The sequence below is a fragment of the Rhinatrema bivittatum genome, chromosome 8 (genome assembly GCF_901001135.1).
Source record: "Rhinatrema bivittatum chromosome 8, aRhiBiv1.1, whole genome shotgun sequence".
NCBI classification, from domain to species: Eukaryota; Metazoa; Chordata; class Amphibia; order Gymnophiona; family Rhinatrematidae; genus Rhinatrema; species Rhinatrema bivittatum.
The window spans coordinates 121,777,656-121,849,744 of NC_042622.1; positions in this window are offsets into that span (position 1 = coordinate 121,777,656).

The window sequence follows — 72,089 nt, forward strand, 5'->3', positions numbered from 1 at the left end:
TAAAACAACTCTGTGCCAGGTAAAAGTAATAATAGATTTATTATTAGCTTATAGGAATAATTTACATATAACACTAAATGATACAAATAACACTAAATGACCGAGTGAAGACAATAACAAGTACTCAATTATACATACACATGTACATATAAAGAATCAGAGCTTACATTCCTAGACATAAGGGCTCAAGAGATCTGTCAATTGCATCAGTAGCATGGGATCTTCTTAGTGTTTGGGTAATTGCCAGGTTCTTGTGGCCTGGTTTTGGCCTCTGTTGGAAACAGGATGCTGGGCTTGATGGACCCTTGGTCTGACCCAGCATGGCAATTTCTTATGTTCTTATGTCAATACTGCCATCTCTGGGGGTCTGTGTTGATGTTCTTAATTATTTTCACTTTAGGTCTGCAGATGCATAAAGTGGAATAAGCAAACTGTTTGAAGCAGGAGATCACAGTATGGTGACACAGTTAAGCTCATCAGACCTTTTTCATGGGCACAGCCCAAATCAACTGCACCTGCATATGTGAGAGACCGCCTCCCTTCTGTTCTAGACTGTAGCAAACAGGCCTGCAAAACTCTGCAACAGATCTTTGGGGGAAAGTAATCATGCAAGCGGTGGGGTTTATGCAAAGCAGTAATTAGGTGGGGGATCAGATGTCTGGTGCCTGCACATTTGTAAGTTAGCAGCTTCTGACCTGGCCAGACCCAGAATCCGTTTTTCAATAGGTGCGCGTACGTACATCCTGACTGTGTGTGGCTCTGAGTTCATCATCATATTCAAGCAAATTAATCCCATAACAGGGGGGGTTCTGCTAATATATATATTGGACCTCTTCTCTGAAACAAATTATTTCTCAAATTATTCTAATCACCACTAAATACATGTTAACAAGCAGAAACAAGATGAAAACCAACCATGTTAGCCATGCGGTACCATTTTATTGTGCATGTTTCTCCGTAAGCTCCTCCAAGCATCAGTGAGGGCGATAATGCAAACAAATAAATAAATAATAAATAAGCCGGCTCACAAATTGCCTGTCAGGCCTCTTGTCTTAAGCTCAGTCACACAGAATTCTTTCCATACCCCAGAGATTTTTTATTCAGGATGTGAGAACATGTACGTTTGCTGAAGGGGAATGAAGAAAGGTGAAAGCCAAGTGCAAAGGCATTACAACTGTCTTTAAAGAGAAATCATTAGTGATTTATAATCCATAATTCTCAGGCATTTGAATATAAATCTTCACCTTCTAAAGGCAGGGGCAGCCGTTGCCACTTACACGGCCCCTCCCCTACAGCAGTGTTGCCCTTCACACTTGCATCTCATAAATAAGACAGAATATCGATCAGTAAATATTGCAGCATATATATATATATAGCACAGTGTGTGGCAGATGTGTGTGTGAGAGAGTAAGAGATGAGAGCGTGTACTTTCCCTTTGAAGATTATCCATGGCCACAAAGGATCTTACTGCTTTTTTTTGTGTGAGTAAAATGTCATTGGCAAATAACATTCGCAGATTGCAAAATGCAATGCATATGCATTACTTTCCACCTCAGCCTAAAAATGTGAGGGGCAGAGGGGGACTTTGCTCAGCTAGTGCCTTTTTGGACTTTTTTTTTTTATTTTTTTCTTTATTAAATTTAACACTTTAGAAAGCAGTACAGCATATCAATGCAATAAGGAGTAAAGGGGTTCTGGGAAAAAAAATAATAGGAAATACAATTGCAAAAAGAAAATTAAAGTAAATCTTAACCCCCTCTAACTCCTGTACCAAGAAATTAGGGGGAGGAAATCGAGGGTTAAATACGCACCCCATCAAAAGAAGAAGTTAGAGGAAAAGAGAGAGAAGTCGGTACATATTCAAATTATTCTTCAACTTACAGTTTGGTTAGTAGTTAGTGGCAAATGAGAATCAAGAAAAAAGTGTAATTGAGAGGGCTCAAAGAAAACATATCTGTTATTCTGAAATCTTAGAGTACATTTACAAGGATAACGTGTCACCGTGTTAGCCCCCAACTGACATGCTTCTCGACCCATCTCAAGAAATTGCTTTCTGCAGTGTTGAGTGACCCTAGTAATATCTGGGTAAATCCGTATTTTCTGCCCAAGAACTAGCTTATCACGATTACAAAGAAACAATTTCAATACTGAATCACGATCAGATGGAAAAACAAATGCAATAAACACAGTTCCACGATACTCCACTTGATCTATCCCACAGGATTCCAAAAACGCATACATTTTCAGTAGGGACCCATTGGGCCAGAGTTCTCTTGTGATGCATTGGGAAGATCAGTTTTCTTCTCCCGTGATGTAAAATATATCCAAGATAAAGGAGGAAAAGTGTCTGCTGAAAAAAGCAAGACTTCCTGTAAATACTGCTTAAATACATTATGAGGTGTTGCAAACTTGGCACATGGAAAATTTAAAGCCCTAAAGAATTTTCCATATTTTCCAACTTTTTGTATTTTAAATCAAATTGTATAAGACCATTCTGAACTAAATGTATTGCCTCCATCCTTTGATCCAAAGTGGCAATCTTAACAGTATGGGCAGAAGTTACAGCTTCTATAGCTTGAACTGAATGTTTATTTTTAGTCATAATCGTAGTTAACACAGAAATGGATCCTTGAATTGAAGTAAGAGCTTCCCAAACTGAGTCTAAGGTAATAACTTTAGGCTTGACCAATTTTGGTGTATAAATAATACTAGCCAAATTGTCACTGTGGGACTTACCCAATCCTTGGAGTCACACAGATTCCTTATCCCTGACCGGGGTAGATGCTTGAATTGTACCAAGATGTTCCTTAGGCATTACCAACCCCTGAATGGGGTGTATTGGTGTTAGTTCTCCATTCCGGCCACTAGGTCCAGATCTCGCCATGCTAGGCTGGGTCCCGGCCTCCTCCACCAGCAGCTCCATCGATTAATCACATCTAGTCGGTGTAACCAGGTCCACAGTCTGAACATGAACAGGGGGATTGGGAGGCGAAGGTGCTCCGGGGCTCAAGGTGACATGCATGCCCAGCGGGGGGAAGGGGAGGTGCGCAACTCACCAACTCCCGCAACGGATGCTCCCGAAGTTTCTTGTTCTGGCTGGGTTAAAAACTCTCAATACGCTGTTGTACTGAGCCAGCAGCGGGAGGGGTAGAGGAAACTGCCCTAAGCCAACCCTTTCTTTTGGTATGCGGCCTTAGTTACCAGAGGAAAAACAATTTCCGTGCATGTGAGAGCCCAAACTCTCTCTTCATGACGCCATCTTGACTTCGCCCCCCCCCCCCCCCCTTGCCATTTTGGATTTTGGCACTAGTGAGACACGAGCAATGCCCTGGGGACCTGGGGCAGTCTTTAGCTAAGGGGAAGGGGAGATCTCATGGGGAGGGAGTATCACACATAAGGAAGGGGGATCTTTTTTTGCAAGTCGGGTGAGTGGGACAGCTTTAAAAGGGGTAGGTCTTGTTAACCAGGATTCTTCTTGGGATGAGGTATGTATAGGAGGTATTGATTCTATGGAGGGTGAGGTGAATAAGGTTACCCGTCTCACTTGAGAATATGGGTTAGGTACCCACCAATGCACATTGACAGACGTTACTGTGTTAGTAATGTCTGTGGAAACTTGGGGATTTATTAAAGTGAGGTATTCATTTACTGCAGATTAGTAAATCTGACGGGAAATACAGTGCATTAAAATGGCATATTAAAGTAATTTTAGTAAATAGACCCCCCCTAAGTGCAATATGGCATGTGATATTCTAATTATAAAAGGACAATTTTTGCTAAGCAAGGTTTTTATCACATGCTGTGAAAGAGAGAGAAAAAAGAGGTATCTTTCATTGATTCAAACAGCAGAAAATCTTCAGTGATGTCAGCTTTGCTGTTCGTCCCTCCTACTGGGTCTGTGAAACTGCCTCCCTCAAACCTACCCCAGCCCCAAACCCCACACTGAGTTAAAAGTGCCCTTCTTACAGTGGTATAAATAGTAAAGTGACATATTGGTTTCTCTCTCTCTCTCACCTTTTGCTCTAATGTGCCCATGGTGGATTAATCAGCGCAGGTGCAATAAATGTATCGCACCTTGTGGAAATTACCTATGCGATGTGAAAGCAGGGAAATTAGCCTAGCCATGCCCCGCCCCCCTTTTTTTTTTTATCATGGGCGCTATTTCTGCTATAAATATAGCATTTTGGTAAATCTAGGGGCAAGTTATGTCCCCTGGAATGTCTACTTTAGATGCTTTGTGCAGGAGGAGAGAAGAATTTTCACCTCAGAGGATGTAGCCAGTTAATTCCTTAGTCAGCCAGCTTGATCCTTTTGCATACTGCCCTCAAAAATGTCCTGAGTCCAAAAAAAGCATGTTTCCTTTTTTTTTTCTAATTCCTGAAATCAGCAGCACCAGCAAAATCTATTTTTAGGTAATTCAGTCATTAAGCACTTCCTAGCAAACCAGGTAGTAAACAGTCCTGCGGCACTGACCTCTGGCAAGGCAGTTTTAGGCAATGATTGCTAGTCCCAGCACAATGTATTCTCGTCTCACTGACACTTCAACTGAAGCAAAGGCTGATTTTTTTTTTCCTCTTCTTTATAGAGCCGGAATGTCTTATGGGGGCAATTTTCAGAAGACTGCATTGTTGTAAGAATACGAGGGTGCTTTTATGCCCACCGACCTTGTGTGGGCATTGTAATACCCCCAACCCCAAAACATCTCCTTCTAATCCAGCTAAAGGCCCATGTGTTGTGTAAACCTGTGCTTACCTCTAGCTGCAGTGAAGGAGACAAATTTTCAGCCAGGGAAATCTAGCTGGGTAACTACTTTTTTTTTTTTTTTTTTTTAAATTGTCCCTCTCAAGTACAATAGCATGTGCAATTTGGGGGAAGAAGTAACCTTCAAAGTGGTTTTCAGGTCTGTGCTTGCAAGTTCCTTTTCTAAGGGAGTCTTCCCATCAGAATTGTGCTTTGAAAATACCCCGGCAGGCACACCGAGGGGGGTAGAAGAAAGTACCTGTGCCCAAAAGTAAACAGGGAAATTTGAAAATGAAAGTTTTGAATTTACTCCTTCAGTCTGTTCAGGGAGATTAGGGGCCGGTTACCTGAAAGAGCCCTTAGTGCCGTATGTCCTGGGGCACAAACATTGATCCTCACAAGCCTCCCCTGAAGCTTGCTAGCCTAAACCTGCATGCACATGAGCCTTTAGTGCGTTAGGGCCACGTTTGTGGAATCGATTGCCACTTGACTTTCATGTCTTAGAGGACTACCTAAGTTTTTGAAAAAAATTAAAAGCTTGGCAGTTTTTAGCACACATTCTTTACCCAGATTGTCAAAGAGAAACTGCCAGTGTTATGTCTTTTTGAAAATTAGCAAAGTTTAAATGTTAAAAATCGCCCATGTGCTTTCAATCTGGTATTTCAGTGGGTGGCAGAGTTCAAGGGAGGGGCATGGGAGAAAAGCACACACACATATTTGAAAATCATATGTCCTCCTAAACACACCCAAGAGGCTGCCTCTTTTTTCCCATGGAAGAAACAATACCCACTCTATGGAACCAGCACGGGCTTTTAGCCATATTTCAGTCAGGCAATTCTACTATGGTAAATACCTTTCAAAGTTTGTCTTCTACATGTACATGGGTGACACCCCCCATCCCCCACCCCCCAGCATGGATGTGCGGCTGCTGCAAATAACCGAGCACCCGATGCATCTGTGTGAGTGCCGTCCCCCCCCCCCCCACTGCGCCGGGCTTACCAGTTCTGTGGGGGAAAGAGGGTCCCTTCCCCCTTCCCCCTTTCTACCATGATGGTCGTGATGGCGCCAGCAGCATGGAGCTGGCACCCCGGGGTGGGGCTCCGAGGTTGGGAGGGACGGCGCAGCTTGTGACGTCGCTCCTTCCGGTTGGTCTGGCGTCGGGCGTGGTGATGTCATCACAATGCGCCCCGATGCCATGGGTGTCTGGGATGCCCGGTTATTCCCTAGTGCTGAAGATCCCTTGGCTTTCGGCTTGAGACTCCCTCAAAGCACCTGGGACATTTGCCAGCTTTCTTTAACCATGCAGATATTTTTGTATTTTATTGCATCCTTGAACAAGCCAAGAAGGTCTAACAAATCATTATGTTTGCTTCCTTCCCCCTCCCCCCCCCCCCCCCGGCCCTCTTTCACCCAGCAGGTACATTGTAACCTAGAAGCCCCAGAGCTGCCACTGCCTGGGGTTTGCCCAGCTCCAAAACTGTCAGTGCCGCACACACCTTTCTGCCTTCAAAAGTCCTGCTTCTCCCACGCAGGCTGTTCAAGTGCAGTTGATTTTCCTTCCCAAGGCTCTGAAATACTAACCAAGGATAACTCATACATCATGTTTTATAAACATGTCAAACATCCTCAGATACCTACAGACAGGGGAGAGAAATGACTCTCCTAATTAAGTTTTACAAGGCAACGGTTGTGAGAAAGATAACAACAAAAAAAAAGAAAAACTGCCCCTGGTCAATTTGTTACCAAAATAACACAACAGTTGACCTTTTTAGCCTGCCTGCCTTTTTCACTCCACAGATCCGTAACCTTTTCCAGCTGGAACAGAAAGTTCAATTAAGTTTTGTTGGCTCAGACATCCGCTGTGTCCTGGAGAGCAGATTAGGCCCTCACGGCAGCAATTACCCATCTGGAGTCTCTTCGACAACAACATATACCACTGAAAAAGTTCCAAAGTAAACAGTTTTCAGATCCTGATGAAACGATCTGCTCCTGCATCTGGCGCACGAGGCCTTCGGCGCAGGGCAGGGATGGCGAGGGAGGGGTGGGCACACAGAAGGGCAGAAGCGCGGCTCTCCCCTCCAGGGTTCCCAGTTTTAAGGGGCGGTCGGCGGACGAGATGACAGGCGTCACGGTTACATGAAGTGTTTGAGCAGGGTGCAAGGCCCTGGAACACGATGGGGGTTATGTAATACTGTGGTAAAAGTCTGCTGAAGGTCACAATATTCTGGGTGCTACGTAGGACTGTGAGAGGGGAAATCTCCATAGAAAATGCAGAACCAGGGGGATTTGTCCTGATTACTTTGGTAGGTCTTTATTCAGTGGTCTGTCAGGTGGTGCAATGGACTGCGAGTGGAACTCGCTCACCGTGAAGGATACCATCCTTTCTGCATGCAAATCCTGTTCATGAGTCCAAGTAAATGCAGACATAATGAACTGGCTTGATTTTTATTTGCCAAAGAAATAAATTGAACAGGTTGCTCTTCCACAGCCTGCAGTGAGTTTTAGCAGTTCTCAAGCTCTGTTTGGGACAGTTGAACGGACATACAAAGGTTTTATAATAATTGTCCTTATTCAGCTCTTGCTTTACTACCTAGCTTCCAAAAGCAGGGTTTTTTGTTTTTTTTTTTAAGTAATTTCTCTCAACTACTGAATGCCTAGAGCAGCTTAGTGCTGCTCTAGGCATTCAGTATCTCCTTAGGGCTTCTTCCTTGAAATAAGCTGAGCTTGCTTTATTTCTCTCTTGTGCACTAAGTGCTACAGACTTGGTCACTCTCCATTCCCTTACACACCTGCAGAACATCCCGCCATACTCACAATGCGATGGAGGGGTTTCCATACTTCCTCCAGGCTGGAAATTCCAAATGGGCTGTTCCACATTAAATTCCCAAGAGCATTTATTTGCCCAGCATGAGACATAAATAGAATTCACCTGCTTCATTGCATTTCTCTTTTACAAGAGCTCGTCTTAATAGCTCCTGCTTCTCCACCCTCAGGATATGTTTTGCTTCTTGACTATTCAGAGCATGCCCAGACCTACTGAATTCTACTACTAGGGGTTTCAAACATAGGGGGTTCACCAGGTCATACCATGTTGATCAGGGGCTACATCTTTAATAGCTCAGTATGAGGACTGCAATATCTGGGTACTAGGCCTTCCAGAGAGAACTCTCCCTGATACCTGGATACAAGGACTGCAGCGCATGGATGCTGGGACTGTGAGAGAGAAATCTTCCCAATAATTGGATACCATGATTACAATACCTGGCCACTTGGACCACAAGAAGCCAATCTCCCTGATACTCTAACAGCAAGATTTCAAGAAGGGAAAACTCAACAATAGCTGGATATAAAAAATGCAATAGGGAAATCTTGCTAATACCCGGATACAGATATTTATATTTCAGGAATGTTTCCCTTATTAAAGATCTCATAGAATTTAGGGTCTAAATTTTCATTTTTTTCCGCAAAGGCTTAATAAATGAAGTCTTATTGTGTTACAGTTCACTTGTTCCGCTGTGGCTTTTATTAATACATTTTGCATTCTGTATTTCTGTTGTGCTGTGCAGTTTTTCCTCACCAGGATTCACAGGTTTCCTTACATCCTACTTGCCTCACCTGGGGGCCATGTCTGGCATGGGTGGCAAAGGAAGCTGCAAGGCTGTCTCCAGAGAAAGATTCATCTATGTGTCACCCACTCAAGTCCCAATTGGCGTCTGATGATAATTTATGTAAGGATTTATTCTGTGTTTTCCTGTCTTCCTGCTTGGTGTGTGGCAGGAACCTTTACAATAATTCCATCTCCTGTCAAAAGGAAGAAGCAGAATGAATTTTTAAATGATAAATTATTGTTAATGCATTTCAGTGAGAGTCATGAGGTCTCCTAACCATAACTCATTCAATTAGAGCTATCTAAGATCCAGCCAGGAGGACAAAAGACTTGTTTTTCATCCAGTTCATTGATAGCCTGAGATCCCATCATTAAACTTAATCAACTTCCTCTTAGTACTGCAGTGGATTATGGACTGTAGTATGCCACAGCCTGTATGCAGGCATGTGAAGAAATGTCTCCGCCTGCACTAGAATTGGCAATCTTCTTCAGATCAGTCAAAGGAGTTCCTCCCATTGGTTAAGCTGTCGAAATTCTTTCCTCAGCTGTGTTTCTTGCTATTAGAAGAAGGTTCCTCATACTGTATATTACATCCCCTATTTATTTATGCACATGAGGTGTCCTTTGCAGGACTTAAGTTGTAGATCTAATATAAACTGTGGGTGATATTCAGTTAATGACCGGATTGCAAAGTTAGCCAAATCAACTATCCAGTAAGTTTGGAGGGATATTCAGTAGTGCAGCTGTGATATTGAATATTGCTGGCTATCTTAAATATAGCCAGAGCAGTTTATCTGGCTACTTTTAGGACTACTCTATGGCATCACTAGAGTGAATCAGTCTGCCACAGAATGCCCCTATATAATCTGGCTAAATTTTAGCCGAATAATGAGTTATCCAATAAACTTTAGCCGGATAAGTAGGGGAAATATTGAAAAGCTGGCACCTGCACAAGTAAAACAGGGGTTTACCGTTGAAAATGACTCCGGTACAGTGCTTCACCCTAGTTAATGATGTTGATGAATTAATTAAAATTGCAAAATAGCACTACTGCACGCACAAAATCACAACAGTCAACAGGGAAATGTGCAGAGAAATTCAATGTCCACACTTCTTTGATGCAATCACAATTTTTATGTTCAGACGGCAACTCCACAGTGTATTAATACAGATTTTATAGTACAGAAGGGTCCCCCGACACGAACCCGTGTTTCGCCTCCAGGCTGCGTTGGGAGGGACGGGCAAGCAAAATCTTTGTTATTCTGAGTTCAGTTTCAAACAATGGCATCAAAGAAGTGTGAGAATTTCTCTGCACATTTCCCTGTTGACTGTTGTGATGAATTAATTAATGCATATGCCCAGTTCTGTTTCATTTCAAGATCATTTCGCCCAGACCTATCCTTTATGAAACTTTCTGTACGGTTGTCTTTCACCAAGGATGGTTTCTCACATTATCTATTCCGGCATTGTGATGTTATGAAACTTTTTATAATGGGACCTGGGGTTTTCATCACTTAATTGTGCCAGCGCTGGCAAGTTAATTGATGACATAAATTTCATCACTAAACTTTCCTTGATGCCTCTCTTGCCTTCCTAAACAAGCTCAACACAGATTATACAGTGACCTCATAGATAGACCTACTTCTTTCTCCTCCATGATCCAATAATTTACAGGTCAAATGATGACATGACTCTCCTTATAGTGGTACAATCACAAAGAAAGAGAGACAAGGAACTAAACATCAAAAAACTAAAACTGTGCCACTCAGTCTCAATAAAGCTCTATTAGAACGTTATTTATAAAATAAGGGGTTTCAGCAAGCCAGAAAACACCATCTGGCTGTACATTCAGGCAACGCTGGACCTCTCAATCATCAATCCCACAGTCTCTCTTTTATCAATGGTTTAATGCAGGTGTGAAACTTGCACAACACAAGGAGTCTCATACCAAAAAAATCGCATAAACCTCCACCTTGATGAAACACCCCACTGTGTGAAAACAGTCTGAAAATAATCAGACACCAGCTGATGTTTCGTGCCACGACTGCTTTTTTGAAACATAGAATGTAAAGGCCAGAATTTTAATAGCCCGCGCGCATAAACACAGGGGTTACACGCGTGGCTGGGCCTTGCGCGCACTGCGTGCATTTTAAAAGGGGACCAGCCACGTGTGGAACCCCTGTTATGCGCACAAGAGCCAGACCTCGGTAAAGGGGCAGTCCGGGGCGGGGCTAGAGGCGCCTGGTACAGTGGCCATTTGCACGCATGTTATAAAATCATATGTCTATGTGTGCACGCCGGGTAGTGCACACATGGACGCATATGCGCATTTTTTAAAAATCTGCCCCTAAGTGATCAGGAACTCATTTTACTCTTATGTAATTTGTTATGAAATGCCTGTGATACCTAGCGGTCAGAGGGTAGCCAGAGAACAGACTTCAGGCTGGTTCTGCCAAAATCTTGTATAAATCTCTTTATATGTAGAAAGTGACAGCCAAAGCAACTTTACTATTTTATGCAGTTCAACAAACAAATGTGACAATTTTATTTATTTATTTATTTCAGATTTTTATATACCGGCATTCGAGACAGCAGTCACATCGTGCTGGTTCACATAAAACAGGGGTGCATAGTAAACATAACTATAACAATGGTGTTGAAAAGGCAGTTACATATAACAGGGTGATAAGAACTTGGCTGAGAAGGAAGAGAAAGGAAAGGTTATTAAAATTCACACAGGTAAATGATAGAAGATAAGGATGACCATGGTGTATTTGGAGTTTAGTTAATCGAGTTGGAGATTAGTTAACCAAGTTGGAGATTAGTTAACCATGGTATAGTTGGAGATTAGGGGTGGCTTGGCGGTGTTCTATCAATTGGCGTCCGGGAAAGCTTGTGTGAATATCCAGGTCTTTAGTCTTTTTTTGAAAGTTGAGATGCATGGTTCTGTTCTTAGATTTGAGGGGATGGAGTTCCATAACGGTGGAATGGCTGTAGAGAAAGCCCGGTCTCTTAGTGTGCAGTGTCTGGTGGATTTGGACGGTGGTACCTGTAGCGATCCCCTGTATGCATCTCTTGTCGGTCTTGACAAATTGTGTAGTCGGAGAGGGATCTGTAGGTCAATGGGAGCCAGTTGGTTGATGTTTTTGTATGTGGTAAGAATGGCCTTGTATATTATTCTAAAGTGTATAGGTAGCCAATGGAGGCTCTTTAGAATGGGGGTTATGTGGTCCCTTCTCCTGGTATTTGTCAGAATTCGTGCAGCTGCATTTTGCACCATCTGAAGCGGTTTGGTGTATGAAGCGGGAAGGCCAAGTAGGATGGTGTTACAATAGTCTAATTTTGAAAAAATGATTGCTTGTAGAATGGTTCTGAAATCTTGGGCATGGAAAAGTGGTCTAATTCTTTTCAGCACTTGTAGTTGGTAGAAACAGTCTTTGGTGATTTTGTTAATAGTGGCTTTGAAATTCAGGCGATTATCAATTAAGACTCCTAGGTCTCTCACTTGTGTGATTGTTGGCATGGCTTGTTGTGCAGAGGTGATGGTGCTGTTTTCTGAGGCGATGAGCAGGAGTTCAGTTTTGCCGGAATTTAATACCAGGTTTAGGCTGGTGAGGAGGAGTTTAATTTTTTGAAGGCATTTATCCCAATAAGCCAGAGTTTTTGCGAAGGAATCCTTAATGGGTATCAGGACCTGGATATCGTCCGCGTAAAGGAAGTGTTTGAGGTTGAGCTCGGTGAGAAGTTGGCATAACGGTATAAGGTAAATGTTAAATAAAGTAGGAGACAGGGAGGACCCCTGTGGGACTCCTACTGACGACGGGTGTTGAGAGGATTCTTTGTTCTGTATCTTGACCTTGTATCCTCTATTGCTGAGAAATGATATGAACCAAGATAGAGCTGTGCCTGAGATACCTATGGAGGCTAACTGGTTAATGAGTAATGAATGATTAACGGTGTCAAAGGCTGAAGAAAGGTCCAGTAGGATCAGTAAGAAGGCTTGACCTTTATCGAGGCCCAGGATGAGGTGATCTGTTAAGGAAATGAGGAGGGATTCCGTGCTTAGTGTTTTGCGGAAACCGTATTGTGATGGGAAAAGGAGGTTGTTTTCTTCAATGTAGTTTGAGAGTCGGGTGTTCACCAATTTCTCCATAATCTTGGCTATGAAGGGAAGGTTGGCGATTGGACGGTAGTTGTTTGGGTCATTAGGATCTAGATTAGGTTTCTTGAGTAGTGGTTTGAGAGAGGCCAATTTTAGGTCATCTGGGTAAGATCCTTGCGTTAATGAGCAATTTATGATGTCTGACAGGGATTTGGAGATGGAGTCAGGAATTGATAGAAGCAATTTCGAGGGGATGTGGTCTGAAGGGTGAGAAGATGGTTTCATTTTCCGTAGTATACCTTGGATCTCAATGGAAGAAGTGAGTTCCAGTTCTTCTAAGCGGGAATTTTTGAAGGCGGTCTGATGTGGTGTTGAAGTAGAAGCGGTGTTAGGGGGCAGTTGAGTTAGAAGTTTGCTGATTTTGTTGTTGAAAAATAGCGCTAGTTCTTCCGCTTTAGATTTGGCTTGGTTTAGAGCGATTTCTGATGGGTTTATTTGAGTGAGGTTAGAGACGTAGCTAAAGAGGGCTTTAGCGTCGAAGATTAGGTGGTGGATCTTGGATGCGTAGTAGTTCCTCTTGGATCTTAATGTATTGGATTTGTATTGGTGAAGAGTTAATTTATAGGTAGATAGAGTGATGGTGCATGGGTTTTTGCGCCATTTAGCCTCATTTTGTCTTAGCAGTAGTTTAAGCTTTCTTAGTTCTAGGGTAAACCATGGTTGCCTTTTGGAGGAGTTGGGGTGAGGTTTTTTGTTGTTAGAGGGCATAGCTTGTTTGCTATCGATTCCATGATGGTGTTCCAAGATCGAAGCGCTGAGTTCGGATTGGTGAAGTCTACTTGGGTGAGATGTGATGATAAGTGATTGCTAAGATCTTCTGTGGTGCATGTTTTCCTGTAAGTGAAGCAATGTGAGGGTATGTGAGATGGACTGGTATCTTTTATTGAGAATGAGGAAGTTATGAGGAAGTGATCTGACCATGGTACCTTCGTGCAGGTGGGGTGCTGGACCAGTTTGATTGCTGTATTGACGAAGATAAGGTCTAACGTGTGTCCGGCTTTGTGTGTGGGTTCGTTAACTAGTTGAGTGAAACCTAAAGCGGAGTATGCTGTGAGTAAGGCTTCGCAGTTAGGTGATAATATGGAGTTGTCGACGTGCAGGTTGAAGTCACCTAAGATTATAGCTGGGGCATCTAGATTGATAAGGGAAGTAGTTAATTCGACCAGAGGAGAGGCGTCTATTTCCAGTAAGCCTGGAGGAGCGTAGAGAAGTAAAATTTGGAGTTTGTCTGACGAGAAGAAGCCAAATTCGAGTTTCGAGTCGGTGTAGGAGGAGTGTTGAGTGAATCTGAGGTCCTTTTTTGTAGCTAGGAGGATACCTCCTCCTTTTTTTTTTCCCTGACGTGGGATGGGGAAGAAGTTGTATGTCTCTGTGGGTAATTGGTTAATTATTGCAGTGTCTGAAGGTTTGAGCCATGTCTCAGTAATTGCGCATATATCCGGTTTCACATCGATGAGATAGTCATTTAGTATTACTGATTTCTTAGTTAGGGATTGTGCATTGAATAGTGTTAACGTAAATAGTGAAAGGCCTAGCAGTTGGGTAATGGGGGTGATCACGATTGGAGAGAGGGATTTAAGGTTGTGGTGATTGGCGTGTCGAGTTGAATGTCCTTTGGAAGGTGGACAGTGTGGGAGGATTGGGATTGGAAAGGATGGAGACATTCTTCTCAGATTGTTGGAGTGTAAGCTGGAGTGGCTGGACTGGATGCTAGACTGGATGCTGGAAGCTGGAGTGGCTGGACTGAATGCTGGACTAGATGCTGGAAGCTGGTGTGGCTGGACTGGATGCTGGACTAGATGCTGGAAGCTGGAGTGGCTGGACTGGATGCTGGACTAGATGCTGGAAGCTGGAGTGGCTGGACTGGATGCTGGACTAGATGCTGGAAGCTGGAGTGGCTGGACTGGATGCTGGACTAGATGCTGGAAGCTGGAGTGGCTGGACTGGATGCTGGACTGGATGCTGGAAGCTGGAGTGGCTGGACTGGATGCTGGACTAGATGCTGGAAGCTGGAGTGGCTGGACTGGATGCTGGACTAGATGCTGGAAGCTGGGGTGGCTGGACTGGATGCTAGACTAGATGCTGGAAGCTGGAGTGGCTGGACTGGATGCTGGACTGGATGCTGGAAGCTGGAGTGGCTGGACTAGATGCTGGAAGCTGGAGTGGCTGTACTGGATGCTGGACTGGAAGCTGGAAGCTGGAGTGGCTGGACTGGATGCTGGACTAGATGCTGGAAGCTGGGGTGGCTGGACTGGATGCTGGACTAGATGCTGGAAGCTGGAGTGGCTGGACTGGATGCTGGATTAGATGCTGGATGCTGGGGTGGCTGGACTGGATGCTGGGGTGGCTGGACTGGATGCTGGACTAGATGCTGGAAGCTGGGGTGGCTGGACTGGATGCTGGAGTGGCTGGACTGGATGCTGGACTAGATGCTGGAAGCTGGAGTGGCTGGACTGGATGCTGGACTAGATGCTGGATGCTGCGGTGGCTATAACAGGTTTTGGCTGTAATGCAGGCAGTAACCTCCGTAGGGCTTCAGCACGTTTACTATCTGTTACTATAGTGTTGTTATGGCTGAAGGTACTTACGTGGGTATGGGTCGGGCCTCCTCGGGGCTAGTCGAAGGGGCGAGACAATGCAACTTATAGTTCAGTGCAATTTTCTTTCTCGAGAGTTCCTTCTTACTCCAGGGGCCGTTTAACACCTCCGGGCCCTGCTCTCTTATCCCAGGCTAAAGGGAACATTCCTGACCCAGAATCCCATGCTGGGTGAGCTCTTAAGTAGGACCAGGCCAGATAACTGTGGCCGATCCTATAAGGTGTTCTGAGGGAGTTTCTTATACACTCCCTCACTATTCCCTAGTTTAAAGTATTTCACAAATACTGAAATAATAAACAGGAACACATACATTTCCTTTCCGCTTCTTGTATCCATAGACCTGGAAAGATAAAAATGATTGAACAAAGAAGCCATCAGTCACTATGATCATAACTTCTGCAGAACTTTAATGTTTCATTCTGCTTCCTCACTCTACAACCCCCGGCTTCTGTGCCTGGTGTTGCTGCTCCCATGCCCCCATTTGCATCTTCTGCCTGCATTGTGAAGGCTGCAGGGGGTGTGCACTATGCTACAGCTTTCAAGTCAGCATTAGCAGGGCATGAGATGCCATTGCACTTAGTACAAAGGGGTTTGCCATCAATACTGCAGAGGTCATGTAAGTCCATGGCACTCATAATTGGACATGATGTGCTCTGTAACTAACTAGAAAGGTGCTCCAATGCAGTGTTCAGAGTCACCGAGAGCATATAAAATGTCACAGCCCTGCGAAGAAAGAGAACAGGAAATGCTGACCAGAGGAATAGGAAGCCTTAAAAACAGGATCAATAAATATAGTTCATTTTACAATTGTACAAAACAAAAGGCAAGGAATAACAAGCCAGGGAATCCCTAAAGGGTGAAAAACAAGATTGTTTAAGAGAGGGTAATTTTATAGCTACCCACCTAGGGCTATAGTCTGAGGGCACTCTTTACCTACAGACTTTGCCTGAATTTTCAAAGCAGATTTATGCACAAAACTGTTTTGTTTTTTTTTAATTTGCGGGTTCGCTGGGTACATGCGTTAACATACATGAACAAAGTTATACCTATTCCCGATCAGGTGTTACTTTGTGATTGTAGATTTGTGCACTAAGAGGTGAATTTTCAAAGGAGTTATGCATAAATGTAACATGGTATCATAGCAATTTTCAAAAGACATTTACCCATGTTAATGTAGAGAACCATAGGTCTCCATTAGATGGCCCTAGATCCCTGCCCTTGCTTTTAATCAATAGAAGGGATATACCATTCCCTACAGAACCTCCCCTTGAGGTTGGCTGGATGATATAATCTTATTCCTGAAAGGGATGTGAGTCTAGGGCAGTGATGGCAAACTCCAGTCCTCGAGTGTCCCAAACAGGCCAGGTTTTCAGGATATCCACAATGAATATGCATGAGAAAGATTTGCATGCACTGCCTCCATTGTATGCAAATCTATCTCATGCATATTCACTGTGGATAACCTGACAACCTGGCCTGTTCGTGGCACTCGAGGACTGGAGTTTGCCATCACTGATCTAGGATATAGTTGAGGCAGTGTAGATTTGATTTGGAAGAAAGCAGAAGTGTTTGGTGTGCTCTTCAAGTTTAGGGCCCCAGCTTAGATATGGAAGGGAGAGTCACTACCTGCCAGGTCTTTGGGATAAAGACTGGAGGAAAGAAAGGAACAGAGAGTTTTTGCCCTTTTGGCTGAGTTTTGAGATTTATTATGTATCACATTTATACCTTCTGGGATGCAGAAACCCCTCTCCAGGAGAGCAGGAGGAACCTGAACACCTCTTCACCCCATCAAGAGGAGGTTACAGAGACAATAGAAAAGTTCCAATATTTTTTATTAATATTGAATTATTAATATTGAATTTTTCTATCTAAATGGGAAGGAAGTATTATTCTGCTCTCCTCTTCCTTGCCCAGGACTAGAAGTCCAGAGCTACTTCCAGAATAGATCTTTCTTCCTGTAAGGTCCTCTGATATCAGATTTGGAGAGAAGAGGAGGAAGACATCTGGAGATCCCCAAACAGAGTTTCTATCTGGGGATGCAAGATAGCAGTCAGGCTAGAGATCGGGAGTTACACCATGGACCTCAGATACCGGGGAAACCAGGGAACCTACCCACTGCTAGGACACCCTGGCCACACTGGGATGCTTATTCTCCCCTACTGGAGGATATTGAACTTTCAGCACTTCACCCTGAGGGATGCTTACACAGAAGAAGAGACACTGAAATCATGTACTCTCTGGCCATCAGTAAACCTGGATGTCTTTGGACATTATGTTATTTGAAAATTTCAAAAGAAATTGGCCATAGAGACAAAAACTCACAATAAGCTTTTTAAAATATATCCGAAGCAGAAAGACTGTGAGGGAGTTGGTTGGATCATTGGATGATCAAGGGGGTCAAAGGGGTACTTAGAGAAGATAAGGCCATCGTGGAAAGATTAAACGATTTATTTGCTTCGATGTTTACTGAAGAGGATGTTGGCGAGATACCAGTTCCGGAGAAGGTTTTCATGGGTGATGATTCAGATCAACTAAAGCAAATCACGATGAACCTGAAAGATGTAGTAGGCTTGACTGACAAACTGAAGAGTAGTAAATCACCTGGACCAGATGGTACATACCCCAGGTTTCTGAAAGAACTAAAAAATGAAATTTCATACCTGTTTCAATTAATTTGTAACCTATCATTAAAATCATCCGATGTACCTGAAGAGTGGAAGATGGCCAATGTAACCCCTGTATTTAAAAAGGGATCTAGGGGTGATCTGGGAAACCACAGACTGGTGAGCCTGACTTCAGTTCTGGGAAATATCATGGAAACTGTTATAAAGAATAAAATCACAAAACATTTAGATAGACATGGTTTGATGAGACATAGCCAACATGGATTTACCCAAGGGAAGTCTTGTCTCACAAATCTCCTACATTTTTTGAAGGGGTGAATAAACATGTGGACAAAGGTGAACTGGTAGATATGGTGTATTTGGATTTTCAGAAGGCCTTCAACAAAGTCCCATGTGAGAGGCTTCTAAGAAATGTCATGGGATAGGAATCAATGACTTGTTGTAGATTGCAAGTTGGATAAAAGACAGGAAACAGAAAGTAGGATTAAATAGTCAGTTTTCACAGAGGAAAAAGGTAAACAGTGGAGTGCCTCAGGGATCTGTACTTGGACCGGTGCTTTTTAATATATTTATAAATGATCTGGAAAGGGGTACAACGAGCAAGGTGATCAAATTTGCAGATGACACAAATTATGTAGAGTAGTTAAATCTCAAGCGAATTGTGATGAATTGCAGGAGGACCTTATGAGACTGGAAGATGGCAGATGAAATTTAACGTGGACAAGTGCAAAGTGATGCATATAGGGAAAAATAACTCTTGCTGTAGTTACACAATGTTAGGTTCTATCTTAGGAGTTACCACCCAACAAAGAGATCTTGGCATCATAGTGGATAATTCATTGAAATCATCGGCTCAGTGTACTGTGGTGATCAAAAAAGCAAACAGAATGTTAGGAATTATTAAGAAGGGAATGGCAAATAAAACGATGGATGGATCCATTGTGGGTCTCGGGGGCAATATGGCTGCTGCATAGGACACATTGAAGGAGCTCTTTTTGCTGAGTGGTTTACTTTTGTATTTTCCTGGTTATAGAGCTTGTAGGCATCATGGCACATACAAAGCGCAAAGCCAAACTAAAAAACAGTTTACCTGGGAAAGAAGAAGGAACTTTACAAACACAAATTCAGAGCTTCTTCAAATCTACCCCGAAGACTCAGGAAGCGAGGGTCGCTGAGGGAGGGAGCCAGGAGCTCGGCTCCCTCTCTATGACCGAGATGATTTCACTTAGCCCTGGGGCTCCAGTGACGCCATCTCTTCCCCGAGGTCAGACCGGGGTCAAACTCGATGAAACAACACGGTCTCTGAGTTTGGTGAGGAGAGAGACGCAGACACCAGAGTCAGACGGATGTAATGGAGACAGAGCAAGAGAGGGAGATGTGATATCCTCGGAGGGAAGCTGCACATCTCTACTCGGCCCCGAGAAGGCTAAACCGACTGGAGACATCATGGACAGTAACACAATTCAAGAAAAGCCAATGTTGATACCAGGTACTGTGTTTTCCTTGAAAAGATCCCTGATAATAACTCTAGATGCGGTATGGAATGCATTGATATCAATAGAGTCTGCAATATCGTTGTTAACGCAGGCATTTTTGGAGTCCAATAAAAGGGGATTAAACATTGAAAAGACAGTGAAAATACATCATGAGAAAATAGAGAAAATGGAAGAAAAAGTAACATCTATGGAAAGTATTCAAACTAATTTGGTTAAATCCGAGGTTACTGCCTAAAGAAAATTTGAAAATATTGAAAATTCCCTTCGATATTTAAACCTGCGTGTGGTTAATTTTCCTGTGAAAAAGAAATTGGCACCAGTGGATATATTCAAGTTATCTGTTAGAATGCCTCAAGATTCCAAAAGAGATAATCCCAGTGATTACTAGGGCATTTTATGTTCCTGGTAAAACAACGCCCCCGATGGGGGCAGAAACGGAAGAGCAGAACTCGATGAACATCTCTGAATTATTGGAACTTTCATCTCAGACAGAGATTCAAGCAAGAGGAACTTTATTAATTTCATTTGCTTTTGAATCAAATAGGAACTTAGTATTGAGATTCTTTTTTAAAAATAGGATGGCTCAGTATTACAAGCAGCAAGTCTGGATTTATCCAGACACTGTCCACTTTACACAAGAGCGCAGGAAAAAGTTCCTAAATATGAGGCCTGAGGTTATCAATTGTGGGGCTACAATGCTATTAAGATATCCATGTAAATGCCTAATTAAATTTCAACAAGAAAAATATGTATTTCTAGAGCCAGAACAACTAAGGGGATTTCTTGATGGCAAGGCCTGAATTGTGTTGCTAAGAAGGAAAAGGGGATAGTGTCCTATGGGTTGGATTATTACTATTGTTTATTCTTTTTTGAGAGCTTCAATTTTTACATATCTTGCCTCTCATATTACCTTAATAATTAGAGACTAGAATTGATCATGATGGTAAATTTATGAGAAGAGAATTGTTTGTTAGATCTCTTTGTTTACCTTGATATATGATTGTAATGTATCTGAAACTGCAAAAGAAAAATAAAAAAATAAAACGATGGATGTCATAATGCCCCTGAATCTTGAATACTGTGTGTAATTCTGGTAGACGCATCTCAAAAAAGATATAGTTGCACTGAAGAAATTGCAGAGAAGGGTGACTGAAATGATAAGTGGCAAGGAACAGCTGTCCTATGATGTAAGGCTAAGGAAGTTAGGGCTGTTCAGTTTAGAAAAGAGACAACTGAAGGGGCCAGGGGGGATATAACACAGGTCTAGAAATCATGAAAGGACTTGAACAAGTTAATGTAAATTTTTATTTACTCTCTCAGCTAACAGAAGAACCAGGGGGCATTCCATGATGTTAGCAAATAGCTCATTTAAAACAAATTGAAGAAAATTATTTTTCACTCAGCGCATAGTTAAGCTGTGGAATTCATTGCCAGAGGATGTGGTTACAGCAGTTAGTGTAACTGGGTATAAAAAAGGTTTGGATAAGTTCCTAGAGGAAAAATCCAAAAACTGCTATCTAATGTTTGTGTACTCGCCAAGTACTTGTGACTTGGATTGGTCACTTTTGAAAGAAGGATACTGGGCTTGATGGACCCTTGGTCTGACCTAGTATGTTCTTATGTTCTTAGCTTGATTGCCTTAATATTAAACAGAGTAAAATATTATTTGAACAGCTATCCAGTGAGTCTTGCCTGGTCTGTACCCATACCTGCCCCAAAAAGCCGGGACAATGCACACACTGCAGAAGATATACCTGCCCTGGACCTTAAAGGTTATCCTTTCCCCTGACAGCAAGAGCGCACTGCTGGGAAAAGGGGAATATGGATAAGAGAGGGAGGATGGAGCGCCCAGATACAAATTAGTTTATGGACCCTTAGGAATCAGCCTAACCCTGAAAAAAGGGATGCATTAAGTTTATTTAACGTTGGAAAATCCTATGGATAATTCAATGGCATATATTGTAGCCATTTTTAAAATTCCACTCAACACAGGAAAAGTGCATTTACACATATAAAACACAATTTGTTTGTTTTTATTTCTACTTTATGTTTAGATTTACTATTACATGAAATAGAATCAAAAGCAAAGATTAGAAAGAAGTTACAAAAAGCATATTAATATAACACAAAATAATAATCACGAGTCCCCCATCAGACAGAAGAAATAACTAGGGGGGAAAAAAAACGAATACAAATTTAAATAAAAAATACCATATCAAGCTGTCCAGGCATGCCACCCAAAACAAACAAACAACTGTTTTAAGTGAGTAAATGCTTTTGAAAATCAGGCATTTAGAAGGTAATTTTCAAAGAGGTATGGACCCACAGGGACTTTTGGCCAGCTTGGGGGGGCCTCCTGACCCCCACAAGACTTGCCAAAAGTCCAGCGGGGGTCCGGGAGCGACCTCCTGCACGCCGGCCGATGCCATTACTCAAAATGGCGCTGATAGCTTTTGCCCATACTATGTCACAGGGGCTACCGGTGCCATTGGTCAGCCCCTGTCACATGGTAGGAGCACAAGATGGCGCCGATGGCCATGTAACAGGGGCTGACCAATGGCACCGGTAGCCCCTGTGACAAAGGCTATCGGCGTCATGATGAAACCAGCACCAAGGGTGTGAGTGCAGGGGATGGCTCCCGGACCCCCCGCTGGACCACCAGGGAGTTTTGGTAAGTCTTAGAGGGGTTTAGGAGGGTGGGGGGCTTGTTTAAATTTTTATTTAGGTGGCCGTATAATTCGGCGAAGATTCGTGTATTCGTGGGGAATCTTGATACGTTTTGCTTCCCCACGAATACTACGAATAGTGCAATATACGTTGCGGATCACCAATACGGCGAAAACGAATGCACACCCCTATTGTTTTACAAACTCTAATCTTCTCCAACCTAGACTATTGTAACTCCTTATTACACAGTCTCCCTGCAAGCATCCTAAAACCATTACAATTATTGCAAAATGCATCAGCAAGACTTCTGTTAGGAAGAAGGAAATTTGATCACATTACCCCCTCACTGATTTCTCTGCACTGGCTGCCAATACAATCCCAAATCTATTATAAAGTACTAACGTTAATATTCAAAATAATTCATTCAAGTAAGACCAGTATGATCGTCGTGACATTACAGCCATACACACCTCAGCGAACACTAAGATCTCAAAATAAAGGACTATTGACTGTTCCCAAAATATGGAGCACATATCTGTCACAAGTAAGGGATCACTTGTTTTCCATTGCGGGACCAAAGCTTTGGAATTCTCTATCTAAGATGTTACATTTCATAACCAATAGAAAAAGATTTAAAAATGAGTTAAAAACATGGCTATTCAAAAATGCTTATAACCTAACTTAAAATCATAAGAATACAGAGAACTACAATAATAAGAAAGACAAGAGAAATCAATTGAAGCATGAGGAACAAATTTAACGAGGGAATATAAGAACCTCAACACAACACAATGTACTGTCTAAAATGTGAAATCTGTTATATTATTAATTGTTCTGTTCTCCTCGCCCTATGTCCTAGATCTTTAGTTAATATATATTGGATCATTCATCTGATGCCTGTCAATGAATACTACCTCTGTAACCCGTCTTTATGTGTTGATGTTAGCTATGAATGTTACTTTTGTAAACCGTTGTGACCTTTACATGGAACGACAGTATATAAAATGTCAAAATAAAATAAACTGCCCCATGATATCCGCATAGAGACCTATACCCCCACTTTCAAAAAGAAACTTAAAACATGGCTCTTTCAGCAAGCCTACTCCATCTCACCCCCTATTACATAAAACCCCCCTATGAATGTTATACTGATATCTTGGTATGAACGCCTTTATGTCTGATGATTTTGTACTTTGCACTTTCATGTATATAGTTATATTCCATAGCATCTACCCATTGATGCCTGTTATATGTAAGGGCTCCTCCCAAAAATTTATTTATATGTTGCCTAGTTCATCATATTATATTATGTTATCTGTTATATGTTATATGTACGGGCACTGCCCAATGGTTTTTTGTTCACTGTGAACCGATACGATGTGCGAATGGATATCGGTATAAAAGAAATGTTAAATAAATAAATAAATAAACAAATAAATAAATATATGTATGCCACCATGTGAAGATGTTTAAAAGTTACCCTTATAGTTCTGCAAATCAAAAGTACATGTGTCAATTTTTTTCCTGCTCCAATTACGCCCTTGAACAGCTCTTTTGGCCGTGCACAAAAATATGTAGTGACATTAGGTTTCACAAATACATTTTGGGCCAGATTTTCAAAGGGGTACGCTCGTAAGATAGGCACGTACCCCCCGAAAACCTGGCCCAAACACCCCCTGCGTGCGCCGGGCCTCTGTTGCATAGGCTTCTGGCGCGCGCAAAGCCCCGGGATGCGTGTAAGTCCCGGGGCTTTCCTGGGGGGGGGGGGGCATTTCAGGGGGCGTGTTGCGATCCGTGCATCATCGGGAGGGGTGTCGAGGGGGCGTGGCGTGTTCAGCGCATCTGGGGGCGGTGCCGCGGGCGTGGTTTCGGCCCAGGGGCATTCCGGGGGTGTGGCCACGGCCTCCAGACCAGCCCCCGGACCGGAACATGGAGCACGGCAGCCGGCCCGGCGCGCGCAAAGTTACGCCTGCTTCGAGCAGGCAGAACTTTCGTGATAGAGGTAGGGGGGTTTAGATAGGCCGGGGAGATAGGTTAGGTAGGGGAAGGAAGGGTGAATGAAAGTTCCCTCTGAGGCCGCTCCGATTTCGGAGCGGCCTCAGAGGGAACGGAGGCAGGCTGAGTGGCTTGGCGCACGCAGGCTGCCGATTTTGGGCAGCCTTGCGCGCGCCGACCCCGGATTTTAATGGATACGCGTGGCTACATGCGTATCTATTGAAATCCCGTGTACTCTTGTTCGCGCCTGGTGCGCGAATTTATAAAATTTGCCCCTTTTTGCATAGATTCCCATTGATTTTCAAAAGACCATTTACATGCATAAAATTTTATGTGCCCAAATCCTTTTGAAAATTAACCCTAAAAGTGCAAAACATTCCTGTCATCTTTTGCATTCTGTGGTTGTAGGTTTGTCTTACACATGTATACCTTGTTAACCATTGTAATTCACATAGTCTGATCATTTTTTAATTGCTTTCTGTTACCCAACATGATCCGCTATTGAGCATCTAAGGAGATAAAAAGCCTATATTTAAAAGGGGCCGCATTGATGCAGATGCTTTGGGCAAGTATTGTTGCTTAAATTTGTTGAGTTAAATCCATCTGATATTGAGGATGCAGTTCATGGTTGGGATACAGTGTTGACTGAGGCTTTAGATAAGGCTGCTCTAATGAAAATGTGTCATATTGTGCTACACTGGAAGTTACTCCTCAGGTGTATGATGTTAGGCAAGTGCTTTGCAGATTAGAGCATTGTTGGAATAAAGTTCATACTGCTGAGGCTCTCCAGCATTATCGAGCTCAATTAAACATTTATAAAAGAGTTGTTGATGAGGCAAAAAAAAAAAAAACTTTTTTAGCCTGTAAATACATTCAGCAAGAAATAACCGAAAGAAGCTTTTCAAAATTGTTCATACTTAGTATTTAGTATTTTTGTATTTATTAAAATGTATTTTACACACAGATCACAAATGGCAGTTCATGGAAGATTACAAAATAAGAACAAACACAATAAAACAAAAACATAAGCAAAATAATGAATAAAATCAAACAAAAGCATTCAGCTATTCCACAGTGATTTAAACTGTCTTATTTCTTGACTGTAAGCTTGCCTAAATAGGAAGGTTTTTAATGCCTTTTTAAATGTGGTGTGTGTGTGTGTGTGTGTCAGCTATTCTAACCTGAGCAGGTAGAGAGTTCCACAATATTGGTCTGGCAACAGAGAAAGCTTGTTCACGGGTACACTCTTGCCATCTTGACTAGGTCTCCAGATGATTCTGGTAATAATAGCATTGAAATGTCAGAGAATTTTAATTGTGAGGCCAACCTGAATTTTTTCAGAGTTAAAACCTCTAAGATCGTTGCCTCATTTGCCGCTGTAAAACCATGGTTCTCTGCTCTGTCGGAGGATATTGAAACTAAATGGTCCAATTTTGAAATGGTATCTGAGCTGGAAGTGTTACAAGCAATTATCTTACTTAGGGACCAATGTAATAGAACCCATGCTAAAATCAGAGTAAAATGTTAGCGTATGTTTTACTTAAGGCACCTGTTAAAAACAGGGGCCTCGCAAGACACAGTAAGCTATTGGGATGCAAATCAAGCAGCAATAAGAAAAGCGTGTTAAGTGAAAAAAATGTGCAAAAATGTGAGTAACTAATACAGAAAAGTGCTTTCTAAAATGCTTTAAAACAGGAGGTAAGAGCTTGAAACTGGAAGAAGTGTGACCAAAATGGCCTTGCATGTATGGTTAACACTGAGCATCCTGACTTGAGCCCAGTCTTGCATGCAAGGCCATTTGTGCAAGACTTACCAAATGAAATTAAAAGGTAGAGAAGGCGCCTATAACCAAACAGTATGCATTTTGCTACTATGCTTGCTCCAGAGAGCTGCACCTTTCATTTCATTTGGCAAAATGGCCTTGCATGCAAGATTGTGCCCAAGTCAGGATGACCATTGCCAATCTTGCATGCAAGGCCATTGTGGTCACAGTCCTTCCAACTTCAAGCACTTACCTCCTTACTCCTGTGTTTTGTTAACACCTTGGAATAAGGTGGAGTAAAGTGAACTCATCCCTTTTTGGTGGCTAGGATATTCTATTGCTGTGTTTAGCTGTTTCTACCACACTGGGCACAGGAAGAGAATAACTTCGGCCACCAGAAAGGTGTTTCCTCCAGCTCAGACTAAAGAAGGAGTTTAATTTCCAGCATAAGCTCTCTAGAGTTTGCACCTACAACTGAACAGGACATATGCTCTCCGGGGAAAGCTGAATGGTATGTACCTTGTTGTTATGCATCCCAATTTTACTGTTCAGCTGTAGGTGCCCAACCCAGAAAGCTTATGCATTGCTCAGCTGTAGGTTCCCAACCCAGAGAACTTACATTGGAAATGTAAGTCCTTCCTGGGTCCAAGGTACAGTTTCACATTGGGTACAAAGGTAGACAGCACTGGCCACCAGAAATGTGTGTTTACTCCACCTCAGACCCAAGAGTCACATTTTCAACGTAAGCTCTCTGAGGCAGGCAACAGTCACAGGTTTTCTGTTTCCCTGAACAGCTAAATAGTACGCGCACAGTGCTAACGTGTGTACTGTTCAGCTGTTTGCGCCTACCCAGAAAGCCTTTGCTTTGTTCATCTAGCTGTAGGTGCCTTACCACAGAGCTTATTTTTTTTTATTTTTCTTGCCATTCCTTGTCAAAATGCCTTGAATGAGAGAATGTGCCCACAAGTTGAGATGCAGAGAACCAATCTCACATGCAGTGCCAGTTTGGTAAGGCTCATGGTGAGAAAAATCAAAGCATAAGCTCTCTGGGGCAAGCACCTTCAGCTGAACAGTATGCACTTTGGGGCTGTGCATCCGACTTTGTTGTCCTGTTCAGCTGCAGGTGCCCCACCCCCCATCCCTTGGAGAGTTTATGCTTTGGTAAGCTAGTCGTAGGGGCCCATCCCAGAGAACGTATGCTTTGATTTTATTTGCCATTCCTTGCCAAAAGAATTTGCTCTCTGGAATGGGCTCTTAAAGTTAGCTGATCAAAGTGTAAGCTCCTTGGGTGGACATCCACAGTTAAACAGTATGCCAATGTCGGGATGAACAGCGCTGAGGTACTGTTCAACTTTAGGTGCCTGCCCCTAGAACTTAACTAGAAATTACATTTCTGAGTGTAAAGGGAGTAAACTCACATTTCTGGTGGTCAAAGTTATTCTATTCCTGTGCCCAGTCTGATAGAAGTAGCTGTGGCTACCACACTGGGCATAGCATAGTATGATTTGGCTTCCAGAAATGTGAGTTCAGTTTTACTCCTGTTGTGACCCAGAAGTTAAATTTCCAGCATTAAGAAAGCGTGCTTTAAGCTATCTGCCCACCTCCCTGCATTGCTGGGGTAAAGGTAATGCCTTCTTTTACCTGGGATTTTTGCATGAACCTTTGTTCATTTTAGCACTGGTTTTTAATCCTGGTTTCAGGATTACCCCTTATTCAGTAAGGGGTAATAGCGCGTCAAAAACACACGTCTAACTGCCCCGAGACTAATAGCGCCTGCAACATGCAAATGCATGGTGATGACCCTATTAGTCATTCCCACGCGATACAGTAAGTAAAATGTGCAGCCAAGCCGCACATTTTAATTTAAGAAATTAGTGCCTACCCAACGGTAGGTGTTAATTTCTGCCAGTGCCGGGGAAGTGCACAGAAAAGCAGTAAAAACTGCTTTTCTGTGCACCCTCCGACTTAATATCATGGCGATATTAAGTCGGAGGTCCCAAAAGTTAAAAAAAGTTAAAAATTAAAAAAAAAATTAAAAATGGGCCTGCGGGTTGAAAACCGGATGCTCAATTTTGCCGGCGTCCGGTTTCCAAACCCGTAGCTGTCAGCAGGCTCAAGAACCGACGCCGGCAAAATTGAGCTTCGGCTGTCAAACTCGCTGACAGCCGTTGCTCCTGTCCAAAAAAAGGCGCTAGGGATGAGCTAGTGTCTCTAGCACCTCTTTTTATCGTGGGCCCTAATTTAAATAAATTAACTTACTGAATCGCACGCACAGGAGAGTGGGCGCTCGCCCGCTCTCCCGCGATTTTTACTGTATCGGCCCGATATTTTAGTAGTTAAAATTGCTGTTAAGTGCCAGAGTTAACTTACCACTGAAAAATACATGCTAAAACAGGAGTAAAAATCTGCACTAATATTAGTGCGCCTTATTACATTGGACCCTTAACTTTTTTTTTTGAGCTTTACATCAGTACAATATTTCTATTTCTAAAATGTTGAAGGACACCATTGCTCCATTTTTAACATATGTTCCAGAGGTACTGAAGCAGACTTCTGTGAAACTTTTATCAAAAAAAGCCTGGTCTTGATCATACAGAATTGTTTAACTACCAGCTGATTTCTTCGCTTTTATTTTTGGCCAGGATTATTGAAAATCTAGCACTGAAACAACTTAATGACTTCCTGCAGTTCGGTTTTGGAAAGATGCTCAGCACGGAGATCTTGCTTCTTTCTAGCCTAGATGTCATCAGGAGAAGAATGGATGGCGGGCAGAGATTTATTCTTGTATTACTGTGCCACATTTGATATCGTTGACCATTGTATCCTCTTGTATCATGTACATGAGTGTGTTATCACAGGCTGAATACTGAATTGGCTTCATTCTTATTTCTCTGGCCAGTACCAACAGGTTTGCACTAGTGAGAATTGTTCGTCATGATAACTTATGAGCATTGGTGGCCCACAGGGATCTGCCCCGTCAGCAGTATTATTTGATATTTATTTGTCACCACTCTGTAAATTGCAAGCCTTGCTCTCTGTGGGATACAAAACGTACACATATGACATTCCATTTTTTCAATGCGTTCCTCTTGGGCTAAGACTCTGAAGATGTTACCATTTGACTGTCTGTTATTAGACAATGAGTGAATCATAATAAATTCTCCTTGAAGCCTTCTAAAATCAAACTGATAGTCCTCCAGTGGTCTGTTACAGGTTTGGTTCCCCCTTTTCATACGATTGGAGCTAATAAGCTTGCTATTATGTTACAGTCACAAGCTTAGGAGTTTTAATCTATAATTTGTAGGGGTGTGCATTCGGATTGACCGCATTAGTGAAACGCAACTCATTTTTTTTTTTTACTTAAAAAATTGATTCGACATAAACGATCGGATTTCCCACATATCGAACATAGATATGTTCGATATGTGGGAAATCGCGATTGTTGAGCCAAAATAAAAATATAAACCCCCTCACCCTCCTTAATCCCCCCCCCCGACTTACCACAACTCCATGGTGATGGAGCGGAGTGAGGACGCCATTTCTGCAATCCTTGGCGAGAAGCATGTGACGTCGGCGGCACGTCGAGTGACGCCGGCGTCACGTGATTCCCGGCTCGTTCGCGCCGGACGGCTCGTTCGGCCCAAAAAGAACTTTTGGCCAGCTTGGGGGGGTCAGGAGGCCCCCCCAAGCTGGCCAAAAGTTCTTTTTGGGCCGAACGAGCCGTCCGGCGCGAACGAGCCGGGAATCACGTGACGTCGCGTCACTCAGACGCGGCGTCACGTGATTCCCGGCAAGTTCGCGCCGGACGGCTCGTTCGGCCCAAAAAGAACTTTTGGCCAGCTTGGGGGGGCCTCCTGACCCCCCCAAGCTGGCCAAAAGTTCTTTTTGGGCCGAACGAGCCGTCCGGCGCGAACTCGCCGGGAATCACGTGACGCCGCGTCACTCGACGTGCCACCGACGTCACATGCTTCTCGCCAAGGATTGCAGAAATGACGTCCTCACTCCTCGCTCGATCATCAGGGAGTTGTGGTAAGTCTGGGGGGGGGATTAAGGAGGGTGAGGGGGTTTAAATTTTTTTTTTGCACATATGTACATATACCCAACTCATTGGATTTTTTTTATGTCCATATTGGCCGCAAGTGGGACCCCCTTTCGGACATAAAAAATATGAACATAAAATTTTGCTCTGCACATCCCTAATAATTTGTCATTTTGAACCCAGATCAGAGCTGTGATTAAGAATGGTGTTTTTAAATTCTGTCTTTTGCGAGGTTTGAAGCCTTTATTAAACAGCTCTGACTTTAGATCTGTTGTGGAGGCATTCATCCTACCATTGTTAGATTATTTTAACTCCATTTATTTGGAATTACCTGACCGAGGATTTTGTAGGCTCTCCAGTCTGCAGTGGCACGACTTATATCTGTCTAGAGCCTTAGGGATCACATCACGTCAGTGTTGTGTGAACTCCACTGGCTACCCATTCAATAGCATATTACATATAAAATCACACTTCTTGTACATAAGCTACTTGGTCTGTCTTCCCTGCCTTGGGCAAATGCTTTGTTACATTTGTACAACCCTACTTAATCACTACTTTCGTCTCAGTGAGGCGGACATGTCGTATAGATGAACATCAAGTAAACCATGTAAGTCATCTTCTTGAAGTATTTAAGCTATATTTACAGTGGCTGTAACTGTTCTGTTGGTGTTGTTTTCTTTGTTTACATGTTTCTAATTTCCGTTTTTATGATATTTATTTTAATTATTATAATTGTTTTCTTGCGTACGTCTCCTTGGGCCTGAGCAATTGGTGACTAATACATTTTGAAATAAGTGAATAAAAAATGCTTGGTTGCATTTGTTCAATGCTTAATACAGATGTGGAGTTTATTTTTTAAAATGTTTGCCAATCAATCCATAAGTGAGAGCGTAAAGCCTGAGATAATGATCGATAACGTGGTGTTTCCTCAGACGATTTTATGGACAAGCAAGGCCATGGCAGTTAGAGTGAAGAAGATTAATTAATATTTTACACTTTAATTTAAAAGAAACACATTACAACTGGAACTCTGCCAGGGATGAAGACCTGGATTAGAATAATAAAAGTTCTCTAGACCTAGTCTGAAACTCCCTGCTCCTTCTGCAATTCCCAATACTGGGTACGGACATGGAGGGAGGGGGGGGGGTGTCAAATTTCAACTGGCCTAGTTTCAAATTATGCAGGTATTTTTAAAGTGGCACTTTATGCAAATATTCATGAAGAAACAATGTTTGTTGTTTCTCTTTGAAAATTAGCAAGTACCAAGTAAGTGTGCCAAAAGCATCCACGTACTTTATGCCTGCTATTTGTATAGATGGAGCTGGGGTGGGGAGGTAGGGAAGGGTGCACATTATCTCATATACAAATGAAAATTATGCCTGCTTATTTCCTCCCCTGATCTAAATATGCCTATAGGAAGACCCCTTTTTCTTATGGCTAAAAAGTACATGATCTGTGGAAGCCCGCACATAGGTGCTAACTTTTCAAAATGATTTGGGGTGCTAAACTCAACACAAATGACCTCTCCCTGGACACAGTGAAGGAGCTTGTTCAATATTAGGGATGCTCAAACACCCACAGAGCTGTCACTTATGACTGCCTGTGCACACTTTTAGCTGTTTTGAAGATGGCAATGATCAGCCAAGCCATTTCATCATGTAAACGGCTTTGAAAAATTGCCCTCCATGTGGCATTCCTTAAAGCCATGGTGCTTAAACCAGTTCTCAAGCCTCCTTTAGCCATTCTGTTTTCCAGGATAACCCTAATGAATATGCATGAGATATTGAATACGCTGTGGCCTGCAATGCATATAGATTTATCTCATGTATATTTATTAGGGATATCCTGAACATCAGAATGGCTGGAGGAGACCCAAGTACTATTCTGAGGACCACTGCTTTAAAGATTGCCACATGGAGGGCAATCATCAATGTTATTAACTCAGGTAAATGGCAATTTACCCAGACAAAATGGTTTGGCTGAACAGTCACACCATATGACATACTTTAAGTCCTGTTGGGCCTTATTTATTTATTAAAGCATTCTTCAGCAGCCACAAAATGGCAGAAAATCCTTTAGAAAATCCCGGGGTAAAAGTATACAGAGGGATCCACAACATGGATACTTTCACTTATGGTAAAAGTAGGAAGGCCCAGAGGTGGGGTTAGGTCATGGGGGAGCAACAACGTGTGTAATTTTCCATTTTCAAACATGCACACATTATTTTTCAGGGGGTGCAAAATCTGTGAGAAAAGTACCCATGGAATTTGCAACAGTGATGGCATTTTGAAAATTGCTCCCTTAAGAATTAATTTTCAGAGGTTTTACGCCTATAAAAAGGATATATGCCCGTAAGTATCATATTTATTTATTTATGTATGTATTTACAAGTTTGGGGCTATTTTATAAACGCTGAGAGTATGTACATATTTTCCATTTCACGTGTACATTTTACCATGGACAAAAATGGGTTGGTTAGGGGTTTTCTGAGGCAGGGTTCAGAAGTAAGTGAAGTAGTTGCTATTTTTGTTTTTAAATTATTTATTGAATTTTTACTTTATAATAAAGCATCCATTTTTTAAAAGAAACATGATGTTGAAAACAATATTCATAAGAATCAAAATAAGGCAATGTAGATTACATCAACATTAATCCCCAAATACATAAGTTAGAGGGGGAGGAAAAAAGAAAATATTGGAGAAAAAATAGCAGAAACAAATCAAGGAGATGACTTAGCCTGAAAAAACCCGTGTTCACTATTAATTAGATGACAAATTAGAAACTCCAATGGGGATCAACATTTTCTTGGAATCAACAAAGGCTTTTAGCTGTTCTGGTGCAAAGAAAACAAAACAATCATTATTATATTTGACAATACATTTGCAAGGATATCTCAGAAAAAAGGTCACACCTATCCTCCGGGTTTCCTGGTGCAAGGCCAAGAATCCCTTTCTTCTTTCCTGAGTCATTTTAGAAGGTTCCAGAAATATCCTTACTTTCTGACCCATGAACAAAGCATTAGAATTTTTAAAATAATTTTTCATAAGTAAACTCAAATTATATTCTGTAAAAAAAGAAACCAATAAAGTAGCTCTTTCAGAAATTTCATAATTAGATGATTCAAGGAAAGCATCCAAGGATTGATTTTGATTAACTGTACGAGATGGCAAAAAATAAACTTTATCAAAAGTGGGGATAGAATCAGAGGAAAATGCTAAAATATCTGAAAGATATCGTTTTAGAGTAACCCAAAGAATTTCACCCACTACCCTTGGAAAGTTTAACAAATGTAAATTCAAATGTCTCAATTTATTTTCTATATATTCAATTCTTCTATTCAAAACATTACAGTCCAGAATAATAGAGGCTTGCACTCCTTTAATTAAATTGAATTCTCCTTCCACCTCCTTGATCGTCCCCATCATCTCTTGAAATTGAGAAAGAATTTTCTTAGCCATATTATCAACTTGTTGAAGCACAAGAGGAAAAGGCATTTCCAAGATTAATCATGAGATCCCAAAGGGAGTCTAATGTAACAACTGCCAGCTTCTCCGGAGAAAAGATGAACCCGCTGGACTGAAGACCCGGGGGAGAAAGAGAGGCTCCCTCCTCAGACATGGAAGAAACCATGTCATGTCCAATCACTCCAGGGCTGCCTCCAGCCACTGGCTGAGGCACTTGAACGAGGCTGCCAAATGCTGAAGCTTCTTCTTTCTTGACAGATCGAATGACTCACCGGGACTCGCCGTCGATGTGTCGGCCATTGCGCCCCATACTGCAGGTGGCAGGCGGTCATCTAGAGGGCTCAAACATGTTTTGTCCACAGCTGAGGTATGCTCTTCAATGTTCACCGCAGCAACGGGACCCAAAGCCCCAAAATCCAGCACAGACGGCAAGCCTTCTAAAACAATACAATATTGCCTTCCAAACAATACAAAAGCAAAATATAAAGAAATACTACAACAAAACAACATTGGGGCAGAAACAGGCTAGCATTCAAGCCACCATTTTGGCTCCTTCCCCTGCCATAGTTGCTATTTTGTAAGAGATATATGTGTATACATTACTGACCTTATTTGTAAACTATTACACCTGCTAATTGACTCACACAAATGAAATCGGACATCTGTTGTCTTCAGTTTTTGGGAAGGAGATCTGGGTGAAATAGGATGAAGTCCTAGGAAGTATTTTCAGAATGGTATACACACATACTATATAAAATATATGTCTCCGCAAATAAATTGGGGTTATTACACGTAAATATTATATTTTTTTTACTTGCCTAAATATGCATGTATGTTTTTAAAATAGATACAGAAAGTAATGCATTGGAATTGTTTGTATGTACTGAAGTATATGCATGTACTTTCAGAGCTCTCACCGTACTATTTATAAACTACTAGTGTTAATATTGGCACATCCACTTAATGCGTGTAAATGCTATATAGCATAATATAGGTTTGAAAGTTAGACTCCCTGAGATTAGCCCCATGGTGTTTTCACTTATATAACTTCTACAATAAAATATATCTAAGCAGGGTGGTGGCAGTTTGAAACTAGAGGTGCACAGGCCAAAAAATAAGTTCTATTTCTTTGGGAGTATTTTTTTCTGTTTCAGCAAATACGGCACACTATTTCCAAATAGTGCTTGCTATTCAGAAATAGTGCACACTAAAAATGAAAGAAGAAAAAAACCCCATTTTTTTGTAATTCTTACTTTGTTTCATTAAAAAAAAAAAAAAAGGAAATGTTATAGATTATGTCATTTCAAACAAAAGCACATTTATCTGAAACTAGACTAGCCCATTCCAAATGACTGGAGTTATCAGGTAAGCCAACCCTGTAAGATAAGTTTGTGCTTTTCTTGAGCTCGTCAAGATAAACAGGACTAGTGCACTGGTATTTTCCTTAAATTTTATGAAAAGTACCAACCTGTCTTCACTGATGTGCAACAAACTTTCTTTCTGTTCTCACTTTCTGCATTTAAAATGCGGTTTTCTTAACAGATTTAAACTTCCACCTCCACAGCACCTGCTGCTTTCTGACTGCCACACCATACTTCTGAATGCTACAATTATTTTGTGTTAATTAACAATTTTTTTTTCTCCATTGCAAGGTAGGTCTGCCCAGCTACAGATCAGGAAATAGGAATGAATGGGTCAAAATTTGAATAGTGTTCTATTAGAAATATCCAGTTTCTTTTGTTACTTGGAAGAGGGGAAACAAGATGGCTTTTTTCTTTTTTTACTGTTTATTTTGTATTTTTAAATATCAGGCACTGACTAACAAATTACAGATGGGCACAAAATCGTGCCAATCCCATACAGGAACTGTAGAGCAAAATAAGGCAAAAATAACGACAGGAGCAATCCATCTCAAGATAAAAACGATAAAATTCAAAGAGTAAGTCCATACCAAGTCCAGTAAAATCTCCAGATCTCATCGTATCTCTCGATTTTCTCTTTGAGAAGATAACTGATCTTCTCCATAGCTACAGTTTCTACCAATGTAATTTTCCAGTGGTCCAAGCACTGTATGGATTTCCAATAAAAATCAATAGTCAATTGAGTGGCTTGCGGCAAATGAGAAAAAAGAATCATCATATTAGCTGAACATAAACATATATCTCCATTCCCATCTATTCAATAGGCATAACTGGGCAGAGAAACACAGTGTTTGACCTGTAAGTTTGTACATTCCTGTGCACCTCAGACCCTGCAATGAATCTGCATTCCCACCACATATGAATGTAAGACGCCTTTTTACTGCAATCCCCCCAACACAAGGAACTCAATATACTAAATTTAGCAAAGTATTTAAAGTATCTGTATGTATGATGTGATAACTTGTATGTTTGGAAGTAATTTACTTTTCAAAAGATTTATGTGTATAAATGTAACATACTATTGTAGCAATTTCAGAAGCCCATTTATGCACTTAGGGGTAGATTTTCAAAGGGTTATGCGTATAAGATATGCGCGTAACCCCCGAAAACCTACACCTGCCTCTCCCTGCGCGTGCAAGCCCCGGGACGCGTGTAAGTCCCGGGGCTTGAAAAAATGGGTATTCCGGGGGCGGGGCCGGGGGTGGGGCGCCGGTCCGGGGGTGGGACCGAGGCCTCCGGATCAGCCACGGGGCCATGGGATGGAGAGCCGGTGCGCGCAAGTTACGCCTGCCTGGAGGCAGGCGTAACTTCTTCGACAAAGGTCAGGGGGGGTTTAGTTAGGGCTGGGGGGTGGGTTAGATAGGGGAAGGTGCAGAGGGGTGGAAGGAAAGTTCCTTTCTTTCAACAATTGCAAAGGGTCTAGAAACCTTGTTGCCCCAAGATGTTTTTCTGTTTCCCTGGCTACCAGGGAAACAGAAGCCTTCCTCTGGAGGGAACAGAGGAAGGTTGCTCGGCTCGGCGCACGCAAGTTGCACAATTGTGCACTCCCTTGTGCGTGCCGACCCTGGATTTTATAACATGCGCGCGGCTGCGCACACATTTTATATAATCGGGCGTAGATTTGTTCACAGTGGGTTGCGCGAACAAATCTACGCCCGCGCGCATGTTATAAAATCTGGCCCTTATAGTACACTTACGTGTGTAAACCTATTGACAATTCAATGGCATATATTGTAGCAATTTTAAAAGCCCATTTACACATAGAAAGTGCATTTATACATGTAAAACCCAGTTTTAAGCATGTAAATCCTTTTGAAAACTACTTCCTAATTCTCTTATGTTCTTACAGATCAGTGGTTCTCAACCCTGTCCTGGGGAACCCCCCAGCCAGTCGGGTTTTCATGATATCCACAATGAATATGCATGAGAGAAAATTTGCATGTTATGGAGGCAGTGTATGCAAATTTTCTCTCATGAATATTCACTGTGGATATCCTGAAAACCCGACTGGCTGGGGGGGGGTCCCCAGGACAGGGTTGAGAACCACTGTTATAGATGGATATTTTCAAGATAGAGCACCAAATATTGTGCCAATCATCTGTGTCTAGCTTTAAGAGACAAATCTGTCCCAGGAATTTCTTCTCCTTTGTCCTCCTCCAAATAGAAATATCTAATGACAGTGGCTTGGGACAAGGAAGGATTCCATGAAAGTGGAGATAAGGGGGAGACGGGAATAATCTCCTAATTTGATAATAATATGCCAAACCTTCAGGATATGTGAGATATCTGGATTGATCCAAGCAATCCTTGGAACAATAGGTGAGCTGGAGGACTGCCAGGTTAAGGTTTTGGGATTGAGTTTTCTCTATAACTAGCCAGGGAAACAGAAAAACATCTTGGGGCAAAAAGGTTTCTAGTCCCTTTGCAATTGTTGAAAGAAAGGAAGTGTACCAGGTCTGCCCTGAATACATAAAGATGCTCTATCTCCTTCTTCAAATCCCTTATCTCACTTTTGGAACGTCTGCTTTCAATTTGTAGACTTTGAACAGGTTGGTCTCTCTTAAACATAGGGGCTGCCAAACATCTCCAATTCTGCTGGTCAGGCTGATCCAGTCCTAATTTTACCTCCACTGCATGCATGGAGATGTAGTCTTGCTTTGATAAAACCAGGACTGAGACAGCCTGACCAGCAGAAATGGGGTCTGTTAGCTATTCCACTTGTCTAACCTAGGCTAGAATATTGACTGTCTATTGGAAAGACAGAGGAAACCCAGAAAGATGTCCTTTTGCCCTCATTTTCTGATTTTATCCTTATTTGTTAGGTATCTTTCTTTGATTGTGAGGTGTGTCAGAAAGGCATAAAGGAAGAACAAAATTGGTCATAAAGAACAGAGGAGGTCACAGAATGCAGTCATGTCACAGATGGTTTAAAAGTAAGTGTCTGCCAAAGTGCTTCTCAGCTGGCAATTTATCTTCAGGATGATGAGGCAGTTCAGAAGAATGAATCCTATTCTTCAGAACTGTGTCTGTTACCATGGAGAAGGGGGCAGGAGGACAGAAATAAAGAAATTGCTTTGGTTTTCTTCTATTGCATAAGTTCAGAGCATCATCCTTATTCTCCTCCTTCAATTTATGTGTCAACCAATGTAACTGTTTAATTTTAAATCCTCCCTTAAATATTGAGATTTTCCCTTTTAACCTGCAGGGAGAATCTGTTGAATCTAGAAGTGTGTCCTTTTGGGCATGTTTCACTTCCTCTTTCAGCTCTGATGGAGCACCAGCCATCGTGGGTCAGACCAAGGCCCATCGATCCCCAACAGTAGCCAACCCAGATCACAAGTACCTGGAAGATCCCATAAAGTAGATCTTATTCCTGTTACTCAAGCCTAGGGATAGTAATGGCTTTCTTTAGTCTACCTGGCTAATAATGTATAATGGACCTTTCCTCCAGGGTCTTGTCCATGCCTCTTTTAAACCCTGCTATTCTAGTCACCTCCTCTGCCAACAGATTCCAGAGCTTGATAGTGCACTAAGTAAAAAAGTACTTTCTATGATTTGTTTTGGATCTGCTGGTTGTTAGTTTCATGGCGTGTCCCTTTGAAATTATAAATAACCGTCCTTTATTTACTTGTTCCATCCCATTCATGATTTTATAAATTTCTATCATGTCCCCTGTCTTCTATTTTCTAAGCTAAAGAGCTATAGCCTGCATAGCCTCTCATCAAAGGAGAGATGTTCTATCTTTATTATTTTTGTCAACTTCCTCTGCACCTTTTCTAGTTCTATTATGTCTTTTTTGAGATGGGGCAACTAGAAATGCACACAATACTGATGGCTTATTTTTTTCTTCCATTTTATCTTATTTGATTTTATAATGTTATTTTATTTTATTTTTTTATATTTTATTGAATTTACTTATTATTTTTGAAATTGTATTGTAAATATTATGTTATCTTTTATTTTTTATTGAATGTACTTATTATTCATAGAAATGAATTGTTTATGCTTTCTTTTTATTGTCAATTGTTATGATAATGTTGAGTTTGTGGACCCTTGAACCGACTAGGACAGATGATGACGTACTGTGGAAGGTACATAATGGGTGCTGAAGCTGGGAGGTGGCACAGGCAGGAGACTAGGAGGATCTTCACCACTGGAGACCCAAGGTCCCCCCAGGAGGAGCCTGTGAGGACCCAGGCCACTTGGACTTACAAGCGGTCTCCTGAGGGTCAGTTTCCAGAGGATAGAGAAGTAGAGCTGGAGCCAGGAAGCCAACTGGAACTTCACCACTGGAAGCCCGCAGTCCCCCCGAGAGGAGCTTGTGAGGACCCGAGCTGCTTGGATTTAGGTGAGACCTCCTGGATGAAAGCTGAAGTCAGAATCCAGTGGACGAAAGCCGAAGTCAGGAACAGCAACTAGCAACTCTAAACAAGAGTGAACCTTGTTGCAAGGCAAGGATAGGCTTGTGAAGCCAGTTTATGTACTGGCAGCGTCTGACATCACATCCCGAGGAAGAGCAGGGTTTTCCCGCTCTGATCCCTTTAAATAGCAGAGCCCCTACGCGCGCGTGCATGCCTAGTGGGCGGGGCCAGCCCAGACATCGGTGGCGTCTCCCTCTCTGAGGGAACGCTGCAAAAAATCTTGCCGGCCTGACTAGGCCTCAGAAATGCCGTGGCTGTCACAAGACGTCCCAGGGTAGGTGGGGGACCAGCCCGTGGACCTCTGCGGGTCAGGCCCACAACATTACCCCCCCTTCTATGCCCCTTTCCTGGAGGTTTTGGTTTAGCAGGGTGGCGTAGATGAAACTGTTGAAGAAGAGTCTTATCCAAAATGTTGGAGGCAGGCTCCAAAGAATTCTCCTCAGGGCCATAGCCCTCCCAGGAGAGGAGATATTCCCAGCATCTGAGGTGGAATTGTATATCTAATATTTCTTTTACTTGGTAGACAGTGTCCTCCTGGGCCGCGGGAGCGGCAGGTTCAGGGATCTTGTTGTGGAAGATGGACAAGACCAACGGCTTGAGCAACGAGACATGAAAAACGTTATGAACCCTGAGCGTAGGGGGAAGGCGAAGCCGGTAAGAGACAGCACTCACCTGTTCCATAACTGGGAACGGCCCAATGTACCTCGGAGCCAAGCGCATAGAAGGAACCCGCAGGCGAAGGTGTTTGGTGATTAACCACACTTGTCCCCGGGAAGGAATGTTGGAGCTGGACGTCGCAGACGGTCCGTGTACCTCTTCGCCGTGACTGCCGTGCATTGAAGTTTCTCCCAAGTAGAGCCCCAGAGATTGTGTAACTGTTGGGCTGTTAGTTGCACGGCTGGTGATGGAACTGCCAATGGCAAAGGCAAAGAAGGTTGGAGATGTCTCCCATAAACTACCTGGAAGGGAGGCCTACTGGTGGCCGAATGCCTATGGTGGTTGTAGAGAATTCTGCCCACAGGAGTAAAGTCACCCAATCATCTTGTAGGTTTCCCATGAAAGCTCGGAGAAAGGTTTTCAAGGTCCGGTTAGTGCGGTCCGCTTGGCCATTGCCTTGGGGGTGAATGGCGATCGTGAAGTCCAATTGGACCCCAAATTTCTTGCAGAGTGCTCTCCAATATTTAGCCGTGAACTGCGAGCCCGGGTTGGAGGCAATATGGAGAGGAAGTCTGCGTATGCGAAAGATGTGCTGGGTGAAAAGACTAGCGAGCTTGGGTGCCATTGGTAATTTAGTGAGGGGGACGAAGTGCGCCATCTTCGAAAACCTATCGATCGTGACCCATATCACTGTTTTCTCTTCTGAAGGTGGTAAGTCCACAATGAAGTCGGTCAACAAATGAGTCAATGATTTGGTGGGGATAGGTAATGGTTGAAGGAGGCTCCACGGGCAACCAGTCAGCATCTTTTGTCGAGCGCAGGTTGGGCAGGAGCTGATGTAGAGACGAACATCTCTCCTGACCTGAGGCCACAGTAATATTCGGTCAGCAGATCCAAGGTCCGAGCAACCCCCGAATGTCCTGCGGTCAACGAGTCATGAGCCCATGAAAACACCTTCTTGCACCGGTGAGCCAGTACAACCAACTTACCCATAGGGACCACCCCTGAAGCTGCAAGAAGGACCTTGGCTGGATCGAGGATATATCAAGGCAGATTCGGATTAGCCTCCATTTCTGCCATGCGAGAAAGGGCGTCAGCTCTAATATTCTTGGAGGCTGGCCTGTACCGGAGGAGGAAATTGAACCGGCTAAAGAAAAGCGACCATCGGGCTTGTCGAGTATTGAGGTGTTGGGCTCGGCACAAGGATTCCAGATTCTTGTGGTCCGTATAGACGATCACGGGGTATTGGGTCCCCTCCAGCCACTGACGCCACTCCTCCAGCGCGAGCTTGATGGCCAGGAGCTCCTTATCACCGATACTGTAATTTCTCTCCGCTGGAGAGAATTTTCGAGAAAAATAGGAACATGGTAGGGGTTTGCCCTTAGTAGATAACTGGCTCAGGACAGCCCATACCGCAAGATCAGATGCGTCTACCTCTACGATAAACTGACACTACGGATCTGGATGGTGGAGACAGACATTAAGAAGAAAGGCTTCCTTCAGCCTCTGGAAGGCATTTATTGCCATCAGGGACCAGTTCTTAGCATCGGCACCCTTCCTAGTAAGGGCCGGAAGCGGTGCCACCATCCAGGAGTAATGGGGTATAAACTGGCGATAGAAATTAGCGAAGCCCAGGAAGCATTGTAGGTCCTTGACCCCTACTGGCTGTGGCCAATCCCGAATGGCCACCACCCTATCAGGGTCCATGTGGAAGCCCATGGATGAGACTATGTATCCGAGGAAAGGCAAGGATTCCTGCTCGAACTGGCACTTCTCTAACTTGGCAAAGAGACGACTGTCCCGAAGTTTCTGTAGCACTTGCCGCACTTGTATGCGGTGCATGGATAAGTCTTTTGAATACACCAATATATTGTCGAGGTACACTATGATAGAGGTATGCATCATATCCCTCAAGACCTCATTCATAAGGTTTTGAAAGACCGCAGGGGCATTGCACAAGCCAAAGGGCATGACCAAATATAGAAACATAGAAACATAGAAACATAGAAATGACGGCAGAAGAAGACCAAACGGCCCATCCAGTCTGCCCAGCAAGCTTCACATTTTTTTCTCATACTTATCTGAATATTCGTAGTGCCCGTCTCTAGTATTGAATGCGGTCTTCCATTCGTCGCCGGGTCGTATCCATACCAAATTATATGCACCCTGGAGGTCCAGCTTGGTAAAGACCTTAGCTCCTTGAAGCCGGTCTAGTAACTCAGGAATCAGAGGCAAAGGGTACCTGTCCTGATGTGTGATGGCGTTGAGGCAATGGTAGTCGATGCAGGGTCGAAGTGACCCATCCTTCTTGGCCACAAAGAAGAACCCGGCCCCGGTGGGGGAATTAGAGGGCCGAATGAAGCCTCTCTCAAAATTCTCCTGAATGTATGAAGACATGGCTTGAGTTTCCGGGAGCGACAAGGGGTAAACCTGTCCCCTGGTAGGTGTAGTGCCAGGGATCAGGTTTATGGCACAGTCAAAGGGCCGATGTTCCAGGAGGAGTTCAGATTTCTCTTTAGAGAAGACATCTTCATAATCTTGATACTGTGGTGGGAGTGCTATGGGCGTGGTCAGGAGAGGCACACTGGGACGAGGAATACCTGTCAGGCAGGCGTCAAAACAAGATGGACCCCAGGATGCGATCTGAAGAGTATCCCAATGCATAACTGGGGAATGTTTCTGCAGCCAGGGCAAGCCCAAGATGATAGGGTGAATTGACCTCTCCAGTATAAGGAAAGAGATTTCTTCCATGTGTAGGACACCAGTGCGAAGAATCAAGGGCTTGGTGCAGGTAGAAATACTCCCCGGGAGGAGAGTACCGTGAATAGAAGATACCCGGATAGGAGGAATTCGGGGTTGGACCCCAATCTGCAATTGCCAGACGAGGTCTGCAAGGATGAAATTCCCTCCTGCTCCGGAGTCGACCAAAGCTAGCATATCAAAAGTATCCCCAAGGTAGACGAGGGTAACCGGTACAGTGCATGAGGAGGCGGAACTTGTATTACCTAGAGTCAGCTCCTCAATGATCCCTAGGTTCTTGCGTTTCCCGGCCGCTCACCACATCGAGCTAGGAAGTGCCCCTTGCCGCCACAATATAGGCACAGGTCTTGAGTTCGGCGGCGTCTTCTCTCTTCCTGTGAGATTGGACCTCGACCCAATTGCATAGGCTCAACGCCTTGGTCTCCAGGAGAGGCAGAGGAGGAGGGTACCGGTCGGGGAATTGTGGACCCCGAGTTACCGGGTTTACAACTGGACTTCCCTTTACGAAAGCGGTGTTGGATTTGGCGGTCAACCCGCCCAGCCAGATCTATCAGACTATTCAGGTCATCCAGAAGGTCCCTCGCAGCTAGCTCATCTTGGAGTCGTGAAGAGAAACCTTCCAAGAATATGCCATGGAGGCTGTCATCCCTCCAGTCTAGATCGGCTGCCAAGGTACAGAACTCCACTGCATACTCGGCAAGAGACTGAATGCCTTGGCGTAGTTGGAGTAACTCAGTGGCGGCAGTGGGTCTACGAGAAGGCTTGTCAAAGATATGTCGAAAGGCTGAGGCAAACTGTTCCAGATTCCCAAGAATGGGGTCTTTACGCTCCCAGAGTGGAGAGGCCCAGGCCAGGGGCTTCCCGTCTAGCAAACAGATAATATAACTGGTTATAATCAGATCCGTAGAAAAATGGGAAGGCAGCAGATTGAATCGGATATTGCACTGATTGAGGAATCCGCGGCAGTGATTCGCTTCCTCCGAGTACCGTAAAGGTGCCGGAAGCTGTGTGGGCATTGCCGGTCTGGGATTGGCCGCGGCAACTGGCACAGGAGGTATGAGTACAGGTGCTCATACCTCCTGTATGGCCAGGAGGTATGAGCACCTGTACAGGAGCTGTATTGGCCAGTCTCTCTACGGTCACCATCAGGGCATCAAGGCAGACTTGCTGTTGCTGCAGACGCTGGGCAATTCCGGGAATGGCCTTTAAGCTTGCTATGTCCGCCGGGTCCATGGCCTTGCAAACTGTTGAGTTCGTGGACCTTTGAGCCGACTAGGACAGATGATGACGCACTCTGGAAGGTACACAGTGGGTGTCGAAGCCGGGAGGCAGCACAGGCAGGAGACTAGGAGGATCTTCATCACTGGAGACCCGAGATCCCCCCAGGAGGAGCCTGTGAGGACCCAGGCCACTTGGACTTACGAGCGGTCTCCTACGGGTCGGTTTCCAGAGGATAGAGAAGTAGAGTTGGAGCCAGGAAGCCAACTGGAACTTCACCACTGGAAGCTCGCAGTCCCCCCAAGAGGAGCTCGTGAGGACCCGAGCCGCTTGGACTTAGGTGAGACTTCCTGGATGAAAGCCAAAGTCAGAAGTCTGTGGATGAAAGCCAGAGTCAGAAGCCAGTGGACGAAAGCCGAAGTCAGGAACAGCAACTAGCAACTCTAGGATAGGCTTGTCAAGCCAGTTTAAGTACTGGCAGCATCTGACGACACATCCCGAGACAGAGCAGGGTTTTCCCACTCTGGTCCCTTTAAATAGCAGAGCTCCTGTGCGCGCGCCTAGAGGGCGGGGCCACCCAGACGTCGGTGGTGTTTCCCTCTCCAAGGGAACGCCACAAAGAAGCTTGCCGGCATGACTAGCCCTCAGAAACACCGCAGCTGCCAAGAAACGTCCCGGGGTAGGTGGGGGACTGGCCTGCGGACCTCCGCGAGTCAGGCGCACAACAGATAATATGTAACTAAATGGCAGTTAGTCAAATCAAATAATCATAATAATGATAATAAAACCATCCCAAATCTGATACTCTCTTTCCAACCATACACTCTCGTTCCAATTTTCCCCATTCAAGCTTTACTAATCCCAACTCTTTACCTCTCTCTCCTTGCCATTTCGCCACATAATTTCTCTTCTATTTTTCCTCACCTATTGCCATTCTATTTTAAGAACAATTCATACACTATTGCTCCTCCCAGTATGCAATTTTATTATTTTCATCTCTTCATACCTACCAGCTCCCTATCTCCCACTTTTACTACCCTTTCATAGCCCATCTTTCCCTTTCTCTCCAGCCATCTCCTCAGACTTTCTGATCTACTTCTATTCTCTCTTCTTCCCCAGCTTCTGTTTCTCCTTTCATCTTTCACCAGATTTTAGTCTCCTCATTTCCACCCCCCTGTACTTACCTTTTTCCCAGCCCTCGTACTTGCTTCTGCCTCTCCTTCCCTAATGTTTTCCCTATCCCCTGGCTCTAGTCCCTTTCTTCTGTATCTTACTCTCTTCCCAGCTTCCCATTCCTCCTTTCAACCCTCCTCAACTCTCCAATTCCACTCTTTCTCATCCCCTCTCTTCTCTCTGCCTATCACCACCTCCCTTGTGCTCCAGTTTCTTCACATCATTTCTTGCCCATTATTCACCATCCAACTGCCATCTCACACCCTACTACTAACACCCCATAGCTACATATCATATCCCCTATTCACATTACCTGATCCCTGTCCCATACATCTTCACTCATAATCCCAGTTCCAAGTCTCACATCCTCCAGATTCACACACCAGTTCCAACAACCATAGCTCAGGTCCTCAGTCACCCAATCTCCCAGACACCACTGACCTCCCAATTACTTATCTCCATACACACCCACCCCCATATTCTGGTCCCCTCAAATCACCCCAAATCTGGAGACCAAATCAACCCAACCCAAATCCTCTCCCAGTCCCCATGCTTCCCTCTCAATCCAAATCCCTAGGTGCTTCTCTTCTCCCTCCTAACCCCTAGTCCCAGCTCTGCTTTCAAATGTCCCAGGTCCTGCACTTCTTCTGCCAGTTCCCAGTCTCCACTCTGTTTCCTACTGCCCCTGATTTTGCTTTTCTCCCTACTAATCTCCAATCTCTTTCCCAAATGCCCCAAGTACTGCTCTTCCATCCCTTCCAATGCCCCAGCCCAAACTGGAAGAAGAGCAGAACTGGTGACTCTCCCTTCCTCTCACATGGTTCACAGTCTAGGACACAGTTTGAACCAAGAGGTGCATCTTAGATTTCTAGGGAGCTTCACATAATTCAAATGGTATCTTAGACTCTGAACCATATGAGAGGGAGGGAAAGGTACCATTGCTACTCTTCTTCTGGTTTGTGCTGGGCCATGGGGAGAAAAAAAGTACCCCAGCAACTGGCTCACAGTTTTGGCTCTGGTGGCAGCTCCAGATTCTTCAACCCCACATGAGCTGATCAGGAGGGTGGGAGTCAGCCAGAGAATTTTGGTTTCAGCCCCATGAGCCACATCAGAGTTGGGATCAGGGCAGTAGCCTGATGATGTCCATAGACCTGCCCGGGGCAGGTGCTCTTCTCTTCTCCTCTTCCTTCCCCTCATCCTGACAATTTCTGGCCCCATAGAGTGGCAGAGCATCACAGTGCCCCTAGGGCAGTGACACCTATAGCCATGGCCACATTGGCCATAGGCTATGGCTTTGCTTGAAAAAATGGAATAATGGTCAAGGATTTGGAAAATTAGTTTCAATGCCAAAAAAAAGAGAAACATCAAAATTAGACAGCTTAATGAATATTTGGGAACATATCTGGCTAAATTCTGGGCAATCCAAAGGCGTAAACCTTTTCTGCATTTTTATTTAACATTTACCTGTCACCACTATGTCAACTTCTTTCTACCTTAGGTGTCATCTACCATCTCTATGCTGTTGATGTCCAATTCTACTTCCCCATTCATGATAGCTAGAAATCTACAGCACAATTCCTCACATTATGCCTATCTACCATCAACACATGCTACTCATAACAAACTCAGTTTCAATTTATCAAAAACAGAAATCATGATTCTTGGACACCCTCAATTTGTAGAAATCCCTAAAAGTTTTTCTTTCGATAATCTAACAATCACCATATTGAACAATATTCGGAATATTGGAATCATACTAGACTCTAAGGGGGTCATTTTCTATTGATATCGCACGCGAAAAGGGGCTTTCGCACACAAAAGTCCCTTTTCGTGTGCGATACCTAGATCAGGGTGGAGTTGGGGCGGCATCAGCACTGGAAGAGGAGGAGTCGGGGTGGCGTCGGGGTGGATGGCATGGAAACTTCACTGACGGCGAAAAGGTAAGGCCCCTTATTGCTGTCAGTAGCACGCCCAATAGCACCACCTTTTACAATGGCGCTATTGGGTGCAAAAGCCGGCAGCGAGGGCACTGCAGAGGTGCAATCGCTGCCGGCTTTTGCAGGCCCACCCCCTGCTTTGCCCCCCGCCCCCCTTTTAGCGCCGGGATTCAGGAAGCCATGGTAGTTTAGAAAATCCGCCCCTAAGTTAGATATGCAATCCCATATCAAAGCAGTGGTAAAATCATCATTTTACAAACTCCGTTTACTGAGACATATTAAAATATCACATACAATATAAATCCTTATGCATTTTACAAAAAATCATACACAGAGAACAAACAGATTGGATCAATGCCACTATCCGATTTCATACACCACAAAGAAACCTAAGATCCAAAAACAAAGGCTTATTAACTATTCCTACAATATAGTCGGCATATTTAATGCAGGTCAGAGACACAGCCATATCCCTTGCAGGTCCAAAAATCTGGAATGCCCTTCTGACAGAATTAAGACTGCAGCAGAACCATAAAACATTTAAAAAAGACCTAAAAACATGGCTTTTTCACAAAGCTTATGACAAGCAGGATCAGAAAAACCCAGCAACAATTTAAGAACATTCTGAATTTAATATTAATTTGATTTTTTATATTTTAGTATATTGTATTTAATTTGATTTTATGTTTCTTTGTTTTACATTTTTAAATATTGAATATTTTTAAATTGTATCATTATCTTATTCATGACTACTTAACTTGCTTATGTGAACCCATGTGATGGTATTTCTCCAAACGATGGTATATAAAATCAATCAATCAATCAATAAATAAACAATTATTTGATATTTCTGACTTCTGTAACATCCTTAATCACTAATACTAACTGGCATCGACTACTGTAACTCACTTTATGATGGACTTCCTATATCAACTATACGACCTTTACAATTAATACAAAATGCAGCAGCCTGATTATTATCCAATACAAAACTACACAATCATATTTCCCCATTTCTTTTTAATCTACACTTGTTACAGGTCAAATGGCGCATAAAATACAAAATTTTAACTATCTTACACAACCTCAGCTATAATGACAACAATGCCTGGTTATCTGTCAGCCTTCATCTATACACCCTGGCTAGAAATCTAAGATCGAAGAATCAGCTCCTTTTCCAAATCCCTTCACCAAGAACTACCAGACTAGTCACAACTGGTGAGCGTGCATTCTCAGTTACAGGTCCCACATCCTTTGGAACTCAATACCTCTTACACTGAGGTGACCCTAAAGAACTGTAAAAAGCCTTAAAGTATTACTTATTTAATCAGGCCTTTGTAGTCCTATGCAATCCGAAGTAGACATAATTCCTTTTGTTTAATCCTTTCCTTCCTTTTATATTATTTGATCTGATTTTATTGTATTTTATTACCTTTTATGCCCTTTTGATTTGTCTTAATCTATTTCTGTGTTTTTGACAATTATTTATGAATGTACCATTGTATCCCTTTTAAATAAATAATTACATTGTCGATAACTTAGCTGGCTAAGTCTGGTTGGGCCAAAGAGGTGTCCTAAAGTTAGGCGGTTATAGATAAAAGGCTAATTTTAAGATAGCTAGCTATATTCAATAGTGTGATTTCACTATTGAATATTTCTCAAAAGTTAGTGGGATAAGTTTAGACCTCATCCTGTATTTGAGACCCAAAAGTCCTCCAACTACATATCAGTTAGAAGGACAAGAACTAGAAACTGTCAAACAAGAGAGAGAACAGAGAGTAATCAGTCTATATGACCTCAAGGTCATAATATAATACAGCAATTGGAAATGCTAACAGTATGCTTAGATGTCTAATAAGAGGTATTATCAGCACAAAAAAGGATGTAATATTGCCTCTGTATAGGTCACTAGTAAATCTCCAGCTTCAGTACTGTGTTCAGTGCTAGAGGCACAACTTCATAAAGACATTTACAGGATGGAGACAATTCAGAAAAGGCCTACTAAAATGATGCAAGGCCTGCAACACAAGCCCTATACAAAGAAATTAAAAATAAACTTGTTAGAGGAAAAGATGCTGCCAATGAAGAGTGGATGACTCGCCAGAATGATGGCTACTGCCTGGAGTCAATACCCTTATTAAATAAACATACACATGCTTACTGTGACTCCAACATCGCTCTAAGCTTCAACAACAAGAGGAAATGTGGAAAAAAGGATTTGCACTCACAAAGAGGGGAGTAGCTGGCTTGTTACGGCGGTTACTACCCCAAATCAAAAAAGCCTGATACTTCACTTTCAATGCATATACAGCATAGTTCTCTGATTCAACGGCAGGGGAAAAGAAAAACTGATATTTCACACATCCAGCAGAGCTCTCTGCTTCAACGGCAGGGGAGAAGAAAAGAGGGTTCGCACTCACAAAGCGGGGAGTAGCTGGCTTGTTACGGCGGTTACTACCCCAAACCAAATGTGCCTGATACTTCACTTTCGATGCACATCCAGCATGGCTCTCTGCTTCAACAGCATGGGAGAAGACTGATACTTCACGCATATCCAGCATAGCTCCCTGCTTCAACGGCAGGGGAGAAGAAAAACAACCAATAAGGGCTGTATAACATAGTCTGGGTAAAACAAATAAGCATGGGTGTAGCTTGCTTATTGCGGCGGCTACTATCCCTAACAAATCAAGCTAGATATTTCACTTGGATGCAGCTCCATCACTGCTCTCTACATTAAAGGTGGGGGTGGAAGGGAAATAGAACCAAGAGCTAAGAGAAACTGATAAGTATGAGAGAAAAAATGTGTGAAGCTTGCTGGGCAGACTGGATGGGCCATTTGGTCTTCTTCTGCCGTCATTTCTATGTTTCTATGTTTCTATATGTTTCTATGGAAGATGGAGAGAGGAACATGATAGAAACTTTCAAATATTTGATAAGCTTTAATAAAGTACAGGAAGTTGAATCATCTATCGAAAAGGAGATTAAAGGATGAGTCATAATATGAGGAAGCTACAGAGGAAACATGGATGGTAGATACCTAGAATAGCAGGTATTCCTGCAGAGGTTTCAGCAAGGAAAACCATCACACCACGTACTTGGAACAAAACACAATGGTATGGACCGGTAAAAGGTAAATGTAGGTGGAGGAGGGAAGCTGAAAAGTATAGAAAATGAAGGAGGGAGCTTGAGATTTTCTCAGTCATATGAAATATGGAGGAACACATAGGGGAAAACATCAGCCAGTGGTTAGAGAGTAGAGGTACAAGTGCATCAATCTTGATTAAACAATGACAGCAGTGATAGGGCTGCATTAGGCTGCCTTTGTTAAACTCCTTACCTCTCTGGGGTAATCTTCAGAGAGTGGTGGTTAGAATCCTAACAGAAACTGTACAAGGATAAAGAAAGTCATAGGCAAAGCCCCAGTTTCCTGCGGCAGATTTTTCAAGATTCTGCAGCAGTTATGTAGCAAATTTCTGTAATCTGGCATATATCTTCAATTTAAAATAACTTTTTTTTTTATACGTTATAAAAATAAAGTCCTTTTTTATATTTCTGTAACCAGTTAATTTATTTGATTCTTTCTTATAGGAAAAAGGAATCCTAGTGATTGGAGCTGGGAAGAAAGGAGTGGAAAGGATCCTGGAATGAGAAGTGGAAGAGGTGATCACAGAGAGAGATAGGAAATGAAAAATGAATCTGAGGCGGTAGGGATTGAGGGATAAAGGATGGATGAGGACAGAGGGAGGAGAGAATGGGGATTCAGGGAGGGCAAGGAAAGGGATTTGAGAGGAGAGGAGGGAGTGAGGGGGAGGAGAGGGGAGGGAAAGGAAGAGGGATCAGTAGTGGGGAGAAGGGAAGAAAGGTTGTATTGGGGATGGGACTGGAAAAGAAGGAGGAAAGACTGAGATGAAGGGGAGAAAAGAGAGAGGACCAGGGATGGGGTGGAAGAGAAGGCAAAGAGGAAAGATTGGAATGAGTTGAAGAAGGAAGGAAGTCACAGGCCCCCCTCCCCAAATCATACACATTCTCTATTTCCCTTATCCCCCCTTACAAAGCACCTTTGAACCCCTCACCTTCCCTCTTGTACATCATTTCCTCACAATCCCTTCATTCCCCCTCATTCATTTCATCTCCCTCCCACCCCTTCATAAATCCTGGTCCACTCCCTTCCCTCACACAAGTCCATCACTCACCCTGGCTCCCTCCCTCACTCCTCACAAACCCTAGTTCCCTCCCTCTTCCCCGAAGCTACCCCTCACTTAGCCTGGTTCCCTCCCTCAACTCATCTTGGTTCACTCCCTCCCCCACCCCTCGAACCCCAGTTCATTCACTCCTTTCTTTTCTTCCTCACAGCAATCCCTGGTTCATTCACTCCCTCCTTCCTCCCCCCCAAGGCAATCTCTAGTTCATTCACTGCCTCTCTCTCCCTCTCTCTTCCCCCAACCAAGGCAATCTCCAATTCATTCACTCTCTCCATTTCTCCCCCCAAGGCAATCCTTGGTTAATTCTCTTCCTCCTTCTCTTTGGCCTCCCAACAAGGCCATCCATGGTTCATTCATACTCTCCCTTCTCCCTTGCAAGACAATCCCCAGCTCATTCATCCACTCCCTCCCTTCCCTCCAAAGATAATTCCTGGTTTATTCACGTTCTCCCTCTCTGTCCCCCCCCCCCCACCCCAGTGATCCTTGGTTTATTCACTTCTTTCTACCATCTCCCGCAGTGATCCCTGATTCTCTCACTCACCACCCTTTCCCCTTTCCCTGCCACCCACTCACAATTCCCACTTCTTCCCTCCTCCACGAAGTTCAAAACATGACATTCAGGACCTGACCATGACCATTTATCCCTACTCTCAGTTTCATCTTTTAACCAGTTTGCAGTGCACAATAGGACAGGGAGAAGGGAAGAGGTGCTGGAGATGCTAAAAGGCCCCTGTCCTCCTCTACTTATTTTATAGTAGGAGTGGGTGAATGAATGGTTCCTGGGGGTTGGGGGAAGAGAGGAAACATTGTACTTTCACACTGCCACCCATACTTTTTTTCAGGAAGGGAGAGGGACTGTGTAGAGGAGCAATGTTCCATGCCACTTCCATCAATGCTTCTTTTCCTAGAGTTCCTCCAGTCTCTCGCTGCAATTAGACCAGGCGTGGCCAATTCCGTGGCAAGGTTCAAATTTTGTGGCCCTTATCGTTTGGAATCACAGGAGACCAGGGGTCCTGGAAATAGGGAACTAGCGATGTGCACAGAAAAAAACTTAATACCATCACCCTAGGTCTGAACAGAGACAATGTCTTCATCACACACTACAGGTGTCTATGGAATTAATTATTTTCATATCATCCTGTCTTTTTTCATTTACCTCAGTTGTCAGACAATGTCAGTTCGCTGAATTATAATCATATTAACATTCCATTTCCACACCTTGCCCTGCTCTATCTGGTGCCCTCTCTTTGTTCTTTATGTATTGTATATTGCATCTGATAAAGTGGACTCAGGTCCTCAAAAGTTTGTCTCAATAATTTGGTTAGTCAAAATCTCATATTTTTGCTACACTAGACTAACATGGTTACCCCGCTGAAGAAAAAAACAATTATAAATATTTTTTTCATTTTTTTGTTTGATGTTTATTTAGGTTTTGTTGTGTTCCATGGCCACAGACGGCCGCAGCCACGGTCCCCTACCTGACCCATGGCAGCGGGTCACCGCGGCAGCATCAGAAGAGCTGCGGGATTCTGGTGCCTGTTTCTGTTACGGCTATGGCTGCTGTGCAACCGCCTCACCACCAGGGGTCCCTCTAGAGCTGGCTCTCCTGACAGGCCCAGTCTATCTCCCTTCTCCTCTCTATGTTCTGGGCTTTCCCTTATAACCCTGCCTGACAGTTCCCTCGGTGCTTCGGCATCGAGCTCGCCTGGGCTCCCTGCTCTAGCCTTCCTTGCTTGCTGTGCGTGTGGTCCTTTGACCTTGCTTTGCCTAGCCTTGCCTTGCCTTCGGGCCTTTTCTCTTGCCTTGCCTTGCGTGGCCTTCGGGCCTTCTGTCTTGCCTTGCCTTGCGTGGCCTTCGGGCCTTCTACTTTGTCTTGCCTTGCCCTGCCTTGCGTGGCCTTCGGGCCTTCTGTCTTGCCTTGCCTTGCCTTGCCTTGCGTGGCCTTCGGGCCTTCTACCTTGTCTTGCCTTGCCCTGCCTTGCGTGGCCTTCGGGCCTTCTGTCTTGCCTTGCCTTGCCTTGCGCGGCCTTCGGGCCTTCTACCTTGTCTTGCCTTGCCTTGCCTTGCGTGGCCTTTGGGCCTTCTACCTTGTCTTGCCTTGCCCTGCCTTGCGTGGCCTTCGGGCCTTCTGTCTTGCCTTGCCTTGCCTTGCCTTGCGCGGCCTTTGGGCCTTCTACCTTGTCTTGTCTTCCCTTGCCTTGCGTGGCCTTCGGGCCTTCTGTCTTGCCTTGCCTTGCCTTGCCTTGCGCGGCCTTCGGGCCTTCTACCTTGTCTTGTCTTGCCTTGCCTTGCGTGGCCTTCGGGCCTTCTGTCTTGCCTTGCCTTGCGCGGCCTTCGGGCCTTCTACCTTGTCTTGTCTTGCCTTGCCTTGCCTTGCGCGGCCTTCGGGCCTTCTACCTTGTGCTGTGTATGGTCTTCGGACCTTCTGCCCTGCCCGGCCTTGCTTACTGTGCGTGCGGTCCTACGGGCCCTCTGCTCTACTGTCTGTGTGTGTTTGGCCTACGGGCTCTCTGCCCTGCTTACTGTGTGTGGCCTACGGGCCTTCTGTGTGGGTGTGGCCTACGGGCCTTCTGACCTGCCTTGCCCCGCTTACGGTGTGTGGCCTACGGGCCTTCTGTGTGTGTGTGGCCTACGGGCCTTCTGACCTGCCTTGCCCCGCTTACGGTGTGTGGCCTACGGGCCTTCTGTGTGTGTGTGGCCTACGGGCCTTCTGACCTGCCTTGCCCCGCTTACGGTGTCTGGCCTACGGGCCTTCTGTGTGTGTGTGGCCTACGGGCCTTCTGACCTGCCTTGATCTGCCTCCTGCCCTGACCCAGCCTGAACCTAGACACTGCTATCTGCCGCCTGCCCTGATCCAGCCTGAACCTAGACACTGCTATCTGCCGCCTGCCCTGACCCAGCCTGAATCTAGACACTGCTATCTGCCGCCTGCCCTGACCCAGCCTGAACCTAGACACTGCTAACTGCCTCCTGCCCTGACCCAGCCTGGACCCAGACCCTGCTAACTGCCGCCTGCCCTGACTCAGCCTAGACCCAGACACTGCTACTTGCTGTCTGCCCTGACCCAGCCGGGACCCAGACACGATTTCCAGCCATCCCTGTCTCTCTCCACCTGGAGCCACCCTTTTGGGTGGTGTTCACTACCCCTGAACTCAGCCCAAGCGTAACAGTTTCTGCACGCCGGCACAGGCCTCCGTGGTGACCGCCGGGTCAGGAGCCGTCCCTGCTCCTCCCACGCGGCATCGGGCAGCTTTCCTCCGTGGCCCGAAATCCAAGATGGCCACCGTTATCTTAGGCGCGAGGCCGCTCCTCCTTACTGCATTTAAAGGGACCTCGTCCCTTTAATTGCCTACACCTGTTTCCAATGCATCGGACCAGGGGAAGTATATAAGGAGACTTCCTCTGCTCATTCCTTGACTTGGCAACTTCCATGGTTGTTCGAGTCTGCTTGCTTCGTTGAATCTTCTTGTGCTTCAGATCCTTGTTTTATGGTTCCTGTTTCGTCTCTGTGTTTCCTGGTGTGTGATTTCGGACAGTCAAGCGGCGATCCCTCGGTGTGTGACCTCAGACTGGTAAGCGACGACTCTCTGGCACTTGACCTTGGACTTCTTCTGGACCATCGTCATCAAGGGCCCACCGAAGTCCCAGCAGTCCGGGTCCCTACGGGCTCCTCCCGGAGGGATCTTGGGCTTCCAGTGGCAAAGCTCCAGTTAGCCCTTGCACTGACCTCACGACTCCTCGACCTCTCAAAGGTCCACCTTAGTCCCAGTGGCCCGGGTCCCTACAGGCTCCTCCTGGGGGGACCGTGGGCTTCCAGTGGCGAAGACCCAGTTGGCTTCTCCAACGTCTCGACTCTTCTCCTTCTCCACAGTTGCCTCAGTCTTCAGTGCTGAGGGCCAGCCGGTCACATCTTCTGTTCTGCTTCGCCCCCCAATAGGGGAACCTCAGGACCCACCTCCTAAGGTATACCATCCTCCCGTCAGCCCAAGGGTTCACAAGCCTGATCATAACAGGTTTATTTCATTTAATTGCAACAAAATAAACTCCAAAGCTAAAAAAAAAAAAAAGGAAATAGGAAAGGAAGGGAAAGGAAGGGGCTAGGTTTCTAATACCTCCCACCAGCACTGCTGAAATAAAAATACTAACCCCTCTCTCTGGCCTTCCACATCCTCCCACTATCCTTGTACCCATTTTAACCCATCTGTGGGATTGTAGAAGTTAAAATAGGGCAAAATTGATTCCCAGTCACTCCTGCCCTGCCTGGTCTCATTTTCAAATTGGCATCTGATGGCCCTGAGACTAGTGCTATTCTATTTTATGGTTGTATGTTGTTTGGCTATGGAACAAAACGATGCCATTATCAGGGCCCACAGACACCATTCTGATAATTGGTTCTAGAGGGGCAAGAGTGGATGGGGATTGCTCCTGCATCATTTTGACTTTTACGACCCCACAGTTGGAGTAAGAAGGGTACAGGGAGTGTGGGGGTTCATTTTTATTGGGACGAGAGAGACTTTGGTGGCAGCTTTGGTGGCAGGCCAGGTTGTGTATTCCAAAATGTAAAGGAAAACACAATGAACTTCATTTCTTTTGTTTTAAAAGAATATGGGGGTTTTTTTTGTATTTTTCATGTGGGTTCAAAACAAATGCACACCCCTATCAGATAACCAAGCCTGTACCAGCAGGCTACAACTCCCCACAAAGTAATGGGGTTATTGCCAGCAGGTTGGTGGTGTCCAGGTGCGACCTAGCAACTTGCAAGGCCATGGGGACCAAGGCAACTGGATCTTTGGGCAGCATCCTCTCTAGTTTTGGTGGCTGCTTTTTTTTTGTTGGAGGACTTGGGGGTGAGATTGGGGTTTGGGGGGGGGGGGGGTGTTGATCAGCATTTACTCGATTGTGGGGATTTATATGCTCATCTGGCCAGAATGGAGGAGGAATGCAACAAAAACTGGCTAATTAGATGTTTCCTTTGCCCTTCAGATGTTTCCTTCTTCTCTTAGTGTATCAGTGCAGTAATATTCTCACTTCAACTTTCCCTTCCCAATATATTGGCTACCTGGAATGCATTCTTTGTTTTACATAGGGAGATAACTCTGCACGGCAGTATATATGTGCACATATGGCTGGGTGTAGATCTATGATAGCGTTTTATAACCCGCTCTTATCATATATGCATGTATTCTCAAATAACCATATCTCTTTACCGCAGAAAACATGCGTAAATACATGCAACTCGTTGAAAGCGAGTATTTCAATGCATTGAACACACAGACTTTTCCTTCCTTTTTAAAAATAAAAATATATATATTTTACGCGTGAAAATAAAGAAGGACTTACTTGAGTAAAACCCAATTTATATGTATAAGTCGGCATATGTTAGAACATGAACATGTAATTGAAATTAACCAGTTTATCAATTACTCCACCAGTTCATCCAGTCCTTTTCCAGGTCATTGAAACCTTCTTACTTCTTCAGCCTGAACTCCCCCAGTTAACTTAGACTTCCCACCCATCCGATAGTGCACTGAAAACAAGTCTGAAATCAATTACACAAGATAATTAGCAGGTGTAAAATTACACAGGTAAGTTGTCAAATGTGCCTGAGTGTCTTTTAAAATAACATCTTATGTGCTTAACTGCTGGCCACGCCCCAGAACATCCCTAGACCACCCCTTTTTTTCAGCACAAATATATGTGCACAAAATATATAATAGCACAGGTACAGGCTACTTACACACATATATGCTAATTTTTACGCACATAACACTTTGAAAATTACCTCCTATGATATTTAGCAATCTTATTTAATTCATAAGCTTTATGTAAAACCAATCTCTGTGTACATCTAACTTTAATACTTTTTCTGTAGTTGAATTTCCATGCAGTATGATAGCTTAAAAAAAAAAAAAGAGCTGCCTTTTTCCAAGCATACCTAATAAATATTTAAACACATGCTGGTGCCTGCAGCAACTGCCTAAAATATCCTCATCTGCCATCTCCCCAAAATAACTCACTCCTCCACCTGCACAGACAGCAAAACTTGTAGGCACAGGATAGAACTGATTCCTTCAAAACAGACCTGGAAAAATCCGCATGACCCCAAAACATTTCAACGATGAAAGAACAACACAGGGGACCCATTGTTTTGCAAAATCTGTTCCAAAAAGATTGAGACTTTTTGTAACTAAAAGTTGCTGTATGAACAGAGCAGTCAGAGCATAAAGCAAGGTCTAATTTTTCAACTTCCTCCAGTGGGACTCGATTATTTTCCATGGCCTTTTGTGCTCTTAAAGTTTATGAAAAATCAATAGTTTAATATAGAAAAAGAATCCCTGGGCTCTCTCTTTAGAGCTGTATTACTGCCAGCACTGACTCCACTCTTGCAATCAGCTCAGTCTCCAGGTTAGCAACCTGTCCGCAGCCTTGCTATGGCCTCTTCATCCTCTCAATATGAGAGAGACCTATGTAAGATAAATCCCATTTATTTAAGATCACTGTCCCTAAAGCTCAAATAGATGACCATATGACTCTTCTCTGCTTTCCCCTTTCCCCTTATCAGGCTTTCCTTAAGAATTTATCTCTCCCCAACCCCTAAAATTAAACCAGCAAATTAGATTAGACTCAGATGTAATCTTAGGAAATATTTATTTACAGAGAGGGTAGTAGATGCATGAAACGGCCTCCCACTGAAGATTGTGGAGACAAAAACAGTATCTGAACTAAAGAAAGCATGGGGGATCTCTGATGAGTGATGAGAATTGTAAGGGCTAGATAAATTAGACAGATGGGCTGACTGGATGGACCATATGGTCTTTTTTTTATGTCATGTTTCTGTTTCTAAATTACAAAGGGGTTTTCTTTTCTCACCCAATATATAAATATGTCCCATTTCCCTTTACCATAGCTGTTATTTCATGAGCTTAATAAATAATTGCAAACCTCATAGTGTAATGGGCTGTGTGCCTGAAATGTTTCTATTTTGTCTCTAATGGAGCATGTTTACAGTACTAGATACACTAGTACTAGTGTAATACTATTTGTATGTATAAACCAAACTAGAAACATAATGCTGTTAGAACATAAGATCATAAGAATTACCATATAGGGCCTGACTGAGGGCCCATCAAGCCCAGCTTCTAACAGTGACAAATCCAGAACACAAGTACCTAGAAAGATCCCAAACAGTAGATAGATTCTATGCTGCTAATGCCCAGGGGTAAGTAGTGGCTTTCCCCAGTATACCTGGCTAATAATAGTTTATGGACTTTTCCTTCAGGAACTTGTTCAAATCTTTTTTAAACTCATCTATGCTAATTGCTTTTACCACATCCTTTGGCAATGGATTCAAGAGCGTAGAGTGAAAAATAATTTTCTCTGATTTGTTTTAAATATTCTACTTACTAACCGAGTCACATTTACCCATTCTAGTCCTCTCATGATTTTATAGACCTCCATCTTATCCACCCTAAGCCATCAACCTCTTTAGTATTTTCTCATCCCTTTATCATTTTGGTCTCCCTTCTCTGTACCTTTTCCACTTCAACTATATCTTTTTTTGAGATGTGGCGAGAATTGCACATAATACTTTAGGTATGGTCTCACCATGAAGTGATATAGAGGTATTATGGCATTCGCTGTTTTATTCTCCAATCTTTTCCTAATAATTCCTAACATTCTGTTTGCTTTTTTGACAGCCACCATACAACGAGCAGAAGATTTCAAAGTATTGTTCACAATGATGCCCAGATCCTTTTCCTGGTGGTGATTCCTAATGTGGAATCTAATATTGTGTATCTACATTGTGGACAAGTACATCACTTTGCATTTGTCCACATTAAATTTCATCTGCCTTTTGGATGCCCAATCTCCCAGTCTTTCAAGATCCTCCTGTAATTTCTCACAATCTGCTTGTGATTTAACCATTTGGAATAATTGTGTATTGCCTGCAAATTTGATCACTTTTCTAGATTAAAAAGCACCGGTCCCAGTACAGATTCCCGAGGCACTGAACTGTTTACTTTTTTCCACTGTGAAAACTGACCATTTTTTCCTACTCTTAGTTTCATCTTTTAACCAGTTTGCAGTGCACAATAGGACATCGCCTCCTATCCCATGACTTTTTAATTTTCACAGGAGTCTCTCATGGAGGACTTTGTCAAACACCTTCTGAAAATCCAAATACACTACATCCACCCAGCTCACCATTATGCACATGCTTATTAACCCCTTCAAAAAATTAATTAGGTTGGTGAAGCAAGACTTCTCTTGTGTAAATCCATTTTGGCTGTGTCCCATTAAACCATGTTCTGTGATTTTGTTCTTTAAAATAGTTTATATAATTTTTCCTGGCACTGAAGTCAGACTCACGGAGCTATAGTTTCCTGATCACCCCTAGAGCCCTTTTTAAAGATTGACATTACATTGGCCACTCTCCAATCTTCTAGTACAATAGACAATTGTAATATTTAAACTGTTTATTGAAATAAGTTATCAGTATAAAGCAAACAATATGCAGAGTGTGGTGACCCTTACACTCGCCACATAAGATACAATACATTACAAACATTTTTAATATTTTTTCCTTAAACCATAGAATGAATTACAGCACATATTGAAGAACACCTTCCCTTCCCTCCCACCCCTTCCCTTCTCTTATCAAAACAATATAGTACAATCGAGAAGAGCCAACCTCGTAAATGAAGCAGGGGCAGGTTCTAGAACAATTAGTGTAGGAACAAAGTGAAGAACATTACAAAACATAAACATGTCTCATGGATACAGCCACAGTAATTGCAGCTCCTTCAAAACTCATCTGTGAATATTGGTGGGTGTCTCTGAATATATGTACTCCAAACCTCCAGGAAGATCACCGTCTTTTAACCAAGTAGCCTGTTGCTGTTTTTTCCATTAACATTAAATCATGAAAGGCATTCCTCCATGCTCAAATTGATAGAGCTTCATCCGATTTCCACATCATGAGAATGCGCCTTTTCCCTACTAGACAAACCTTACAATAAAGTTCCTATTACCATTACCTTGAATTTGAAAGAAGGTGGGATCATCAAAAAGGAATCTTTCCAGGTGAAAAGAGATATTTTGTCTAAGTGATAGTTCAAAAAAATCTTTAATCTCCTGCCAAAATTTGTTGATTTTTACGCATGTCCAGAGAACATGACTAATTGACCCCTAACAGTCTTACACTTTTGACATGTTAGTAGCCGCATATCCTGTTTTAGAAATAAAGGCACTTTTAAGAATTGGAATGGCATTTCCCGCAATCTTGTGTTAGCTATTAAAGTTTTAATGTGCTTAAATCCAGCATGCAATTGTGTGTAAGAGCAATTGCTAAATCTCTATTCCATTGAGTCAATAGGAGGCTAAAACCCTGGGTCACTCGAATATTGTCCCAGTGTTCTGGCCCCCTATTGACTCTAGAGATCCTCACCCTCTCAGTCTTCAATCTGGAAGAATTCCTCTAACTGGACACAGAAAGCGTCCATCAGCTGGGGACTCCCCAAACTGCTAGTGATGCAGCTGTAGAAAAGCAAACATGTCCCTTGCTGGTAAAGCAAATGTCTGTTGCAGCTCCTGAAAGGACCACATCTTCCCATCCATACTTAAGACCTGCCTCAACTGAGTGATACCCTTCAACCTCCATGAATTAAAAATCCCATGCTGATTTCCTGGGACAGTTCGGATTACTCTGGAGTGATAAAAAAGGGGAGATTATTGAAGAGTGGCCAATTTTCTCACAAAGAGGTAGATTTTAAAAGCTTTGTGTTACACTCCTGCCTGCAGACCCCATCCCGTGGACAGGCCCTCACTCACCGCCATGCCGGCCAACGCTGTTCCTCGCTTCCTGCAGCCTAGCTCCACTCCCGGGATCTCCCTCTCGGTCCTATGGCTGCTGCCACTACAGTCGATGTCCCTCTTCACGGCTGGATCCACCACAGTTCACTCCACCTACACAGTGGGGAAGTCGTCACTTCCTAGCAGCAGGTCTGGATGGGCTACCGAGTGGCTGGAGGGCTACTCCTGAGACCAGCATTGCGTTGCTGGGTCTCACTGGTGCGTGTTGGTTCAATGGAGGGCTGACCCTGCCTCATCCCATTTCCTGTGTTCCTGTCTCACCTGTGCCTGTACTCGCTCACCTCCCTCGGGGTATGTCTTGGGCTCCTCCCTGAGTCGTTGAATGGGCCAAGGGCTCACTATCTCCCAGGAGCAGGTAATCGCGCCTCTGCGTCCCTCCTCTGGACACACAGGATGTGTTCGTAACACTTTGCTTGCATAAAATCAGCCTTATACGCGCATATGCGGGCCATGCACAAGCAATGTGAATTAATAAGAATCCGTGAAGTAAACACGTATATACCCATGCGCATGTGAAGAATAAGGGAGTGGAAAAGGGGCAGGGAATGGACATTCCAGGGCAGGGCTAAGACACGCTCATATCTCCAAATTTTAAAAAAGCTGACTATGGCACGCGTCCGTGTGTTATTCGCGTAACTTTGCTGCAGGACCTGATGAAGAGCAAGAATAGAGATCTCAAGTTTTAGGGCTTTCAGCACAGCGTGAAGGTTCGGCGTCAAGTGGGGGCCTTACAGGATGAAGAACCAGAGGGGTCTTGCAGACCTCAGTATCAACTGGGCAAACTGGTGCACTAATTGGAAAAACTGTTTTTTCCCTCGCACGAGCATGTTTTAAAATCTGCTTTCATATGTGCGTAAAAGCCACTAAAGCTCTAGCAGAAATATGCATGGGACACTTTGCTTGCATAAAATCGACCTCATACGCCCATATGCGGGCCATGCACAAGCAATGTGAATTTTAAGAATCCGTGAAGTAAACACGTACATACCCATGCGCGTGTCAAGAATAAGGGAGTGGAAAAGCGGCAGGGAAAGGACATTCCAGGGCAGGGCTAAGACACGCTCATAACTCCAAACTTTAAAAAAGCTGACCATGGCACACGTCCGTGTGTTATTTGCATAACTTTGCTGCAGGACCTGATGAGGAGCAAGAATAGAGACCTCAAGTTTTAGGGCTTTCAGTACAGAGTGAAGGTTCGGGGTCAAGTGGAGGCCTTACAGGATGAAGAACCAGAGGGGTCTTGTAGGGATGTGCAGAGCAAAATTTTATGTTCATATTTTTTATGTCCGAAAGGGGGTCCCACTTGCGGCCAATATGGACATAAAAAAAATCCAATGAGTTGGGTATATGTACATATGTGCAAAAAAAAAAATTAAACCCCCTCACCCTCCTTAATCCCCCCCCCCCCAGACTTACCACAACTCCCTGGTGATCGAGCGAGGAGTGAGGACGTCATTTCTGCAATCCTTGGCGAGAAGCATGTGACGTCGGTGGCACGTCGAGTGACGCGGCGTCACGTGATTCCCGGCTCGTTCGCGCCTGACGGCTCGTTCGGCCCAAAAAGAACTTTTGGCCAGCTTGGGGGGGCCTCCTGACCCCCCCAAGCTGGCCAAAAGTTCTTTTTGGGCCGAACGAGCCGTCCGGCGCGAACGAGCCGGGAATAACGTGGCGCCGCGTCACTCAGACGCGACGTCACGTGATTCCCGGCAAGTTCGCGCCGGACGGCTCGTTCGGCCCAAAAAGAACTTTTGGCCAGCTTGGGGGGGCCTCCTGACCCCCTCAAGCTGGCCAAAAGTTCTTTTTGGGCCGAACGAGCCGTCCGGCGCGAACTTGCCGGGAATCACGTGACGTCGGCGTCACGTGATTCCCGGCTTGTTCGCGCCGAACGAGCCGTCCGGCGCGAACTTGCCGGGAATCACATGACGTCGCATCTGAGTGACGCGGCGCCACGTGATTCCCGGCTCGTTCGCGCCGGACGGCTCGTTCGGCCCAAAAAGAACTTTTGGCCAGCTTGAGGGTGTCAGGAGGCCCCCCCAAGCTGGCCAAAAGTTCTTTTTGGGCCGAACGAGCCGTCCGGCGCGAACGAGCCGGGAATCACGTGACGCCGGCGTCACTCGACGTGCCGCCGACGTCACATGCTTCTCGCCAAGGATTGCAGAAATGGCGTCCTCACTCCTCGCTCCATCACCAGGGAGTTGTGGTAAGTCGGGGGGGGGGGATTAAGGAGGGTGAGGGGGTTTATATTTTTATTTTGGCTCAACAATCGCGATTTCCCACATATCGAACATATCTATGTTCGATATGTGGGAAATCTGATCGTTTATGTCGAATCAATTTTTTAAGTAAAAAAAAAATATGAGTTGCGTTTTACTAATGCGGTCAATCCGAATGCACACCCCTAGGGTCTTGCAGACCTCAGTATCAACTGGACAAACTGGTGCAATTTTAATAGGTAAAACTATCCCTTTTCAGGAGACCAATATTCTTGCAGATGATGCAGGTCGTTACATAATTGTAGAAGGCATTTTATATGGGAAACCGATTTTCCTCTGTAATGTCTGTGCTCCCAATAACTTTGACCATGCATCTTGTAATACTCTTGTCACCATTTGCACATCTCCCAGTGGTGGTTGGTAGGGACTTTAATTGTGTATTGGATAGTGGTTTAGATAAGTCCCATTTTGTGGAAGCAGTGTCCCCGGGTTCAAACAAAGGAGTCCCATACCTGCGTAAGATATTTGACCTGGTTGATGCCTGGCAGGTATTACACTCTTTAGACAAAGAAATTACACGTCTCAAGAGCTTATGGCACCCTCTCCTGAATAGATTTACTAGTGGACAGGGGGACTTTTTCTAGGGTTGTGCTGGCGCAAATTGGGCCTTTGATAATATTAGACCATGCGCCCATCTGGTTTGAGCTGGAAGGGTTTCGGCTTGATCAGGTAAGGCGGGCTTGGCATTTACCAATATTTTTATACCATGACCCCAGTTTAGAATTTCCTTGCCAAAAAAAAAGGGAGGATTATGCACTGTTGCACTGTTTAATCAAGACCACCAAGACTCTCCCATTGTGTTTTGGGAAACAGCTAAAGCGGTTCTGCGGGGGGGGGGGGGGGGGCATCATTTGCTATTTGGCTGCCAGGCAGAAAGCTTTGTCATGGGAAATTTTAATTATGGAAAAATGCCTCCATACTGCCAAAATATGGTTTGATCATAATCCAAATGTGAATACATGGCACCAGTTTTTTTTAAATACAAGCAGCTTTAAATATATTGCTCCACCAAAGGGTGAAAAAGGGGTTGATAATTATAAAGGAACATTTTTTCAACACGGGAACAAGATTGGTAGAACACTGGCAATCTTGACAAAACATTGGGGAGGCTCAAAATACATTGCCACACTACGAGACAGGGCAGAACAATTAGTGAATTATGGGAAGGATATTAGTAATGTTTTCAGAGAATTTTTCCAGGAACTTTATACAGTGTCTCCGGGTTCTGCACCAGAGATTTCAGATTATCTTCGATCTGCGGGATTGCCCTGCTTAACGGAGAATCAGCTGAAGCAGTTAAACAGGCCAAGTCAGCTGCAAGAAATTGCGCAGAAAATCAAGGATGCCAAACTTCTCAAAGTGCTGAGACCTAATGGTCTTCCAGCTGAATTCTACAAACTGTTAGTGTACAAATTGGTGACTCCTTTGGCCAATATGCTTTCATAATTAGTTGATATGCAGAGGTTTCCTCTTGTAGCAAATAGTGCCATGGTAATTGTGCTGCTCAAGGCTATGTTGAATACGTTGGAAATCGCGATTGTTGATCCTAAATAAAAATTTAAACCCCTCACCCTCCTTAATCCCCCCCCAAGACTTACCACAACTCCCTGGTGGTCCAGGGGGAGTCAGGATGCCATTTCTGTATTCCTTTGCGAGGAGCACGTGATGTCAGTGTCACGTCAGAGTGACGCGGACGTCACGTGATTCCCCGCGCGTTCGCTCCGGGACCCTCGTTGGACCCAACCGGAACTTTTGGCCAGCTTGGGGGGGTCAGGAGGCCCCCCCAAGCTGGGGGGGCCTCCTGACCCCCCAGCAAAGGAATACAGAAATGGCGTCCTGACTCCCCGCTGGACCACCAGGGAGTTTTGGTAAGTCTTGGGGGGGGATTAAGGAGGGTGAGGGGTTTAAATTTTAAATTTTAAATATGTGCCTACATGTAAACCGTTGCGACGGTATTTAACTTAGCAACGGTATAGAAAAGTTTTTAAATAAATAAATAAATAAATAAATAAATAAATAAATAAATAAATAAATAACCCATGCCAAGTGGGGTAAATTGCCCTAAGAATAAACCAACCCCTCCTCCCCCAAAATCAAAACAAAAGAAAAGTTTGCTGGGCAGACTAGATGACCCACTTGGTCTTTTTTGCCAACATTTGCAAGGTTACTATATTAACCTTTGTAGCTGCACCATTTAGCTTTTTTCAACCTATTTTCATCATTTTATCAAAGTCTCCCTTTTGAAAACTAAGGGGCGGATTTTAAAAGGCCCGTGCGCGTAAATCCTTCCGGATTTACGCTCGCAGGGCCCTCGCGCGCTGGCGCGCCTATTTTGCATAGGCCGCCGGCGCGCGTAAAGCCCCGGGACGCGCGTAAGTCCCGGGGCTTTCGAAAAGGGGCGGGAGGGGGCGTGTCCTGGGGCGTTCCCGAAATGACGCGGCATTTCGGGGGTGTGCCGCGGCATTTCGGGGGCGGGCCCGGGGGCTTGGCGCCAACCCGGGGCGTGGTCGAGGCCTCCGGACCAGTCCCCAGGACCAGAGGACGGAGCGGGGCTTGCGGCGACGCACTCAAAGTTGTGCCTGCTTTCAGCAGGCGTAACTTTGCCGACAAACGTAGGGGCGGGGTTTAGATAGGGCCGGGGGGGTGGGTTAGGTAGGGGAAGGGAGGGGAAGGGAGGGGAAGGTGGGGGAGGGTGAAGGAAAGTTCCCTACGAGGCCGCTCTGAAATCGGAGCGGCCTCGGAGGGAACAGGCAGCGCGCGCTGGGCTCGGTGCACGCAGGTTGCACAAATGTGCACCCCCTTGTGCGCGCCGACCCTGGATTTTATAAGATACGCGCGGCTATGCACGTATCTTATAAAATCCAGGGTACTTTTGTTCACGCCTGGTGCGCGAACAAAAGTATGCGCTCGCGTATTTTTTAAAAATCTGCCCCTAAATGCTTAGGGGCGGATTTTCAGAGCCCTGCTCGCCTAAATCCGCCCAAAACCGGGCGGATTAAGGCGAGCAGGGCCCTGCGCGCCGGTGAGCCTATTTTACATAGGCTCACCGGCGCGCGCAGAGCCCCGGGACTCGCGTAAGTCCCGGGGTTCTCCGAGGGGGGCGTGTCGGGGGCGGGCCCGAACCGCGTGGCGTTTAGGGGGCGTGCCGGGAGCATTTCGGGGGCGGACCCGGAGGCGTGGTTACGGCCCGGGGCGGCCTGGGGGCGTGGCCGTGCCCTCCGGACCCGCCCCCAGGACGCGTCCCGGCCCGCAGGAGGCCCGCTGACGCGCGGGGATTTACGCCTCCCTCTGGGAGGCGTAAATCCCCCGACAAAGGTAAGGGGGGGGCTTAGACAGGGCCGGGTGGGTGGGTTAGGTAGGGGAAGGGAGGGGAAGGTGAGGGGAGGGCAAAAGGAAGTTCCCTCCGAGGCCGCTCCGATTTCGGAGCGGCCTCGGAGGGAACGGGGGTAGGCTGCGCGGCTCGGCGCACGCCGGCTATACAAAATCGATAGCCTTGCGCGCGCCGATCCAGGTTTTTAGCAGATACGCGCGGCTCCGCGCGTATCTACTAAAATCCAGCGTACTTTTGTTTGCGCCTGGAGCGCAAACAAAAGTAGGCCTATTCGCGGAGTATGAAAATCCGCCCCTTAATGTCCTCCCTCCAGTCATTAAGTCAAATTTGATTGCATTATGATCACTATTGCCGAATGGTCCCACTGTCATTATCTCTCAACCTAAATCATGTGTTCCACTAAGAATTAGCTCTAAAATGTCTCCCCCTGTTGTTGTTTCCCAGACCAGATGCTTCAAGAAGTAATTATTTATTTTATCAAAAAAGTTTACCTCTCTTGTTTAATATTGGCTGGATGGGAGGTTTAGGTAAGCTGGGGGGAGTTCAACCTAAAGAACCAAGAGGATCGTGATCTGGAGAAGGACTGGGTGAACTGGTGAAGTAATTGGTAAACTGGTAATTTTGATTAATCATGCACATTTTAAAATATACTAACTTAATGTGTGTAAATTGGGTTTTACTCAAGTAAGTCTTACTTTATTTTCACATGTAAAATATATGTGTATATTTTTTAAATAGGAAGGAAAAGTATGCACCTTCAATGCATGAAATAAACACTTTCAATGTATTGCAAACATATGCGCTTATGTTGCAGGGTAGTGACACATGTTTTTCATAATAAGCACATATGTGATACCCATGGGTTATAAAATATTATATGTAGCAATATGTGCATGTGTTTGATGTTGTTTGGAGTTGTTTGAATGTTATCCTCCCTAAAATTACCTACCTTTCCTTTCTTTTAGTCAAGCACACACACTAAAAAATGATCTACCTTCCCTTTCTTTATTCAGGCAAACACACTAAAATATTGGGAGCTCAGAGATGTGCTGGCGGCTCCGCTGCGTGACCTGTTCAATAGATCCCTGGAAACAGGAGTGGTGTCGAGTGATTGGAGAAGAGCGATGGTGGTCCCTCTTCACAAGAGTGGGAGCAGAGAGGAGGCTGGTAACTACAGGCTGGTTAGCCTCATCTCAGTGGTGGGAAAATGATTAGAGTCGCTGCTGAAGGAAAGAATAGTGAAATATCTACAAGCAGCAGAATTGCTGGACCAGAAGCAGCATGGTTTCACCAAGGGAAGGTCCTGTCAGATGAATCTGATAGACTTTTTTGATTGGATGACTAAGGAATTGGATCAAGGAAGAGCACTTGATGTCATCTACTTAGATTTTAGCAAAGCTTTTGATACGTTCTCACACAGGAGGCTTGTGAATAAAAAGAGAAGCTTGGGAGTGATTGCCAAGATGGTGGCATGGATAGGAATCTGGTTGAAAGACAGAAGACGATGTGTGATGGTAAATGGAACTTACTTGGAAGAGAGAGTGGTGTTGAGCGGAGTGCCGCAAGGGTCAGTGTTGGGACAGATCCTGTTCAATATCTTCGTGAGCGACATCGCGGATGGGATAGAAGTTTGTTTGTCTATTTGCGGATGATACTAAGATCTGCAACAGAGAGGACACGCCGGAAGGAGTGGAGACAATGAGATGGGATTTAAGGAAGCTGGAAGACTGGTCGAAGATATGGCAACTGAGATTCAATGCCAAGAAGTGCAGAGTCATGCATATGGGGTGTGGAAATCAGAAAGAAATGTATTCAATGGGAGGTGAAGGGCTGATGTGCATGGAGCAGGAGAGAGACCTTGGGGTGATAGTGTCTAACAATCTGAAATCGGCGAAACAATGCGACAAGGTGATAACTAAAGCCAGAAGAATGCTAGGCTGCATAGAGAGAGGAATAACGAGTAAGAAAAGGGAAGTGGTTATCCCCTTGTACAGGTCCTTGGTGAGGCCTCACCTGGAGTACTGTGTTCAATTCTGGAGACTGTATCTCAGAAGGGACAGAGACGGGATGGAGGTGGTCCAGAGAAGGGCGACCAAATAGGTGGAGGGTCTTCATCGAATTACTTATGAGGAGAGATTGAAAAATCTAAATATGTATATCCTGGAGGAAAGGAGGAACAGGGGTGATATGATACAGTCTTTCAGATACTTGAAAGGTTTTAATGATCCAAAGTCAATGACAAATATTTTCCGTTAGACAAAAATCAGCAGAACCAGGGGTCATGATTTAAAACTCCAGGGAGGAAGACTCAGAAACAATGTCAGGAAGTATTTCTTCACGGAGAGGATTGTGGATGCCTGGACCGCCCTTCCAGAAGAAGCGGTGAGGACCAAAACTGTGAAGGATTTCAAAAGGGCATGGGATAAACACTGTGGATCCATAAAGTCTTGAGGATGTGAATGAAATGAAGAAAAGAAGCATGTGGGTGGCTTACAGGAGTGATGGCTACTACCCTTATTCAATAAACATATATACGGTTAATGCAACTCCAACATTGCTCTATGCTTCAACGGCAAGAGGAAATATGGGAAAAAGGATCTGCATTCACAAATAAGCATAGGAGTAGCTTGCTTGTTATGGCGGTTACTACCCCAAACCAAATTAGCCTGATACTTCACTTTCAATGCATATCCAAGCAGCTCTCTGCTTCAATGGCAGGGAGGAATGAAGAAAAGAGTATTTATATTCAAACAACCAACAAGGACTAAATTGCACAGGCTGGAAAAACAAATAAGCGTGGGAGTAGCTTGCTTGTTATGGCAGTTATTACCCCAAACCAATCAAGCCTGATACTTCATTTTGAATACATATACAGTGCAGCTCACTGCTTCAATGGCAGGGGGAATGAAGAAAAGAGGATTTATATTCAGACAACAACCAACAAGGACTAAATTGCACAGGCTGGGCAAACAAATAAGCGTGGGAGTAGCTTGCTTATTGCGGTGGTTACTACCCCTAACCAATTAGGCTTGATACTTCACATTGATGCAGCTCCAGCACTGCTCTCTACATCAATTGGCGGGAGTAGAAGGAAATTAGAACCAAAATGTTACCAATAAAGGCCCTGACCTCAGCGGTCAGAGTAATAGATAAGTATGAGAAAAATAAGTATGAAAGCTTGCTGGGCAGACTGGATGGGCCATTTGGCCTTCTTCTGTCATCATTTCTATGTTTTTATGTTTCTTTTAGTCAGGCATATTCACTTAAATTTGCTTAGGTTTCCTTTTTAATAAACTAAAGATTAAACTTTAAGTCACAAAATTACCAAGCAAAGCAATACCCACTGATGCTCTTTTACCACCAGCAAAATCTTCTTCCACTCTCAAAACTCCCTCAGTAATTTCAGTTTGTATAAACTTATATACAATTTCTAGTTTCTACTGCTTGTGACTATCAGAGTTGGGAATCCTGACCAGATGGCTCCTTGGTCTGACCCAGTTAGGCAGTTCATATGTTCTCTCTATGTAATACTTTACCCATGTATATCTGGGTTTATGGGTATTTGAAATGTGATAGTGTTACCCATATTAGAATGTGCGAATTCTATCAATCGTGTGTGTATCAATGGTGTGATGCTCTTAACACTAGAACAGCCAACTATTTTACACCCTAGAACCGCTACTGGCATGTTTTTATGGCACATCTATTCCAGGCTTTATCAGTGAAAGAAAAATGTTTATAGTGAACAAATTGATGCTTTGTTAGATACAAGTGTTAGAGTGCATATAGAAGTCAAAGCACCTCAAGAAAAGAATCTGGATTAGCGGAAATCAAGAAAATTCACCGGAACTAAAACGTACCATTGGCTTTTCCAGAGTATACAAATTGAGGAGAAAGAACCGAAGAGGGTGGGGGGCTAAAATTTTAAATAATCAAAGGGCATAAAAAATGATGAAATGTCACCAAATTTCAACCCGTTGCAATCATGTACATGGTTTAAAATTTTCACCGGCACAAAAACATGCCATTGGCTGTTCTAGTGTGTGTAGTCTCTGTAGTGTGGCTTCTGCATGTTGTACATTACATTGTACCAGAAATATAATGCTGCAATGTGCATATATTATAGTCTATTATATTACTGTGTGGGTTACTACCCCAAACCAAATATGCCTGATACTTCACTTTCAATGCATATACAGCATAACTCTCTGCTTCAACGACAGGGGAGAAGAATAACTGATACATCACGCATTTCCAGCATAGCTCTCTGCTTCAACAGCAGGGGAAAAAAAAAACAACAAAAAAAAACCTGATGCTTCATGCATATCCTGCATAGCTTCAACGACAGGGGTGAAGAAAAAAAGGATTCGCAATCAGAAAGCGAGGAGTAGCTGGCTTGTTACGGCGGTTACTACCCCAAACCAAATGTGCCTGATACTTCACTTTCAATGCATATCCAGCATGGCTCTCTGCTTCAACGGCAGGGGAGAAAAAAAACTGATACTTCACGCATATCCAGCATAGCTCCCTGCTTCAACGGCAGGGGAGAAGAAAAAACAACCAACAAGGGCTGTACAACATAGTCTGGGTAAAACAAATAAGCATGGGTGTAGCTTGCTTATTGCGGCGGTTACTACCCCTACTACCCATAACTAATCAAGCTAGATATTTCACTTGGATGCAGCTCCATCACTGCTCTCTACATTAATTGTGGGGGTGGAAGGGGAATAGAACAAAGAGCTAAGAGAAACAGATAAGTATGAGAGAAAAAATGTGTGAAGCTTGCTGGGCAGACTGGATGGGCCATTCGGTCTTCTTCTGCCGTCATTTCTATGTTTCTATGTATTTTGGTAGCTTAAAGCAAGTTTCATTCATTCAGGTGCAAAAGGTATTTCCCTCGTCCCAGAGGGCTTACAATTCAAGAGGCTCATTCACTAAGCCACAGTATTTCTTCCCAAGTTAAAATACCATGGGGAAAAATACCATGGCAGGGGACCCTGCCGCTTTGCAACTCCCATGGTATTTTCTCCCATAATAAAATACCATAAGAAGCAATAATGCGGTTTTAAATAGCACATAAAAATCATGAAATGGTGACCTTGGGGCTGTGGGGCCACCATTGCTTAAAGTGGACAATGGCCCCAAGTAAGATCACCCACTGAAAGTTGGTAAAGACCCCAGGGTTTCCACAGAAACCTATCTCACCCCATATGATGGGGGCAAAATCTGGACTGCATCATTTTGAAAAATGGTTGCCGCCAGTCCCGTAGCCAGGGGTACTTTTGGACGCCACTGGACCACCAGGGCTTATATTGTAAGGGCAGGGGTCTGGAAGGAAGGGTTCCCAGACTCTGGGGGTTGGATTTAAGTATTGAATGGGCGGGGTGGGGGGTAAGGGAGGGGCCAGCACCAGTCTTAAAACTGTTTTAATGGTACAGGCTTGGAAGAGTGGACCCTGGGACTGCTGACAGACAGGGCCAAAGCATAGTATCGCATCATGAGGCAGAGGCATGGTCAAGCAGACCAGGTCGAAGCAGATGGAGTCCATTCAGAAGCAGGAGGCAAGCAATGATCAGGGCAAGAAGCAGACAGAAGCAAGGTCAGGAAATAGGCTGGATCTCAATCAGAAGTCAGAATCAGGAACAGCCAGATGCAGAGAAACAAAGAAA